At 41.9% G+C, this 60,948-nt stretch overlaps 2 protein-coding genes across 3 annotated transcripts; one reads left to right on the forward strand and one right to left on the reverse strand.

The window, feature by feature from the left end:
- Positions 1–9,287: 9,287 nt before the first annotated feature.
- Positions 9,288–25,589, reverse strand: LOC308282307 (fibronectin type III domain-containing protein 7-like; the record flags this gene model as incomplete). Its single annotated transcript, XM_080722654.1, has 14 exons — positions 9,288–9,325; positions 9,636–9,896; positions 10,752–11,012; positions 11,340–11,586; positions 12,024–12,137; positions 12,463–12,581; positions 14,023–14,286; positions 14,378–14,641; positions 15,420–15,680; positions 17,454–17,475; positions 21,347–21,352; positions 24,293–24,298; positions 25,297–25,402; positions 25,585–25,589. The coding sequence occupies 14 exons, from the start codon at positions 25,587–25,589 to the stop codon at positions 9,288–9,290; spliced, it is 1,974 nt and encodes a 657-aa protein (XP_080578780.1).
- A 4,595-nt stretch (positions 25,590–30,184) lies between these two features.
- rnf150a (ring finger protein 150a) lies at positions 30,185–55,099 on the forward strand. Of its 2 annotated transcripts, XM_080721679.1 has the most exons (8): positions 30,185–30,888; positions 42,013–42,263; positions 44,318–44,389; positions 44,625–44,707; positions 44,950–45,046; positions 47,644–47,854; positions 51,751–51,806; positions 53,450–55,099. In XM_080721679.1, exons 1-8 carry the CDS (start codon positions 30,435–30,437, stop codon positions 53,462–53,464), a joined length of 1,239 nt encoding a protein of 412 aa, XP_080577805.1. In that variant the 5' UTR covers positions 30,185–30,434; the 3' UTR covers positions 53,465–55,099. The 2 variants fall into 2 exon arrangements, with proteins under 2 accessions (XP_080577805.1, XP_080577804.1); XM_080721678.1 differs by having other exon boundaries at positions 51,751–55,099.
- The last annotated feature ends 5,849 nt before the right edge of the window (positions 55,100–60,948 follow it).

The raw sequence follows: 60,948 nt of genomic DNA on the forward strand, positions 1-60,948 counted from the left end.
TAGCAAAAAAGAATTAAATAGAAAGGAACATGTACAGCCATGGATCTTCATGTAATTAATAATTAGAGTTAAATGTTGAAAACAACAGCAATATGATGTGATGGGGTTGAACAGTAAACATTTAGCACTTGTACAACCACGTTTGTAGACACCAATTAGCAAATTATTAAAAACAAAAGGTATTTTAAAAGCATTAAGCATTTAAAATAGCATTATTTTACCATTTTACCTGTGTTTTATATAAGAGAAGAGACGTGTAACTACAGTGTAATCATGTTCCATCTCAGTCACACACCAGAGAGCAGGTATTATACAGTGCTGGCATGTGCTCATTAAAATCACCTTAGGAGAGCATGGAGTGTCCTTGTGGAGACTGAGGGCAAAGGGCTATGGCATACAGATGGACCAGTGTCCTCCTGGTAGTCATCACAGTGGGTGGTATTTGCTTATGTGTTTCTGAAAGCCATGGCATTTCCACGTGCCTACCCCCTGTGCCAAGAGCTGCCACATCTAATCTGCACCACCAAATGGGAACCAGTACCAACGACATGGGGGGTGAGGGGAGATTAAATATTGAAACGCTGCTAATTAAAGCTAGGATGACAAAGTCAGAAATAAGGAAGAAGGTAAAGGGGAGAGGGGCTGTAGTGATGGGCAGAGCAAAGCAGGGTAAGGGCAAAGAGAGGGCAGGAGAAGGAGGCAGATGAATACGATTAAGAGGTGAAGGAAGAGTAGGAGAGAAAGACACAGGGTCCGACTTTCTGCACGGGAAAAAATGACAATAACACATGGTGTCTCTATGACCCCATGCACCAGGTCCGAATTTGTCCAGATCTGACAAAATTTTCTGTTTTTTCTGGGTAAATCTGACCCTGTGTGCAACGGCGTTAAGGTTAGGATGTTTTATACAACCCTCAGCCCACCACAAGATTCAATAAATCTCCAGGTGGCCGTGACTGATACATTTCGGGAGTGGCACCCCTTCAGTCAGTGAATGTGGAAGGGAAGAAGGATGGCTACTTGACAAAGAACAGCATCACCTGGACATACAGTATAGTGTAGACCCACTGTCCTGAAACTATTTGAGTGGGGCTTGGATGCATACAAAGATCTGAAAAGATTGAATAGCTATGAACATGTTTTCGCTGTCACTCAATGTGGTGGGGTACTTAGTTTCAATCTAAGAGATCATGCAAAACTGAATGCATGAGGATGGAATAGAAGCTTATCAGGCCAAGTGGCAGGCAAGTGTGGTGTTCTAAGTTGATTAAAGCATAGCCTACAGTTAATTTAAGAGTATCCATTAAGTCTATAGTGTATCAAGGCCCTGTTGTTCTTTATTGCGACCGTAGGTCGCAGTTTACTATCAGAACCGTCACAGCTTGTCCGTGTCTGTCAGGTCATCTGTTCGGACAGGTAACGCCTGACACTGTGGTTCCCCTGACACATCACTGTGACATCACAGGTGACATCACAGTGATGTCGGATACTCAAGAGCAGGGATCTCCATATATGGGCATAAACAGGTGACATCACAGTGATGTGAGATACTCAGAGCAGGGATCTCCATTATGGTCATAAAAGGGATTATGTTAGGGATCTCCATATATGGGCATAAAAGGTGAGATGATGCCCAAATGATGCCCTGTTAGGAGAACACGTGTTCTCTATCCAACATTTGGCTGAAACTAGTCTTCTGTTAGACAATGTCTGATAAGCATTGTGAGAGAGGGAATCATTTCAATGTTTTATTACTGAAAATGATGTAATTGTTCTCAACTCTGGCCCTGAGGATCCAGATTACTGTTGGTTTTCATTCTATCTAAATTTAGACCTGGAATACAGGGGGAATGTATTAACTAGACCAAACACTAATGCTAGTTTTCTAGCTACAGTATATTATTCTGGATTGCAGTAGATAGCTGTAGTCTAGTTCAAGGACTGGAGTAGTGAGTCTCTGCTCCAAATGATGATGTCCATTAATAACTTCCAATGGGAATCAGGTAGAACTGGCATACAACTAGGGAATGTACCTGTTAAGAGCCTTCATGATGCACACATGGAGTAATAAATTAGACCTGATAAACGTTGTTCCCCATGGAGTCTATACTATAATCCCATTTGAGAAGCCACCAACACTCATCCAAAGAAGACACAGCAACTTCATCTTTGTCACTTTCTGTGCCTGAGACCAAGGTCCCTAATTTTTTCCTCACAATCCTTCTCAGCAATGTAGCGTGGTGCATACATGGGAATAATCGTTATAAGACACCCATTTGCTCCAGACAAATGATACCAGTGTGTTTTTCCAAGCAGCCTGCATTTCCCGTTTTTGCCTGTTTGTCATTATGCTGTATGAAAAGATTTGTAGACTGAGTTAAGGTTATTCACTTAGTCCTTCTCTTTCGATGAATATTCATCAATTGGAATGTATAATTTTAAAAACCTGCCTGCTGGCAGTGAATTCATGATAAAAGATGTATAGAGATCAACCTTGCATTTCATGTTATTTAATAGAAAAACAAGAACAGAGATTAAACAGGGAGCTTATATGCACATATAGAGTCCCATTTTTGCACGTCATAATAGAAATGAACTAGGTAAGACTTTCTTTATCAGCACGAAAATGAAAAATAATCCATGGAAAACAAATCTGAAAAAATTAAGAAAAATCAATATTGCAATAATAAAAATAAAAGGCCCCCAATACACCTGATAAACATATACCAAATGCAATGTGACTTTTAGTTAATTGCACAATATCTTGTCAAAGTGAATATACTGAGTGACAGTAGGATATGTATTCCCTTGATCAGTACCAGCACAGTACTGGTTAACATCTGGGAAGTCATACGACTGCCATTAGAACAAATATACATGCATTTCACTATATTATTGCCTTTTGACTTTTTAAATACTGTTTTTATAACATCATCTATTTCTAGAAAATAAGTGTGTAGTTGTCCATTTTCTTAATATACCTATAATGTCCTACTTTTATATCCTCTTTCCTTAAATCACAAACATCACACACAGGCGACTCTGTATACTGTACACACTAAAACATTCCAGTATGCTCACAGGAATAGCTGCTGTACCATTCAAATTTCACGTGGCATCAAAAATTCATCACAAGGAGATACTGATATTTTGACCTCTGGGATAGAGGAAATGGGAAGTAGAAGGTTTTAACATAGGCTACCTGTGTACTGTACTTCACTCTTGCACAGAGGAGGGAGGGGGGCGCACACAGCAGTTGGGCCCTCTGACATTTTGCAGCATTGACCTAAAAATGTTCAGCTGCCTCCTCTTTTTCTTCCTGCCATGTCGCGGAGAATCGCCCGTAGAGATGGACTTCCTGATCGAGGTCTGGAGTTTCCTCTCCTGCTCCTTGATTTTGCACTGCAGATGGCTCTGGATGGCAAAGCCCAGACACTCTAGGTCAACGCCAGCCCCATACACCTCCCACGTCATCCCTTGTTCGTCCCAAACCACGTCCTGAACGTTCTTTTCGTTCCCTGATTTGTCATCCACCTCTTCTTCCTTTCCCTCTGGTTTCAGCTCAGTCTTGCCAGGATTTTCACGCTCTGTTCCTGTAATAGTGGGCTTTGCTGTAGATGCAGACTGAGACAGAGCATTGCTGTCATCAGATTTGAACTGAGCAGTGGGTGTCTTGGCAGACTGCCCTGGAATAGATATTGTGGCCTCAGATTCAGGCATACACTGGGATTTGACCGTCTCTCCTTGATTGGGACCTACATTGGTCAACTGTTCCTTTTGGCCACTGGGTTCAATGTTAATCTGATAAACAGGCTGCAAGGGTGGAGGACCTCTCTGGATGTTGCATAGAGCTGAGCCAATCTCCTTAGGCTTGGCCCCTAGCCTATAATCCTGCTGCATGGAAGTGGCCTCGGTGTGGAGGACAACACTCGTGTTTTGATTGGGACACAGCTCGGCCTCTAGGGTGAGTATCTCCGACCTAGGATCCATAGAGGTGGGTGTTGAAGCCATAGGAACCTGCAAGGGAACCATCTGGTGTAGGCCCACACTGCTGTCCCCATGGTAGGCTACAGCCAGGCTCAGAGCGTCCTCCCTGTTGATAGCTCTGGTGCTGGGCCTGCGAGGTTCCGCAAGAGGCACCAGACTGGGACTGGTGGACACAGCCTTATTGCATGTGTTAGCTACTGCCTGCACCTCTACATCTTGCCATTGCTTAGTAGGGGTGCATGACAGGGAGGTCATTGTAGAGGCCTCGCTATAGAACTTAAGGGAGGAATGATGCTGCTCCGCAGAGACATCAGTCTCAGTCTGTCTGGATTCCTCAGCCACCTGCCCCTGTGCTGGTGTGTGATGTTGAGCCTGGGGTGGTGAAGAGGAACCCTGTTGTGAAGACATCGGCTGGTGTTTATCTAAAGAGGTGTGGGCATTTTTGACAGGTCGCAGGTCCTGTGGTGTGTGTGTGGAGCTTGAATTCTCATTTGTAAACCCTGCATTAGTGCCAAGGCTCCTGGGTGGAGCTGTGTTGGTGGTAGTGGTGATGGTGGTAGTGGTGGTGCGTAGAACTGCAGACTCCACATTCTGTTTAGTTTCTTGCAATTTGTATTCCGTTTGAGGAGGTGCTGGGGATTTCGTCTCAGGGGTACAAGCTTTAGAGGCCTGCGGGGGGCACTGCAACTGACCAGGGCTGGTGGCTGAGCTATATGAGGGGCTATTTATATTATCTGGCTCTTTAGATTTCAAGGGGAGAGCAATGTCCTTGTTTGTGGTGGCTGAAACCTCCTTTGCGCTACACTGCTGAGGTGTCAGCACTGATGCTGTATGTTTTAATTCACAGGCTTCGTCAAGCTTTTGATTGTTTGAAGAGACGTCGCTGTTGCTCTTCCCCTTAAGTAATTCTTTTTCTAAGGACACTCCACAGCCCTGCGGTGTAGGCTCTGCACAGATCTCCTCTAGCAGGCTCGGCCCTTTCACTCTGAAGTCATTCGACGGCATGTCAACCTTTGATGATGTAATGGCAGGCGACAGGGCAGCATTACAGATATCCTTCTCCTCTTCCAGGGTTAACATCCTCAAATTAGCATTACTATCCCTCTGGCTCTCTCCCACTCCACTCACATCTTGACCTGCCAGCAATGACGAGTCTGGTGGAATCCGTTGGCTGCGGCCCCCAATCACTTGTCCAGATTTCTCCTGGTTTTCGTTGGCAGGGGCAAGTGTGTCTGAGACTACACCGGCTCCAGCTGATTCTACCCTCTTTTGGGTAATTGAGGAGGAGGTGTTATTAGTAGTAGTAGTGGTGGTGGTGGTAGTAGTCATAGTGACATGTACATTATCCTCCCTGCACTCTGTAGAGGAAAGGGTAGAGGTTGGACAAACCTGTGTAAGGTTTAGGTTCGGTTCCTTTGCCCAGTTGGCGTTAGACTCCTTATTACCCAGAGTGTCGACTACAGGCAGCTGAGGCACCATCTGGACAGTCACTGTCCTTTTTGGGTTAGTTCCCATCCTGAATCCACCGCTTTACAGTCTCTGTGTAGTTAATCCAAAAGTTGAAAAGAGGTGTACGATATCCTAAATTCCCTAGAGCAGGAAAATATAAAAAAAATAGTGTTTCATTACATCATACACAAAATATGAATAACATTCATCACATGTACCAGACTATATTCACAGATACTATATATATATCACTTCTATTCTGGATAGTTTTGCAGTTGAAAGATCATACTTAATTAGAATAGAGTATACAAAGGACAACATGAATCCACAAATATAACTCTGAACTGACAAAAACGATTTTCTCCAAGAATGACAGTTAAGTACATTTTGTTGAACATCTGATTCTGCGTATTTGTTCACATCAGATTGTTATCATGTAATTACTAATTAGAAGCTGCAAACCTGTCTTAGCCTCCAATTAATTGAGTTAAAACAGTTCAGACACATAGTCAAATATAATTTGGTTTAATTAATAAGATATTCAGTATCTACGTGTGTGTGTGTGTGTGTGTGTGTGTGTGTGTGTGTGTGTGTGTGTGTGTGTGTGTGTGTGTGTGTGTGTGTGTGTGTGTGTGTAAAGACTGAGCTGCTGTTGGGCCACACTGAATCAAATGTAATAGTGTCCCACAGGTGTCTTCTATTCCAAAATAGATAATTGTAACAGTTACTAGCAGTTTCAAATACAGTTTCAAATAGTGCCACATGTATTAATCATAAATGTGACTGGTGTCATTTCTTAACAGCCACATTTTAATTTCTCTCTCTCTCTCTCTCTCTCTCTCTCATTAACATGCCAAGAGTGTGTTGTAGGAACTTGTAATGATGTTATCACAACAACATAAATATGCAGTATGCACATCATTGATATGAAATACAATTAAATAAAATACAATTTTTATCATTTCCAGTTTACAATTCATTGCATCAACTTAAAATAGCTCCGTAAAATCCCTGTAAACAACACACATTTTGCCATGCATGGTACAAATGACAAGAGACATCAATGTTTCTAGATTTCCCTAGGCCTATATGTTGCTATTGTCACATTATTTCTTCCATAGACCTAGTGAAAAATGTTTTATATGAACTGGCCAGTAAGTTCAGCAACCTGTCATTAGGGACTTTGTTAGAGAAAACTCTGGTATGCAAATAAGTAATGTGCAAGAGTATTCACTACCCCACATCACAATCACACAGCCACCTACACATAAGAGAAGACAGACACAACCTACTGGTGATTTACAATATGCATTTTAATTTAATTGCAATTAGCCTATTGGTGAGTGATCAGTTCCACTGACTAGCCTTTTAAGCCAGCTAATCGAACAAAGAACTCAAGCTTCTCCCTTGACCTTTCCTGTTTGCTATTAAAGAAATAGTCAAGAATGCTTGTCTCTTGGGAGCCATAAATATAATAGTTTTTTTAATATGCTAGCATACTGTAGGAAATGTCTAACTCGGTGAATAATAATATTATTATTAATAATAATAATCCATGTAGGGACTAATGCATAGATTAGAAAGCATTTGTGACATGAATAAAATAATGTAACAGACATATGTCTATATGTTCAGCTAAAATTAGGCTATATGAGGGCTGAGGCTATATTATTCAATGTAAATCGTAGCCTACTGATAGACCATAGGCTACATTTGTAGTACCTAGCCTTGAAGAGAAAATACATCTCCGCATGTAGGCTACAGAGCGAATGGAGCAGCAGACAGGTCTATGCCTACACATAGGATATGTTACAGAATAGATATATGACCACGGACTCCAAACCGAAAAGAAAAGCCAAGACAAGTGACGCTGATGAGCTCGCCGTGCCAATTAAGAGCAACGCTCCGCAGCTGCCCATCCCATCCCATCCCATCCCATCCCACCCTCGCACATTCCACGAGCACCGTCCGGTCCTGGTTTGACCTTGCGGATGCCTTCACCGTCAGACACAAACACAATAGAAAGGATTGGACGGGCAGAAACCACAGAAACGGACACTTACCTCGAAAACCGCTACGTCCTGTTCATATCATGAAGCCGTTGAGTGTGGACGGGAGATGGGTGACAGTATAGTCGCCGTGCAGGTTGCTCTCCTCCTCGAGTGAAGTGAATATCAAGTCGGTGTCGGTGACATCAAGCCACGCCTTCTATCAGAACCGCTCTGAATGTGAGTCTCATGTGGAAGAGGTAATGATGATAATTGGGTCCAACATCAGCCAGGCATTATCGATTAATTCTCCCGGGAAGAGCGCGAAGCTTAAACACAGACTGCAGAAGGTCTGGTTCCCCTCTTCGCATTCGCTCTGCACCACCAAGTAACATTGTATATATCATAGGCTTAATATAGGCTATAACTTAAGCCACTGTTTTTTATGGGTCCCCCTTTTTTTGTTTCCTGCATTTTGTTTTTTAATTATTATTCAAAAATATTTTCAATAAACATTCCAAAAGAAACCTTTTTTTTTCTTTCTTTTTACATTAATTAAAAACGAAATTCAATTGGGATTGGGGCCCCTTTGATTAAACCCAGGTGCTGTTATAATGAAGTTGACACTCTGAGGCTTTGTGGCTTTCCTTTGAGGAATTAAGTAGCCGCCTAGGATTGATCTTTACCCTTGAAAGCCCCAGGGAGGTGATTAGGTGAGACTGAGTACACAGAGCCTTTCCTTAAGTCTGACTCTGGCTACACCAGACCTTAATTACTGTCTATTACACAACTGGTGGTCAGTTTAATGTATGCACTGTAGCCTTCAAGTCTCCCATCTGTACTTTAGAGCCTGAGCATTCTATGGTGGAATAAACAAATGGTTCCACAATGCAGAAATATTGAGGTCACTTTCTCATGTAACAAGAGAGTCATCTTGTGGTGTGATTAGGAAAAACACAGCCTATAACAATAAACTGAAAGTAGGAACACACACGCACAGTATAGCACACACGCACACACACACGCGCGCACGCACACGCACGCACGCACGCACGCACGCACGCACGCACACACGCACGCACACACACACACACACACACACACACAAACACACACACACACACACACACACACACACACACACAAACACACACACACTCAGAGGATTAATCTGGGGTATCAGCTTTTGAGCTCTATTTTTATTGTCAATAAGAAGGGGGTCTTGTCTCTTTAACCATTTTTGTTATTAATAAGTCAGTCCTGAACATAGTTCTTCAGAAAAAAGGGGTGTGGAATTTAATATTATGTTTTGTTCGAATGTTGAAGCAGTAGGCCTATAACATGGAAAGGAGGGTCCGGCCGATAGTCAAACCTCAGATTCAAGAGGAACAATGTGGATTCTGTCCTGGTCGTGGAATAACTGACCATCTCTTTACTCTGGCAGGGATCCTGGAGAGGGCCTGGGAGTTTGACTATCCGGTCTACATGTGTTTTGTAGATTTGGAGAAGGCTTTTATAGGACAAGATTAAATCGGTCCGTTTCGGAGCACAACATCTCGGCAGCACCGAACAGCCCGAACCTCTGAATGACATATTGTAGTTTGGACAGAGACGAACCGATTTAAACTCTGCTCTAAAAGTGGAGTAGGCCTATCCATCGATCGGCCCTTAGCCGTCGGCACACAATGTTTTGTAATGGAAGCCGGTTGCTTTCATAAACACAAGAGCCCACCTACTCTACAACTACATCCGGTAGTTCACACACACACGCACGCACGCACGCACGCACGCACACACACACACACACACAGATTCTCTCTAGACTGTATTATGCAACTTGGAAAAGCAAATTGACTCCCCCCCTCAGCTCCAGTAGAGAACCAGCGACAATAAAGGGAAAGCTGACAAAAGAGAAGACCAAGAGTGTGAAGACTGTTACGTTAGCCAGGCATGTCGGAGAGCACTATTATAAACAAGCACATGAAATGGTTTTACACAAACAATCAACATCAAATCACTAACTTGGCAACGCAAGGTGTTTTTGCAAGGTGTGTCATTTTTGATAAGGCAGAGAACCAGAACTCACATAATTCATTGTATTATAATACACATGACAATAAACTTGAACTAGTTGGCACTGGAGGATCGGGAGACCTTCCTAAATAGCCTAAATACTATTTTGTTGACAGAGGAGCTGAACGATCATCTCACCAGAATCCATTTGGATGGCTTTGGAGGGCATGCTGGGACAGATGCCGTCATGGCGAAAGACGGACACGTTGTATACTTCGCCACATTTCAGGGAGCTGATCTTGCAGCTGTGTTCCTCTGTGTTGCAGCTGAGCAGGCTACGACGCTCTGTGTCTACGATGGTGGCCGTGAACGAGGTCGTGTTTGGTGGTTGCCAGGAAATCAGAGCACTATTGGTCTCACAGTCCAAGAAGGCTTCCACGTGGTTCGGAGGACATGAGGCTGGGGGGAAATGAAAAAAGAAAAAGAAAGAAAAAGACACAGTTAAAGGGGAACTAGTCAAGTCTGCGTGTATAAACACATTCCCCCCTCCTCCTCCCCTCTCTGACAGGCATCAGACAAGTAGCTGTCTTTGATGCTTTCATTGATTAGAGAGATCACTAACGAGCACGTGACACTTTTCGGGCCCAAACAGTTACCTCAGTGCACAACCCTTTTGAAGTTCAAAGGGAGCAATTAAGAGCTCTGGCTGAGCTCCCCCATCCCCTCACACACAAAAACGTCCAAACACTGGAACAGAATCAGAATACAGCCAGGGGGATGTGTCTTTCTGCAAGGAAACACCCCAGCACAATAATATAGCAGAAAGAGCTAATACACTTTCCAGCACCGGCCCCTGCCGCGGTATTCGCTGTCCCTCATTTTATATTGACACCAGCCCTTTGGCCTTGTGATTAGTTAAAGTGTCTGCCCTAAGACTGGGAGGCCAAGGTTTGATCCCCAGCTGGGTCATACCAAAGAAAAGAAAAATGGGACTAGTGCCTCCCTGCTTGGCACTCCGCATCAAGAATTGGATTGGGAGTAAGTCCCTCTGACATACTAGCATCATGTCCAGGGGGTGTACATGTACATCCTCACGCTACAGTAACAGGAGATAGGCTGCTGGGCCTCACGGCTCGGCAAGGCTATTATCAAGTTAAAACACACACATAACTGAGAAGAGAGAATCAAAGGAAAGCATGTTGGGAATTCAGTTTTTTAAGATGGCAAATGCTTAGCTTGCCAATAAACTGTTCACAGGAAAAAAGTTTAAACCTTAATGATCTGGGTGGAAAAGACACAACCAGTGAGTCGTACCCGTTTCTACACTGACTGAGGCGCTGTTGGAGCTGTTGCACTGGAAGCTGGAGGCAATGACGAAGGCTGTGTAAGTGGAGCTGCAACGCAGGCCCGTGACCTGACAGGTCAGATCCATTGTGTGACATGTGTGCACGTTGCCCTCGGTGTCAACAGCAGTGCCGATGTAGAAGAGCGCACCGCTGGCAATATTCCAGCACAGAGTGATGGAGTCAGAGCCACAGTCTGTGGTCGCTGAGACGTTCTGAGGTACACACGGGACTGCAGGGGAGGAGACAGAGGAGAAGAAATCATAATCCAACCCACAGCCATCTTGTAACTGTTTTTGTTTCATTTTTGTGGAGGACCTTTAACACCATTAGCTCTAGTATCCCTATTCTGAGAGCGAACATTCAGCAAAAGTAGCAGATCTACAAGCGTGTTGTGAGCTTGAACAGTATATCAGTTATTTTCATATAACGAAGATTATAGTGTAGAGTGAAAACAGGAGTGGGCCTAGTATACAGTCCTGGTGTGTGAAACATTTAGACAATTAGTGACAACTCCAAAAACACCAATTCTTTAATTTTCAGCAGAGATGTCCCTTACTTGTCACTGCCACCTCCAGGATCCTGACACTAGAACATTCGTCATCAACCGCTGTGATGTGGATTGTCAGCTGCTCTCCACAGTGTACATCATGCATGGCAGAGCTGTTGGTGACTGAGCTGTGGCTGTAGTGGCTACGATTCCCTATATTGCCCCAGGCTTCGACAGTGTAGGACAGAGCGCCCCTAGCGTGGTCCCATGTGCTGGTCAGGACATTAGACAGACAGTCGACTGAGGTCTTCACGTTCTGAGGCATACAAGGTGCTGGAGGGAGGAAATACATATAAACTAGCAGCTGAGGGCACAAACATACATGTCTGTAACAAACTGTAAGTCCAAAACAGAAATGAACAGCTAAGGAGCTGAAAAGTATTACACAAAGCAAAGCAGAAATCAAATTTGTGTTGACAATAAAATAATAGCTGGACATATTATATTCACAATATAATTGCTGAATTCAGGTTTTGTTATAAAATCCATAAAGTTCTACAGACATAAATGGATGTTGGAAAAGGGAAAAACCTATCAGGTGCCAATTCTTATGTGCAGATATGACAAAACCAACCAGTAGAATGCACTATTTGGCTATATTTTCCCAGAAAATTACACGAAAATAGAGTTTTAAATCATATTCAAATTAAGAAAGCGTTACATACCAGTATGTATTTCACCAGGCTGACTAACTTGGCTGTTGCATTCCCCACTGACAGAATACACATTGAAGGAGTAGCGACGTCCACACGCTGTATCAGTGAAGAAACAGACGTTGTCTGTGGTCATGCAGTTCTGTACCTCTCCCTGTGAACAGACACATAAAACACAGAAGGAATTCAACAGTTATCTTGCATTATCTTTATCACATTATTATCCTCCATGTATTTATTTTCTATTCCATGAGGTCTTTTGTGACAGTTTGAAGTTGAATGATGTAATGACAACATGACACAATTATTTTGTTATGTGAATGACAAATTCCATTATTTATGTCCTAATCCTACACAGACACATACTATGCTTAAATGTAATGTGATTGTCAGATTTCTTTAAATATATTTGTATATTGCAATGTCAATTTGTGATGCAAGGTATTTTTTTCATGTATGTAGGCAGGCAAGTGTAATACCTTAGAGTCTGTTGCTGTGGCCAGATAGTGGCCTGTGTTGTTGGTGTGTTCCCACTCAAAGATGATGACATTACTGGCACACTCACGGTACAGTAGACAGATAGTGGGAGCACAGGGAACTTTAGGAGACAGACAGAACAAAATACAAATAAAAGACAGACAACAATAACAGCTACAAGGTGAGGAAAATAATGCTATAGAGAAACCAGGTCAAACAATGTCATCAGAGCCAAGCGTCACAGTGATATTTAACAGTAAAAGCACCTTGATATTGAAGATTACCTCAGCGTTGCTTTTCAATGTGTGAGGTTTCAGGTTCTACACTAACACAGGCTTATTCATAATAGCCCAAGGAAAACACAAAATGAGACAGTGGAGCTCAATAGAAGACCCAGTTCTCAAAGCTGTGAGACTCTAATGTCAACTGACCATTCATCATTCACTACTGGTTTAGACATGTCTTTGCGGTGGCTGCTTTGGAACAGCCTCCCCCTCCACATCCGCCCGTCCATCGATGTCTCTACTTAAGACTCACCTTTTCGCCTTGGCCTTTAATGACAGTAAAGCCAAACTAAAAGTTTTATCACAACTTTTATCTTTATCTATGTGTGTACTTGAGTCTATACTGTAAGTGTGTGCTTCTCCTGCACACATAGATACAAACACTCTATACTATTCTATGAACACTAGCTTGTGCTTACACACATACATTTCTCTTGCCTTGTATCTATTGCTTTGTTTTGATTGCTCGTATGTATTGCTTTGATTTGCTTGCTCATTATGCTTTTTGTTTTGTTTTGTTTTGTTTGTACAGTATTTCTCTCTGCTTTTACTTGTATTTTGGTCGACTATGATTGTTTTTAAATGTGCTACATAAATAAAGTGTGACTGACTGACTGACTGACTGACTGACTGACTGACTGACTGACTGACTGACTGACTGACTGACTGAAATGAACAAGGTAACGACTATTCCCACATGGCAAATGATGTGTGTTACCTTGGCAATAGTTACTCTAAATTTAAAGCAACTGGCTTTGAGGTGGTTGATTCTTTGTGTTTCTTTCAAGTGTTGAAGCACAACAATATAGGCAAGCAAGCACCTCTTCCACCAAAGTATCAAAAGTGTACAATGTATATAGGGTATCTAAGCTTCAGTACTGAGTTTGAGCATGAACTGAAGAGTTAACCTCTGTATATCAAGTCCTGTATGCAAAAAGCTTCTAGAAAATGGGGACAAAATGACAGAGAATCACAGATCGGCTAATTTGGGAAACCATCGGCCAAAAAAAAGAAGATCGGTTTACCAGGGCTTAAATACATTTTACAATGACTTTACTACTGTATGCGTGCACATGTTTTGCACACAAGCAAGAAAGACATGTATATGTCCTTACACTGTAAGCCAAATTGCTGAACAAAATAGGTTACTCTGAAATTTGGTTACAAAAAAAACATAAAACTATCTTCAGTCTTACATGAGCTCAGTAATGGATAAATACAATCTCCAATGTTTGGACATCATTGGGCAACACACAGGCTGGGAACATAGCATCTCACCGGTCTGGAAGGTGGTGGAGTTGGCGTTGGCTATGCTCTCACAGCTCTCTGACATGGGGGTAACCTGCACCACAAAGCTCTGACCACAGCCCACTACAGTGATCTGGCACTCAGTTCCTTGGCTCGTGCAGGTCAGCATCGTTCCATCGTTGTTGATTGCTGCAGCTCTGTAGGAGTCCGCCCCGAACACAGGTGACCACGACACCACAGCGGAGCCGGTCAAGCAGCTGTAGTCCACCGATACAGACTTCACCGCACTGAGCACTGCAAGTTACATAGTTACATGCTGTGTGAACAACCGCTTCAAACAAATTGCACAAAATAATTGTATTTTGATGTGGCCCTGCTGACTTACTGTTGTATACGTAGTCTGTGGATTCGCCAGGCTCCATTAAGGTGTTGACCGAGGACACGGATATCAGGTATGAAGAACACAGATGCATGTCATCGAGGCCCACATGGACGTCTGTAACATTGGCTCTGTATGGTGTGCTGTTGGGGTCACCCAGGTCCCTGGCCGTGATAAGGTACATCAAAACACCTTCCACGGGTGTCCAGCTCACCCACACTGTTTGCCTGCCTGTCTGCTCCACCGTGACATCCACTGGTGGCTGCACCACTAAACATCAACATGAGAATTCAGTTGAAAACAGGAGAAAATGCTGTTACTGTGATGTTCTTAAGGCCCAGGAAAGCTTGATTCGTGTCAAAGGATCATGAAGAACATTAGATAAAAGCAGTGGTTAATGACGTGTACAGAATCAGAAACTGGCAGCTCAATCTATAAGTCGGAACCAGAGAACATGACAAGGGTTAATGCAGGGGCATACAGTGAGTTAACCTACTGCAGGAGTCTTCAACAGGGGGTCCAGGACCCCTAGGGGGTCCTCAGAGTTACTACAGGGGGTCCTCCAAATCTTTGTGTGATAGAAACTTGTTTTTTTTTTCTCCCTTTGTTATATTAACCACTTGGACCATAGTGTCCATATTCTGAGAACTTTATCCAAGAATAGCAAGCTCACAATGCCTCGCGCTGCGAGGCGTTGTGAGCTTGTAGATTGGCTATTTTTGGCAAAACGCTTTGGAGGTGGAAAAGAGCAGACTAAGTACAGTGAAAGGTCAAGTTTATTAAGTATTGACGGTTCTAGTGGTTAAATATCTGAAAACCCACATTAACATGAATCTAAAATATACTGATGATCGTGCTGTCAAACAATGAAACTACAGGTATATGGAATCTATGATAAGGTTGTTTGTGGGGGTCCCTGCTTCATCTCTCTCTCAACTAAGGGGTCCTTGGCCTGAAAACATTGAAAACCCCTGACCTACTGCATGCAATACTGAAATTCTGTAAGTTTCTTAAATTAATTTGGAGAGAGGAATGATGGAACACTCACAGGCTGCTTGGGATCTCACTCTGCTGCGTCCTCCTAGACCAGCAGCACTGGCCGTGTAGATGTAGAAGTCGTAGGTGGTGGACGGCCGCAGGTTTGACACCACAGCGCTCAGGTTGGTGTAGGACAGATTGTAGCGCTCCTGCGCATCCTGTGATTGCACTATCAAGTAGTAATGGTCTGTGGAAGGCACGTGCTCCCATTCCACCTGAATGGAAGTACTTGATAGTGCCCTGGAGTCGATTATCTGAGCCGCGTCTGGGACTGGAGAGGGACGACACATGGACAGGTAAGATGGATGTCGCACAGCCACAGCCCACGTCTCTAAAACGTCCACTGATGATTTTAATATCAAAATGAATGCATATTCATTTAACAGTAAGCTACTTAACTTTTCAGTTAGGCCTAGTTTGTTTTAGTTTTGTCTGTCAAAAGATGTGGGTAAAAGACTTGCTTCCCCTTGACTTGACATTGTTGAGTTCCTCCTTAACCCATTCAGGCCAGGTACACATTTTAGTGTATGGGAGGGGCTTACAGTACATGTACAGTATGTAGCAACAAATTTGATTTTGTTGGCTAATTTCTGATTTAGGCCTAATAGGTTAGGCCTACGAATTGTGCAGCTTACCTGTAGAAGCTATTCGTGTATCCTGGCATATTACGTTGTAAAACTGGAACACTTTCACAGTTACAGTATAATTGGCTCCCGGTCTCAGACCATTCACCAGTTTCTCAGTGTTGGCTGAAGGTAACGCCACTACAACAGTTGCACCTGTTGTAGTGGCGTTGTCACCTATCACCCGGAGGTCCAAATAATAATTAGTAGCCCTTGTGTTTTTGTTCCATTTAACGTGAAGCGATGAGGGGCCTGGAGACGTTATTGATGTAATCTCACAACCTGAAAGAGATGGAAAGGATTGGAGTCAACACTTTGAACTGAACATGTGACAGACTGAATTATTGTTATTGTTCCCTTCCCATGGTTTTAATATCTTTGTGTCTTATTTTTATTATGGTTGAAACTGGGCCCGAATGGAGGATCGATTGCTCAGACCGGCTGGAGCTGGAGGATCTACAAGCTCTACAACTGGTTTAGCCTGTAACAGTTGCTACAGATTACGTGTAATTGGGGGAATGCTTCACCTGTTTAAGCTGAGAACCATATTTCAAGTATAAACATGTACAAAAACATCAAATCTCCAATGAAAATCCAAAGATAGCCAAACATTTTAAAGTTTAAATGAAGGTGAAATTAAGAAGGAGTAATTAGAGCAAAAATGAGTATTCTTAGTAAAAAGTGTCAGAATGTATAAATAAATATAAAGCAGGAAGAACATTAGTGTGCCTGCTCTTCAGCAAGCCCATAATGACTTGGCAAAAGTGTGTTTGCATAGCTGGATGCAACAGAAATGTGTGGTTCTATGTGGTTAAAATGTGTTTGGGACTTTTATGTGAGTGCAGATTATGTTTACAGTGCGTATGTGTGTGTGTGCGTGTATGTGTGTACGGGTGGGTGGATGCATGTGTGATTGTGTGCGTGTGTGAGAGAGAACATTTGTATGAGGGTTATTTATTGGTATACATTTACAGTGCTGTCATGTTCTATAAAATTGATAATGTATCTGTTGTGTACACTGTATACTGTATGTACAGTACAGTACAGTACAGTATGCTGTCATTAATACAGAGTATGGAGCAACAGCAAGAAGTTACCTGACTGTGTTTTCTATATTTAATCATCTCTGCCTTATTTAAACATCTACAGTATACTATTGATATTAACCCAAATACCGTATAAACAGGTGCATATTCAAGTGTTTGGTACAGTTTTTCCTGGCCTATAATGAATTCTGCCTCTTTCATTGGCTAATATTATTACATGCATTTTAATTTTAACTTTACAGATTGCTATAGTAGGAGAACTTCATGTAGATTTATCACGTTTAATTTGCTACACCTGCAATAATGTTTCTTGACTGTTCTTTAAAATGCATTAATGTTAGTCTAAAAGCCATTCATTTAAATTAGTTGTCTTACCTTGTGCTTTAGTGTATGGTATCTGCAAACAAATACAGAAAATTCTTAAATTACATGCTGACAATATTATAGTGTCAAAATCATATTATATTTGATCATTATCAGGTCTGCCTATGTTTGTGAGAAAGAATGCCTCATATTTACCTGAGTTAGAGATAGCAACGCTAATAAAAAACCTATTGCTCCCAAAAAAAACATGTTCGACATTGACTGCCGGATTAGAATGACTTTAGAACGCAAGGGAGCCAAATACAAAAGGTGTTCTGGGTTGTTTTGAGCTTAAATTGGCACAGCTACTAGTGTTGCGTGGCACTGGTAACCAATCGGCAGAGGCCACAAATGGGGACAGACTCTCCCCTGAATAGTCCCAGGCAGTGAGGGGTCAGAGGTGAGAAGACTCTATGGCCCGATTCCAATCCGTTTACTGACTCACTGACTTCATGCACTCGTTCATGTGAGGTCCGCGAGGGCTTGAGGTCTGTCCCATTTGAAATTGGTGAGGCAGAGGGCTCAGCAGCGCCCTTTATGCACCCTTTCAGCAATTCGATACCGATATTTTTGGGGTCATTTTCTTTCCGATATCAATATCGATACCGATACCGATTTTTGGTGTGTGTAGTTTTATAAGTAAAAATAAAGAAGACTACGGTTGAAGGAAAATCAGAAGACACATGTGGCCGTTAATAGGCCTACATTTATTACAAAAAGCATGAAGTATAAAAGTTACAGCAAATGTAAAAATATTACGTTTTACTATAAAGTTATAAAATGAAAATATAAATCATAAATAAGTACATGAGCCTGAGGCCGCCACCATGGTATCTGTCTGTCTCTCGTTTAGTCTCTCTCTCTACCTTTTATTTTTTATTGGCTTTTTTGTCTCTCATCATCTCCTGCTCTGTCGCTCGATTTAGTTTGTTTATTTTTGTCATAGGTTTGTTCATTCATTTGCTGCTGCGTGTGGAGCACGGCACCTGTGCATAGTGGGCTTTATATTCTTCTTCTACTTCCTTTGTAGCAGTGTACTGGTACATTACCACCGCCTCTGCGGCTGTGGTTTTCTGCAAAACATGGGTGAAAAAATAAGTTATATATATTTTTTTACCTTAATCTGATGTTATTCCTTCCGATAGCCAGTCGTAGAGGGCCAAAAGGGACAAAACTCTGTGGAAAGACAGATGTAAACAACGAAAAAAAAAAAAAAAAAAAGAAGAATTGTTGAGTGATACAAATAAGCGATTTAGCGTAGCCAGTCGTAGAGGGCCAAAAGGGACAAAACTCTGTGGAAAGACAGATGTAAACAACAAAACAAAAAAATAATAATAATTGTTGAGTGATACAAATAAGCGGTTTAGCGTATTGCTCCACCGCTCGTGGTCGGAGCTGCAGTGAACTCGAGAAAAAAGAAGAAGAAATAAAAAAATAAACTGTACCAGTCATTCTGACCTGGGATATCGTAACAGTCCGGAATTCTCCTTTAATATGTTGGATTCATTTAACCTCGTCTTCAACCCTCCAAACGTAATACTTGGTCCTTGACCTGCTCTATACAAGTTTGCAGCATGGACAGAATGGACAAACCAAAAAGATATTAATTAGGCTGATTTATTTTTCTTCTTACAAGTGATTTTCAACAGTGTCAAAAATAATGTTAAATATTATGTTAAAAATCAAACCTCGGTTCGAAGTGAAGCGGTGAATTTGTATTCTGTGTTCTAGATCTATACATTCTGTGATCTATACTTTCTATGTGCTTTAGTTCTAGTTCTGGATGAATGAATGATTTTGTCTGGAGAGCCAAATTGTCATGTGAAGCTTGGCCAATCCTCAATTCTTCATTCTGGACATGCACGGGACATGTACGGGACAGACAAAACTAACCAATCACAGCGCATAGATGCGCTGTGATAGACAAAGCCACACCTTGGAAGCGGCTTTCACCGCTTCAAAAAGAAAAGGAAAACGAACAGCAGCATTGCGCCTCTCGTGCCCGAGACAAGGTGTCAAATGTTCAAACCTGGGCCTCTTCTTAGTGGCACCAACCATCTGGCCTGTCTTGAGGACAGGTTAATTCTATAAATTCACCTACATTATAGGTGGTGGGCCCTACTGTAGGCCTATATACAAAAATATGCAGTTCACAGCTAAATGCACACTTCCCTGGCAAGTGTATGTCCCAATTTCATTACCCTCCCTATAAAAGGAGCACTGAAACTTGCATAATACCGTATGATTAAATACAAACGAGAAGCCTCTCTGGGAGATTGGAGGAGCAGTAGCTGGTGCCTGATATTAACATAAACACAGAATATATTGTTGAAATCACCGGGGACGTTGAAGCCTGAGGGGTTCACCTTGCCAGCGGGTGTTATGCCAAAATATGTCCACTGTCGAGAAATGTCGTGGCCGCCGCGGGAGCGAGCAAGGAGGCGGGTGCTAATAGGCCTACTAGAGGAATAGTCAGGGAACATGTACAGGTGGATTTGCATAAGCGTAACAGGGGGGACAGTCAATTCAGGGACACACATAGATTTCAATAATACATTAATCACAGTTAATAACATTTGGTGAGAAACATTAGAACTAATACTATTTAATAATAACTAGAAGCCCAGCGTCTAGTCGGCGACCTGGCCAACTCGGGAACGATGTAAATAGAGAATGAATGCCCCGCCCTTTAATGCAAACCCCATTATACCTGTTGTCATAGGACCTGTTTTGACCATCTGTTTGCCTGTGTCCATTTATGCCCATATATGGAGATATCTGTATCTGTCTGTCTGTCGGCGTCCATTTTATGTTCATATATGGAGATCACTGCAGATATAGTTCTGGGTCCATTTTATGCCCATATGCCCATATATGGAGATATCTGTCTATTTGCGTCCATTTTATGCCTGCCCCACCCTTTAATGCAAACCCCAATATACCTGTTGTCATAGGACCCGTTTTGACCATCTGTTAGCCTTTGTCCCCACCCTTTAATGCAAACCCCAATATACCTGTTGTCATAGGACCCGTTTTGACCATCTGTTTGCCTTCTGTTAGCCTTTGTCCCCACCCTTTAATGCAAACCCCAATATACCTGTTGTCATGTTGCCGTTTTGACCATCTGTTTGCCTTCTGTTAGCCTTTGTCCCCACCCTTTAATGCAAACCCCAATATATGGAGATCTCTGCACACACAGTACCGGTTGCGGAAAACTCTGAAACTCTGATTTTTTTCCAATTTTTTTTCTCAAACATTTTTTTTTCTCAAATATTTTTTTTTCTCAAATTTTTTTTTTCTCAAAAAAAACTTTTTTCTCAAATTTTTTTTCTCAAAAAAATTTTTTTTCTCAAATTTTTTTTTTTCTCAAAAAACTTTTTTTTTCTCTAATTTTTTTTTTCTCAAAAAATTTTTTTTCTCAAATTTTTTTTTTCTCAAAAAAATGTTTTTCTCAAAAAACTACCTCAGGGATTTGTTTTCGACGAATATTTACTCCTATAGACGCAACGCGACGACCTAGAGGGGAGGCCGGCGTAGCCGCCCGACCTTCTAGTAGGCTACGATTCCCTTTTTCCCCAGGCTTCCACACAGTGTAGGACAGAGCCCCCTCAGCGTGGTCCTAGCTTTATCGGAAAGAGCAAAAGCCTAGCAGGTGCCACTTCTGATGTGCAGAACCAAAACCAAAACCAAACAGTAGAAGGCACTATTTGGCTATATTTTACCAGAAAATGACACAGAAAATAAAAGTCTGAGTTTGAATTCATATTCATATAAAGAAAGCGTTATACATCAGTGTCTATTACAACAGGCCGACTAACGTGGCTGTTGCATTCCCTTCTGACAGAATACACACACATACTGTATCAGTGAAGAAACAGACGTTGTTTGGTCAAGCAGTTCTGTACCTCTCCCTGTGAACAGACACATACAGCACAGAAGGAATTCAACAAGTTATCTTGCATTATCACATTATTATCCTCCATTTATTTATTTTCTATTCCACTGTCTTTTGTGATAGTGTTTGCCAGTGCTCAAAAATGTATCAATGATTTTATTTAGTTGAACGATAACACACTTATTATATTATTACGTGAATGACAAAATCCATTATTTATGTCCTGATCCTACATACAGTAGAACACATAGCCTAAGCCTACTATGCTTTAATGTATAGTCCACTTGCCAGAACCTGAACCCTGGCATATTGAGTACACCAAGGTTTTATGTTAGAAATGTTGAGTATGGGTTCCCAGCATTTAGAAACTGCCGGATGCTAACTTGCATATGTTGAGCAATTTTCATAATTTGCATAATTCGATTTATTTAGCATAATCCCCCATAATAATGGATAATATGTCAAAAACTGATTGGCTGATTTGAACAATATTGGAGTGGTTTTGGGGGTTAGTGAGGATGCTGAATCCATTTCTGAAATTTTCTAAATTCAAAATGGCCATTTTAAACCGGAAATGGCCATATACAACATAAAAAAGTATCAAAATCACCCCACTTTAAGTTGGTATAAGGCCATTTCCGGTTTAAAACGGCCATTTTGAATTTAGAAAATGGATTCAGCATCCTCAATAACCCCCAAAACCACTCCAATATTGTTCAAATCGGCCAATCAGTTTTTGACATATTATCCATTATTATAGGGGATTATGCTGATTAAAGCTAATTATGCAAATTATGAAAATTGCTCAACATATGCAAGTTAGCATCCAGTTTCTACATTCTGGGGATCCATACTCAACATTTCTAACATAAAACCTTTGTGTACTCAATATGTCCGGGTTCACAATGGGGCTCTGGGCTGGCAAGTAGACTAGTAGGTAAGGATCATCTGACATTTTTGTTATATTTGATATATTACAGTGAAAGGTATTTTTTGCATGTAATGTAATACCTTAGAGTCTGACAGTCTGTTGCTGTGGCCAGGTAATGGTCTGTTGTTGTTGGTGTGTTCCCACAGAAAGATGAAGACGTTACTGTCACACTCACAGTACAGTAGACTATGATAGTGGGAGCACAGGGAACTTTAGGAGACAGAACAAAATTTTAATAAAACTAGCCCTTACCCGTTCAAAGATATGAGCTCCGAAATGATGTGCAGTGTGTGGGTTATGGGATGTGCACTGTGCACACAGTATATGAGGGATGGAAAGTAACTTTAACTGGTGCTTGCATGCTAATATGTAGGAGCATCAATGTAAGAAACTAGAGGTTCGCGGGCCTTCGGCCCGCTCACATCTACAGTCCACGCCCGCTAAAAATAAATAAATAAATAAATAAAAAAAAAAGGAAAAAAAAAAAAAAAAGGAAAAAATTTTAAAAAAAGGAAAAAAAAGAAATAAAAAAAAAAAATGGGGGGGGGGGGGGGGGGGGGGAGAAGTGACTGTTAAGCCTCTGCTATTTCTCTGCAGCAGGCACATGCAAACACAGTGGTGTCAAATTTCACTCTCTCTCTCTCGCTTGCCCGCACCCCCTCCCCTGTTGCCTCCTCTCTCTCGTGCTTAGCGCATGAGCGGACGGCATAGGGTTAGGGGCGGTACTCCTTACGTCCTAGACGACTACCTATGAGTTGAAGTCGATGTAAAGGGGGCGTGAAGTGGGATGCGGCTCTTAGAGGAATGTATATATAAGATACCCGTTCCATTTAACGGCTACAGAGATACTGTGTACCGATCTGCATGATTTTTGGACAACATCTGTAACAGGGCCAGAACCCCCCCCCCCCCCCCCCCCCCCCGCCCGCCCGCCTGCACACACACACACACTCCCCCCCCCCCCCCCCCCCCGTGTGTGTGTGTGTGTGTGTGGGGGGGTTTGTGTGTGATTGTGCTAATGGCTTGAACAACAGCGCCCCTCCCTTAACATGTGTGGTCACAAAAGGTACTGTAGGCTAAATAGATATAGATACACCATAAAAATGCGAATATACAGCATACGATTTGTGAAAGTGACAAACGGGCTTCACAGTTATGTCAGGTGTGTTCATATGCTAATGGTGATGCGATTTCAGATCAATTGCTCCAACCACCGAGGAGAAACGCCGGGACAGACAGACACTCACTCACTCACTCACTCAGTCAGACATTCGCAAAATTATAGTATAGATAGATAGACAGACAACAATAACAGGTACAGGGTGAGGTAAACAATAGAGAAATCATCAAACAATGACATCAAAGCCAAGCGTCACAGACACTTTTCCCGTTAAAAACACCCTGATATTGAAGATTACCTCAGTGTTGCTTTTGACCATGTGAGGTTTCAGGTTGTACACCAACACAGGCTTATTCTCAAAAAAATGTTTTTCTCAAAAAACTTTTTTTTTCTCAAAAAACATTTTTTTCTCAAAAAACATTTTTTTCCTCAAAAAAACCATCACATTGTGGCCACCCTGTACCTCAGGGATTTGTTTTCGACGAATATTTACTCCTATAGACGCAACGCGACGACCTAGAGGGGAGGCCGGCGTAGCCGGCCGACCTTCTAGTAGGCTACGATTCCCTTTTTCCCCAGGCTTCCACACAGTGTAGGACAGAGCCCCCTCAGCGTGGTCCCAGCTTTATCGGAAAGAGCAAAAGCCTAGCAGGTGCCACTTCTGATGTGCAGAACCAAAACCAAAACCAAACAGTAGAAGGCACTATTTGGCTATATTTTACCAGAAAATGACACAGAAAATAAAAGTCTGAGTTTGAATTCATATTCATATAAAGAAAGCGTTATACATCAGTGTCTATTACAACAGGCCGACTAACGTGGCTGTTGCATTCCCTTCTGACAGAATACACACACATACTGTATCAGTGAAGAAACAGACGTTGTTTGGTCAAGCAGTTCTGTACCTCTCCCTGTGAACAGACACATACAGCACAGAAGGAATTCAACAAGTTATCTTGCATTATCACATTATTATCCTCCATTTATTTATTTTCTATTCCACTGTCTTTTGTGATAGTGTTTGCCAGTGCTCAAAAATGTATCAATGATTTTATTTAGTTGAACGATAACACACTTATTATATTATTACGTGAATGACAAAATCCATTATTTATGTCCTGATCCTACATACAGTAGAACACATAGCCTAAGCCTACTATGCTTTAATGTATAGTCCACTTGCCAGAACCTGAACCCTGGCATATTGAGTACACCAAGGTTTTATGTTAGAAATGTTGAGTATGGGTTCCCAGCATTTAGAAACTGCCGGATGCTAACTTGCATATGTTGAGCAATTTTCATAATTTGCATAATTCGATTTATTTAGCATAATCCCCCATAATAATGGATAATATGTCAAAAACTGATTGGCTCATTTGAACAATATTGGAGTGGTTTTGGGGGTTAGTGAGGATGCTGAATCCATTTCTGAAATTTTCTAAATTCAAAATGGCCGTTTTAAACCGGAAATGGCCATATACAACATAAAAAAGTATCAAAATCACCCCACTTTAAGTTGGTATAAGGCCATTTCCGGTTTAAAACGGCCATTTTGAATTTAGAAAATGGATTCAGCATCCTCAATAACCCCCAAAACCACTCCAATATTGTTCAAATCGGCCAATCAGTTTTTGACATATTATCCATTATTATAGGGGATTATGCTGATTAAAGCTAATTATGCAAATTATGAAAATTGCTCAACATATGCAAGTTAGCATCCGGCAGTTTCTACATTCTGGGGATCCATACTCAACATTTCTAACATAAAACCTTTGTGTACTCAATATGTCCGGGTTCACAATGGGGCTCTGGGCTGGCAAGTAGACTAGTAGGTAAGGATCATCTGACATTTTTGTTATATTTGATATATTACAGTGAAAGGTATTTTTTGCATGTAATGTAATACCTTAGAGTCTGACAGTCTGTTGCTGTGGCCAGGTAATGGTCTGTTGTTGTTGGTGTGTTCCCACAGAAAGATGAAGACGTTACTGTCACACTCACAGTACAGTAGACTATGATAGTGGGAGCACAGGGAACTTTAGGAGACAGAACAAAATTTTAATAAAATAGATAGACAGACAACAATAACAGGTACAGGGTGAGGTAAACAATAGAGAAATCATCAAACAATGACATCAAAGCCAAGCGTCACAGACACTTTTCCCGTTAAAAACACCCTGATATTGAAGATTACCTCATAGTGTTGCTTTTGACCATGTGAGGTTTCAGGTTGTACACCAACACAGGCTTATTCTCAACGGACCAAGTAAAACACAAAATGATAGACAGTGGAGCTCAATAGGAGACCCAGTTCTCAAAGCTGTGACTCAAAAACCTGTCTGAAGAACAGGGGCCTCCCCCTCCACACTCAGTGTGTGTACTGTGTGTACCGGTAAGTGTGTTTCCCCTGCACACAGATATAGGCACACAGATACAGGCTCTCTATACATCTATATGAACACTTGTTTTTTGCTTGTGCTTATACACACACACACGCACACTGACACACACACACACATCTCTAGTCTTTGACTGGTATACATTACTTTGTTTTGCTTGCTTGCTTGTATGCATGCATTTCTTTGTTTTGCTTGCTTGTATGAATTGCTTTTGTTTGTTTTTTAATATAGTTGTTTATATATCCACGAGTTTCCAACGCCCCATAGTGCATTGCGCAGACGTCTGTACCGAGCTTCCGGCGCCGATTTACAAGCTCACAACGGGTTGCATCTGCGACACGACGTGAGCTTGTGTCTGCTGTTAAACCCGGAAGTTTGGTCCCGATAGTCTCCAGTAAACTCCCACGGAAACTTGTGTATATATATATATATATATATATATATATATATATATATATATATATATACTTAAAATCATGACTGAGCATTTATAAATTGTGAAAAATAATAAATGTGCAAATATGCTGTGCAAATGTGATTCAATAAATAAGGGTTACACATAAGTAACAGAGGATCTCTATGTTACAAGCTCTCAGATTAGAAACATTCCTATTTTTACCCCCACATATTTTCAGGGCATAAAAGTCAAGGCATTAAAATGTCTGTACTGCATGATGTGAAAGATAAAGAGAAGAGTCGTCTCATTATTACCAGACCCTAGATTATTACCACAACTTTGGCATCTGTTAACCAGTAGGTGGCGGTGCAGAAACATTACTAAAGCCCTGCTGCATGGGCGCAAATGCTAAGTGTCAATTTGGGGGTCCTTGACATGAAAAGGTTTGAGAAACAGTGTTCGAAACGCTTGTGCCAGTGAATTGTGCTGTCATGAAACTGTACTTTTTCCTATTGCAAACTTCTAATACATTCTTCAATCAATCAATCAATCAATGCCAGGAGCATTTGCGCCCGAATACCAGTAGAGTTGCCGGAATGAAACTCGCCGGAAAACGGGGGGTGCGTTCGGAAATGCACACCGGGTGGGGCAACGACGGTGCGCTTTTTCAGTCTGAACTCTGAAGGTAAACTTTCTGAAAAGCAGCAGTTGCTAACGTAAGATTATAGGCCTACTGTGATTGTTTGTCCTTCTGTACATGTTTGTTTCTAGCATTAACATTTGTGATACTGTGAGATTAAGACTATCACTATTATTTACACTAGTTTATAAACATCAATAGCAACGTTAGGTTAGCAACTGCTGCTTTTCAGAAAGTTTACCTTCAGAGTTCAAAAGCGCACCGCTGCCCCACCCGGTGCGCATTTCCGAACGACTCTACCGGTTACCATTTGAAAGAATACCAGATATGCCAGGGACCCCATAAGATAAGATCTTTAGGGCTCTAGCAGTGATTCTCGATCATTTTAATTTCAAGGACCCCCATGTTTGACATGCATTTTAGGCTACAGATCCCCATTTAACGGCATAGCCTACCCATCTCTGGGACCCCAATTTATATCGTAAAATAAATGTTAATCAGAGAGTGTATATAAATGGAACCAAATGGACCCTACACTCTCTGTCTCTAAGTTACAGACATAGCCCTGAAACATGACTAGTACCTAATAGATTGTCTATTTTCACTTCTTCTTTAAACACTTGTTTGTTTTCTAATTCATGGGATTTCTTTGATTTAAAAAAATTTATGTATGAAATTCAGAAAAACATTGAATTTGTCTCTAATTCATGAATTTGTCTCTATTTTTATTTTTTATTTTTTGCTTTTTTGTTTACTTTTTTATTGTTTTTTGAAAATGCTTTGAAAGAGGATATTGGATAATAATTAAAAACTAAATATGGCCGTTTGAGTTTAAAATAACGATAAGGAGCTATAGTGAATCTTTTCCTCCGTGGTGGAAAGCCTGCAGCGAGATTAGTGAATCTTAGAATTTTCACCACTCACTATCAATCCTATAACAATAATACAATACATTTTCCTTTTTCCTCCCCTTTTATTATCTGATTTTGTAATTGATGTAAGTTATTCTACGCAAAGTAGCCTAGACCTCACCTACTGTGTTCTATGTCTGTCTTTCAATAATGTTATATGAGATACATAAAGTGGTTCCTGTGTAAATAGGCCGAAAAGCTTACTAGGATCTCCTTTTAGTTGACCTCGTACCAATACATTTGTAGGGCTACTGTCATGAAACTGTACTTTTTACCTATTGGCAATTGCAACCTTCTAATAAATTCTTCAATCTTCAATAGGCCTATTAAATTATCTTCACCCGTACATGGTAATATACACTTTACACGGCAGATGGCAGCAAAATACCCAAATACCTCACAAACCTGGGTGAACTATTGCCTGGCGGTGCCAGCCTCTATCACACATTACCGCCAGGGGGTGGTGTTGAGTGCAGTCTTGTTTATTAACCAGGCAGGCAAGAACTATGTGTGACAATTTACAATAGCCTACGCGGTTATTTGAAATAAGCGGCTTGGCCAAGTTGGCCAACGTTAGTTGTTAGTGGTGCCAGGGCCGTGCAGAGAGCACGGAGGGTAACTGGTAAAGTCGCCGGAAAGAAACTCGCCGAGATTTTTATTCTTGTATTTGTTTTACAGAGAATAAGGTTATAATAACTTTAGGTTTACGCATATCTTTCTGAGGAATAGGGTTAGGTTTTGGCACCATTTTGCTGAGATTAAGGTTAGGGATAATGTTTTAGGTTTAACCGTTTAGGCATAGTTAGAGCGAGGTAGGCCTATAAGGATATAAACCCGAGTTTCCTTTTAGTTGACATTGTATCAGTGAACTGTACTGTCATGAAACTGTACCTTTTCCTATCCAAAACCTCTAATAAATACAGTAACGGTAATAGCCTACCTCAATCACAATCAAAAGCCATAAACATCAGCCCAGGCGAGTTTCTTTCCGGCGACTCTTCTGGTATTCGCACGGAGGGGGCAGGTGCTCAAACCTCACAAAACGGCATTTCCGATTTTTTTAGCTGGTCTTTTTGTGGGGTCCCTCGTGCAATTTCACACCAGAAATGTAGTAGGCCTACGTGAGCATGCTTGCTGGCTGTCTCAAATAAAGTGTTTGCAGCTGCAAGGTTAACGAGGTGGGAGGGCACTTAACATCTGCATCAGGTGAAACCCGTCTATGGGTGAAACTAAAACCAATCTGGGAAGTAGGCCTAAGTGGGAACCCATCGTCAAAGAAAAGGAAAAAACAGGGCCCTCTCTGTTTTGTTCCAGCACTTCTGTTCTTGAGAGATTAAAGTAAAACTGGCTGATGGCAGCCACTGCCAGCCAGCTCATTTAAATTATAATCATGAATAATAATTATTATAGTGAAAAAATAATAATAATTTTGTCTTGGTATATCCATACCTTGATATCCATTTATGGAGATGCCTGGATATTCATGTCGTCAGTCAGTCCTTCCGTAACGCCTCAATGTCTATAGCTGTTCTGACATCACAATGTTGACTGTCAAAACTCAAACTGATGACTATCATCACCTGGACATCCATGCCCATATTTGAGATCCCTGATGTCATCAATAATAAGCCCATATCTGGGAATGGACACTCCATATATGGCATTATCTGGATCCATATCCATATGGCATCACCTGGATCTTCATATATGAAGATCATGACCTCTGACCTCATCAAACCCGGTCCATGGAGATGACTGGAATCACTGGATCATCACATACATCTCCATATATGGAGCTGGTAAGGTTAATACCTCTACATCTGACCTCACAGACTCCATATATGGATAAAGCTGACCTATTCTGACATCGCAGTGATGACTCGACCGACTAAGCAGAGGGGTAGGCTCTATATGCCAAAAGCGCCCATGGCGTGTGTGCACACCATGGTGCACACCCCCCCTATGGTGCACAGTCTGCACACTCCCATGTGCACGTACCCATGTGCGCATCCTCACCCTTTAGGCGCTTCTCGCCCTTAGGGCGTCTTACTGGTAATAATATTATAATTTATATATTATTATTATATGATTATTATGCAAATAACTAGTAATTACAGTGGAGTATACACAATATCTCGGAAACAATATTTGTATCTGAGATGTAGCCTAGTGGAGTAGCCTAGAAGTAATTGGAAATACTCAAATAAAGTACAAATACCTCCAAATTGTACTTAATATAAGTACAGTAATTAAATCTATTTAGATACTTGACACCACTGGTAGTTTTCTGGCTGCTTTTCTGGCAGCTTTCTTTTTTTTTTTTTTTGCGTGAGATATCATCAAATGACGTCCAACTCACGTGTGTCGGCCGGTGAACCAATCTGGAGCAGAGACGGAGCACAGCTGACACTGAACAACAACACAGTATGGTGGTTCACTTCGCAGGTGCTGCTGCTGCTGCTGACTGAGGCATCTGTTCTGGGTCTGCTCGATGGGATCCTGGCTGCAACTGTCTAGAAATCACTGCTGTAAACTAATGTGTGGTTGTTATAGGTTTTAAATGTGATTTATCGGTTCAATGCGTCGGGCCCATGAACACATTGAGTTCTTTCTAAGCCCGAGGAGGACCGACAAGGTGGGTTATAGCGGCTCAGTCTGCTGGGGGGAGAGAGGTGATCAGCAGCCAGCAGCAGCACAATGGCAGTGTCCCTCATCCAGGCTTGCCGCAGTCTGGCTCTCTCGACGTGGCTGCTGTCGTTTTGTTTCGTTCATTTGCTGTGTCTGGACTTCACGGTCGCAGAGAAGGAGGAGTGGTACACGGCGTTTGTTAACATGACTTATCTGGACCCCATGAGTGCAGAAATCAAAACAGAGAAGACGGAGTGTGGTCGATATGGCGAGCACTCGCCGAAGAGAGAAGCCAGGGGGTTCGTTCTGATGCCCTCTCACCTGCATGACAGACAAGCCTGCGACCCAAACGTCAAGTTCCCCATTATTCATCAGAACAGGGCTTGGGTGGCATTGATCGCGGCAGGGAATTGCACATTTAAGGAGAAAATCCGCAACGCTGCCATCCGCAATGCCTCAGCTGTTGTCATCTACAATGTGGGCTCCAGCAATGCCAACGACACTATAACAATGCCTCACCAAGGTAAGGCTAGTGTTTGGAGCTGGATTGAACATTCAAGATCCCCGCTATTATTTATTGTGGCTGATGTATCCAGGGTTCAAAGTGTATTGTTATTGATTAAGATAACGTTTGATTGCATGTACAAATTTGACCTTTGGATGAGGGTTTACAAAATAAACCCATGCTCATGTTTTTTTGTTTTGTTTATCCAGGCCTTCCAAGATCGTGTTAGCTTCAATAATATATATTTATAAACTCTTAATAACTCTTCTGCACATTAACCACTTAAACCCTGTACATGTACCCTAACCCAAAGTATAAAAATTCAAGCGTTTATGACTTGTTGCGGTAGAATAGAAGCTTGCCAGACAGGAGCAGAGTGAAATGCTTGTGATCCCTGACCCTGACTGCCATGGTCAATTTTTCTTCACCAGAATCACCACCCTAGAGCCTTGTGGTCAAGGGGCAAAGTACAGTGAGTGGAACAGGATGCTACTCTCTGTGGAGCACTGTGGAACTTGATGAGAAATTGGAGGCCAAATGTGTTCAATCTGTAGTAGAGGAACAGCAGTTCTATCTTGACCACGTAGGAGTATGTGCTTTGACCACTGACCATTCTTTGTGAGTTGATTAGGAACGTACTCCGCTGCCAGGCTTTTTGACACGGTGAAAGGAGGATAAACTACTTTTCCAGCTTCTTCAGTCAACCATAAGACTTAAAGGGGCAGCATCTTTTCAAAACCCCAATTGTGGTGTGCCTTTTCAGTCTTCCAAATAAATGACTTTCTTTCCCAGTGGGAATCAGGCTATTGTGCATGTGATAAGGTCTACAAATAGAAGTGGCATACATACAGCTAGTGCACAAAGCTGAAATTGGAACTCTCCTGGCTAAGATTTGTAATATACTAGTCATTAAAATAGTCTTTCAATGCATCTTTCTATCATTCTTATAATTAGGCCCCATAATTATTTTATCTCCTTGTGCTTAATATTGTCTAATTTCCATTAATACTACCCACAGTTCCCAGGTATCTGGAAATGATAAAGGGAACTAATTTATTTACTAGCTGTGAGTGTGAACGGGCTCTTTGCCATGTGACAATTTGAATTTACATTGTAAATTCACACTTGCCTCTCTCATATTTTCATAAAGGTGGAGCTAATGGACCCACCTGGCATGAGACAAGTCACATTTTGGCACAGGAATAAAAATAAATTGTACATTTGCTTTTAGATGTAGAACACACACAACACAAGCTATTGTCTTGTCATCAATACTAAGTTTTAGCCTAAATTGTGAAATTAAGATGTAAGGCAGTCCAGCATTGTTGCAACATCTTAAACTTGGCAACAAATTGTATATTCTTGTGTCCCAGAGTTGGCAATTCTAATGGGCCTCTTTTTGTCTTTGCTAAGCATCCTGACAACTACGCTGATGAAAATCAGACATTTATTTGACCGTCAGACAACACTGACAATTGACCGAACGGGTTTCAGTGAAAGTGGTTCGGGGGACTTCAGCCTCAGCCTCAGGGGCTTGTAATTTGTTAGTCAAAGTTGTCGTTTTTTGTTTCCTTGTGGTTCATCTTCTGACACTGAAGGCAAAGCATTGAATCTGTAGCTCCAACTCTTAACATTGCACTGTGCATTGAAGCATCTTGTAGGGCTGTCACGATATGACATTTTACATGACGATTAATTGTCACTCAAATAATTGGCGATTAACGATTTAATTGTGTTTTTGTCGTTGATAATTACATTTCTGTTTGGCTTTTAGGCTTTGAAGTTGTACATGGTAGATATGACACATAACCTAAATATACAAAGAAATTACTGACATATTTGGCAACTTACTACTTAAAAAATAACTTTGATAGTGGAAATAGCCGATCTACAAGCTCACAACGCGTCGCGATGCGACGCGTTGTGAGCTTGTAGATCTGCTATTTCCACTATTTCGGATATTTTTCAACATTCACGATTATGACGATTATGACAAAATAATTGCGATAATGTCAAATAATCACGATTAGACGATTATGTAATAATTGTGACAGCCCTAGCATCTTGGCAAATAATTGTAATCAAAAGATGAAAGTAAAGTAATAGCATGGCATAACATCTTTACTTACCGATGGCCTAAAGCAGGTGTGTCAAACTGGTGGCCCGTGGGCCAAATGCACGCTTGTGACTTATAAAATGTTCTACACCTGTAATCTGCACAAATTATAGCTCTGCACCCCCTTGGCCCCATAAGCAAGTAAGTGCGCTGCACACACACAACTGGTTCAGAATGCAATCAGGGCCTGTTAGGCCATGTGACCCAAAATAAGTTGGATACCTCTGGCTTAAAGGCTCTTTGCTGGTAGATATATAAGTTTTAAATTCAAATAGAGCCACCTGGCCCTATTAAAAATTCTATTCCAAAACATAATTCATAATGTTTATTTGGTGAAATGCCCATATAAAGTGTCACACATGGCTGAGTCATACAGATGCTGTTGTAGAGGAATGCGGGGCTGGGTGGGCATATGGGATTTGTGCAGCTGTGTTTCAGCCCTCAGGTTTTCCTCAGTAGAAAATGTGATCGTTTCCTTCCTTTGCTGTGTGTTATTAAAGTTGTATATATTTATTTGTGAGTGCTAACAACGTAATTTTCGATTAAAAAAACTTGGTTTCAATCACACAAGTTAAAGCTACTAGAAAGGCTTCGCGCCCTGTGGGCGCTCAGGCAGGACTGCTCTATATTTGATCAACATAAGGGGTTTAGGGGCGCTCAGGCAGGACTGCTCTATATTTGATCAACATAAGGGGTTTAGGGGCGCTCAGGCAGGACTGCTCTATATTTGATCAACATAAGGGTTTAGGTTTTAATTCAGATTAAAATGTTTTCAATACCTTATTGTCAATATCTATCATGAACAAAAAGGCACACTTGGTCGGACACCAATAACTCAGGAAACAGGAACAATTGTGTAGGTGTCCAGTATGTAGTCTGGGCTGACAGTCAATACTTTTGTACTTTTACTGACGTAGCCTATATGTTGAATGGTTACACCCCGCCATTCCGAAACACCGCTATTCCGAACGTTGACTTCTAACCCTAACCCTACCCCTAACCCTAACCCTAACCCTTACCCGTACCCTAACCCTAACCCTAACCCTACCCCTAACCCTAACCCTAAACCTAACCCTAACCCTGCTTCGGAATAGCGGTGTTTCGGAATGGCGGACTGTTGCCATGTTGAATTGAGGACTTTTGAGTGGTGTGGGGGGCTGTAGGCAAATTTGCGAGGTTGTTGTATCTAGACTGATTGATTGATTGAAGAGTTTAGCACTGTTTGCAATAGAAGACACAGTTACAATACACAACATTGGCACACACACACAGTCCCATTTCGCGAGCCACCCGTGGGTCGAGACCATAGGCGGCGGGTCAATAAGGCCAGGGTAGGCTGTGCCTTCCCAAATGCTACGCTGGGTATTTTGCAAATTATATAATACTAGTCCTTACCCGTTCAAAGATATGAGCTCCGAAATGATGTGCAGTGTGTGGGTTATGGGGTGTGCACTGTGCACACAGTATATGAGGGATGGAAAGTAACTTTAACTGGTGCTTACATGATAATATGTAGGAGCATCAATGTAAGAAATACCCGTTTCGTTTAAAGGCTACAGAGATACTGTAGTGTGTACCGATCTACATGACAACATCTGAAAGAGGGCCAGCCAACACCCAAATGATTGAACGTCAATCTGCCTGACCGTCATCGCGCTGCCTCTGTTACACCTATTTCCTGTTATTTTTCTGAGTAAAATGTCACGCATTGGGAAGAAGTAAAGGGGGACACTTTATTGTGAAGGACAAAAGGAAGAGCATTCACAGACAGACAATGTTGTTTTGTTTACGTTTAGTGAGAAGTGTAGTGATGATGGCTGCAGTGGACCGCGCACTTTCAAAACCTTTTGTAATTTGTATCAACTAAAATATACCACAGACACTTTCAAATGAGACAGGCAGCGATGCACAAGCAAACAAAGGCATTAATCATGACGTCGACATTGGACAATTACGCCAGCGAGGAAACTATACAATGATATTATCATCATCACGGATACTTTCTGATTCTGGAAGTGGAACACTTCATCTGTGAGTATTGCCTGAACGGTCAACTGTTAGGACTTCTCCTCTCTATCGCGCAGCTGAAAGCCTGTATCAACAGAATAATTGCGTGTGTGTGTGTGTGTGTGCGCGCGCGCGCGGCTGCGCCGTCACCGTGCGTAATTTGGTTGCATAAGATGTGATGTGTGTGCATACTGTTGTCTATTGTGTAGACCTACAGATTGTTGTCAATAGCCCCGTATACATGCACACTTCTAATCGTATTAAAAACAAGATTTTAGATAAACCCGATCTAATTCTGCATGTATACACCTAAATAAACCCGATCAAAACCAACACGATTTAAAAGTGGGCACATGTAAACACCAGATCGGATTGATCTCACCCCATGTAAACACTTGATCCAATACCTTCAATCGGGTTTATTTAGATCAGATTGGTATGAAGCTGTCATGTATACGCAGCTATTGTGTCAGATAGGTCTGTAACTGTTTGGGTCGCTGTATTCTTGTATATAAATGGCATGGAGGCAGTGTCTGACACAGCCGGTGGAGGCGCGCCCCCCCTCCACCGGGGGGGGGGGGGGTCGGCGGGGTGCAGCCTCGCCAAACGTTTGGCTCACCCGCCGCCTATGGTCGAGACCCACACAGTACTTGGGAAACAATGCTTAAAACATCATACTCACGCAGCTTTATAGACGCTGTCTGTATCTGTGCTCTCTCTATCTCCGAGGCATGAACGCACACTCACTCATTCACTCACTCGCACACGCGACGCAAGCGAAAAGTGGTTGTCCGTGGTGTAACCTACTTATTATAACTCTATGGGTGTAACATGTTGAAAATTTAAAAATATCCGTGCGGCAAGCGACGTCGCAAATGCACCATCCCAATGAGCAAACCTCCTTTGTTACAGAGGTTGAGTAGGTATCGGCGTTATGTCGCTGTACTGTCTGGGTATATAGGTGAAGTGAATGAATAGGCTATCAGCCTCTCACCAAATCTATAAATGTGTGCGCACTATAACCCATGCAGGGACTCATGGGTTACGCGAGGCTACAGCAAGAGTGGACACTGTCTATTGACAAACTATTGGTCCCGTTTGAGCTACTCTGTTCTGTTGTGCTGGTCTCACTCTGCTCATTGATACTTTTACTTCAGTCTAAAATGTCCACCACTGATTTCACACGTTACGTGTTCACTTTCAACATCAAGGCAAATGAAATGGCAGCTTTTAATCTATGCATAAGGATAACACTTGTCGATTTACGTTCTAGACTCACATAGAAACACGACACATATTCGGTAACACTTCCCAACTTCAGGTCTCAAGTAAAAGTACAAAAGTATCGCTACCAACGTACCATGCTTGTTATTAACGGACTACACAAACACACGTGTGTCTCGTCAAACATCGCTGTTTTTAGGTGATTCACACATCCAGCATAGAGGTTAATGTTGTACTTGGATCCATTCCACGCGCAATGTAAGTAGTGGGAGAGGGGTAGCCTATATTCCAGCTCACTGTCTCCCTCCCTCCCTCCCTCCCTCTCCCTCTCTCTCGGAGGAAGGGGGGGGGGGGGGGGGCAGTCTCGCTGCGTCGCTGCTTGAGGCTTGAAGCAAACTGTAACCTGATACTTTCGTGACGAAAATTGCGTAGGAGAACTTCCGGGAAAGATATGCTCAGTAAACTTACACATTATTTTTTACAAAGTGTACATCGTGCAAATACCATAGCTTCAGGAGAAGCAGCTAAGAACATTCGGGTAAAAATGCGCGATTTTTGTGCAAAAGGTGGAGTCTTTAGAAGCAGTGTAAATGTGATTCTATCGCGGAATAATCGAAAAATAATCGCTCTGAATTAGTAGTAGGGATACTGTGTAAGTTGCTCAACTAGTGGTCAGAGCTGTATAGCAAACCGCGGTCGCTTCCGTGTCTTTCGGCCGTTTTTCGCTGCGGACCGGGCCTCTCGCCACCGCGTCCGCCTGTAGCTCGCCGAGATCTATCTTTAGAGGGGTCCCTGGTTCCTGTGCGTTCAGGCAATCCGGAGAAACGGACTCCTTCACTCGAGTATGTTGTTATGTTGAGGCAAGCTACTTCCTGAGAAGTCAGCAAGATGCGCCTGTGATTGGCCGGTAGTGTACCATGTGTTTATGATCGGCGATATGATTGGCCAACGTATACACACGATGCAGATGACGTCATTTTGCCGCGAAATTCTCCCCCCCTCACGGCTCATAGAAAACATATATTAAAAGAGAAGGCTTTAGAAGCTGAAATTAACGGATTGGGTGTTCTAAAACTTTAGCGATTTAACAGTTAGGACAATTTTAAGATTTGTTTTATAAAAAAGGTTACATGGTATAACTTTAAAGTAAATAAAATGATTAAGCATAGGCTAATATGGGATAGACATCACATTTTAGTTGTAGCTCATTAGATATTTTTACATTGCTAATGAGCCATATCAATGAGTTATATGATAATAATTGCGCAGCCACTGCTTGAATTAAATTTTGGAATGAACAGAATAGAGGCGGGAGAAGGAAAGACCAAGTAAGATGAGAGGGTCGAGACAGATGAAAAGGATGGTTCACAGTAGGTGACCAGTTGAAATAACCCATGAAAGAAGCGCACTTCCATGCACTGGGGCAGAAATGAAGGGATGTAATGAATGGATTGGGAAGGCTTTGAATGAAGCCAACACTTCATGCCTGTTCTCCCCTCAAGAGCCAGCAGAAATGGGCTGTAGTGGCCCAGAGGCACCGGTGCCAAGAAACTCACTGGGCACGTCTTAAATCTTGGTCCTCCTGACAAAGCACACAAACCACTCTTGTATAGGAACACAAAAAGTGCTGTGTGGAAGCAACACGTACGTATATGAATCCTATCAGTGTTGAGCCTTATGAACTGTTCTTTATGAAAGACATGACTTTTGGAGTCTGTTTTTACTAGGTGGAGATCGTGTGGAGGAATTGGTATTACTGTCAGTCACTAACATTATACAAAATGTCTCTGCAACTTTGCCAATAGAGAGGTTGTCATTTAATTTGGTGATCATCCCTATCTGCACAGTAAAGTCTGCAGCCCCTGGAGGCTGTTCATCAGAATAAATGGCATAAATTGGCACTAAACAGGTTAGTGTCTTCCAAAAATCATCTGCTCATTTGTAGTATTCCCCATGGCTTTGCACATTTCTTCCCATCTTCTCAATTATGGAGATCCCTCCATGACCAGTTTCTGCCAGGACTGATATCCATCTTATTTTAGAAGCAGCTATTTTTGTCTATTCTAACTGCGTCATCATAGCAGAAGAAAGAATAGAAAAGAGTCCAGGCTTCGGGATAACTTGAATGTCATTGGTTTTGGCCTCATCCTTACTTTTTTACACAACTATGGCAGTGTACTGTATGTACATGGAGGCTATATTGCACCTAGTCTGACCTGCCCCCCTTTGTATAACGTTATCATAAGCCTAGTTGAGACGAAACAAGGAGAAACCATTTTAAGCCTGATGTATACTTCATTGTACGAGTGCTATGCACAGAAATTAGCCATTATACAAGTTCTGTTTGTAGAGGCCTTTTAACATTGAAGGCGCTATAGCGGCTAACGTTGTTGTTGTTTTTCTTACGTCCGGTGACACCTGTCCAGGACAGGCCTCAGACGCATCTCCTCGGGAGACTTGGCTCAGACTGAGATCTGAACACATTTCGATTTTTCAAAACCAGGCAGGGTTTGAACCCCCAAACTTCCGCATTAATGGCATGCCATATGCTCTAACCACTACACTAGCTGTCGTCTAGTAATTAATTTTCAATTGAGAGTCGAGTGGCAAATTTGGCTATCTGACAAACGTAGCAACAAGCAGGTATAATGCTATGAAACTGTAGCGTACTCATCTCACACATTGAAACTCTTTTAACTTTCTTCTACACAAGGTGTATTTGTCTATTCACAAGAGCAGTGCAACCCCATGGATCCAAGCGAATACACAGGCATTGTATTGCTCCCCGTGTGAAAAGCCCTTAAATTGCGATTTAGTACGGAGCTGTACATGGTTTTTCACCCAGCTAGCGACACTATATCTTTGCACCCGCTTGGATACACCACAGGGTCACACTGTACTAGTAATGTGAATTAATAGATGCGTTTCTGCACTTTACGTAGAAAGAATTAAGACTACAATTCCATGGGATTGCACCCACTTGTGGCTACGCCTGTCATATTGCCCACATCTCCCTACCTGAATACTTGCCTCTCATTGAAAATGAAAATGAATTACGGTATTAGGCAAATTAGGTGCTTCCCATATGAAAAGAGAAACATTGCAGTCTTAATTTCCCCATACACCACTCCTGTATCATGAACTTCTTATTTTTCTATAATTCCCTTTTCTTCCAATCCAGATGGTCACTCCCAGCTACATTCTTTTGCAGGGATTGTCTTTCTAAATCTAAAGCTTACTAACTTTTAAAAGAGGCTTAATTGTTAACCTCCACACTCTGTTGGAGTGGCTGGCGTGCCATGTTGCTAATACAGATTGACCTGTAGATTCGGTGGAAGACAGATGAGCAGATCTCGCCTCTACCTGGTTTTCCTTGGTTATAAGCCCTCAAAATTTGACCAGAGTTGTCTCATTTCATCAACTTCATACTGTGCGTGTGTGCGTGCGTGTGTGTGTGTGTGAGATGTTCCACAGTGCACTGAAAATCCCTAAAGCTCTTCTTTGTAGTTTTGCACCCATGAGTCAATGCTGCAAAAAGTCAGATTTCCTCTAAATAGTGTTTTGAAATGATGCCCATTGGTTGGCTCCTTCTATGGTAGTTGAACAGCACAATAGACTCTGTTTTGTAGCCGGTGGTGGTGACATGAAAAGCCTGAGAATATTCCTGTCTACCAGAAAGATCAAATTGCCCATCTACAAACTCGCAATGCGTTGTGGATGCATCATTGATGTGACAAGTTGCGAGCTTGTAGATCAGCTATTGTCAGCACGCAATATCATTGTACGGACGGTGGACATTGTACAGCTTCACACAATGACCAGAGCAGATGTAACCGTGGGCCGGCTCTCCCAGGCTATTATTGACACAGGTCTGGTAAAAAACACCAGCCTACTACTAACCATGCTGCTACAGAGAAAGGCGCAAGCCACCTTGTTTCATGTTTATTAACCAATGAGTCGACATTTCCTATCCACAGTGTAGCTGTAGAAGCTTTGTTTCCTAGTACACTCGACTGGCATGACAAGAGTGGGGACTCTGGGGAGTAAAAAAAAAGTCAGAGCCATTTGCTCAGGCTCTTTTATCTGTTCACCCTGTTGAGAATGAGAATGCACTCAGGCTTTATGTCCCCATGCGCTGTTTATGGCGGATGCTGTTCATTCCTCTTCTGTTTGTGGGAATAGTGAGTCAGTGTGACACAGAGGAATAGCCCTCTACTTCATGTGATCTGAGTGAGCCGAGTGAGCAACTGTATATTCTTTAAAGATAATAGACATTAATTTCCCCAGAGGGAAAGGATAAGCAAAGCTTAGCTGAACAATAAGAATGAGGGAAGTCAGGAGCATGAACCGATAAGAATGATAAGCCAGCAGGGAAGTCTCAATATAAAATCAAACCTCGGTTCGAAGTGGAGCGGTGAATTTGAGCAGCTGTACCCTATGTGAGTGAGTGAGTGAGTGTAAACTGTGCCTGTGAGTGAGTGGTGAGTGTGCCTGGCCTGCACAAAACAGCGCCCCTCCTTTAACTAGTGTGTTGTGTGTGGCCACTCAAGGTATTGCCCAGGCTACGGACAGGGCCAGCCAGCCACCCAGCCAGCCAGCCAGCCAGCCACATACCCACGGACATACCTGTTCATTGGGAGCGCTTTCACCGCTCCAAAAAGCCTCATTTGTTCTGGTAGCTGCAGAGAAAGGTCCTTGTCCAAATGTCCTCCTGAGTCCTGATGTGGTTGTGTATGAGTGAATACAAGTGTCGATGCTTGCTTTGTCCCAGTGGTGTTTGTTGACTTTAAGATAATGTGTCGTTACTGAGGAATGTCAACAATGTTGCCAGGTCTGCTCATTATAAGTGACTTTGGTATTCTTTTCCTGTAAAGTCTCTAGTTGCGGGTTGCTTTTATTTGGGCTTGTTTCTGAAGTATAGTTGCTTATGTGGCCTTGCTTTCAACATGTTTTTATAAAATAGCGAATGTAATAGAGGTCAAGTGGTGAAACCTTTGGGCTCGTTTTCATAGACCTGTTTGCTCCCGGGGAGCCTGCCTCTCCTGGCTTCTCTCTCCAAAACAAAGCACAGCGTGTGTGTGTGTGCGTGTGTGTGTGTGTGTGTGTGTGTGTGTGTGTGTGTGTGTGTGTAGTGAGTGTGGGGGGTGGGCCGTGTCTGCGTGCGTTTGTGTAGTGTGTGTGTGTGTGTGTGTGTGTGTGTGTGTGTGCGTGTGTGTGTGTGTGTGTGTCATGCTGTTTGTGTAGTGTGTGTGTGTGTGTGTGTGTGTGTGTGTGTGTGTGTGTGTGTGTGTGTGTGTGTGTGTGTGTGTGTGTGTGTGTGTGTTGTTCGTGTAGTGAGTGTGGGGGGTGGGCCGTGTGTAAACTGTAAACTGTGCCTGTGAGTGAGTGGTGAGTGTGCCTGGCCTGCACAAAACAGCGCCCCTCCTTTAAGTGTGTGTGGCCACTCAAGGTATTGCCAGACTACGGACGGACGGACACAGCCAGCCAGCCAGCCAGCCAGCCACATACCCACGGATATACCTGTTCATTGGGAGCGCTTTCACCGCTCCAAAAATAGCCTTTGCCACATCAAACTGATACTTGCTGCCTCTGATGACAAGCCTTTCTGAAAGGCTTTCTTTGTACGATGTGAGTTTACTCAACCCTGTGCACTTTGTTCTTGAATGCCCAGTTATGTGCAGGCATACAATGGAAGAATGGGTGATATCTTTGTGTGGATAGAATAATAGTTTGTATGGAGTTGAACATGACAATGATTATGAGACAATATGTGATGTGCCTGTGTGTGTCCACAGGTACGGGTGACGTAGTGGCCATCATGATCCCGGAACCTAAAGGTCGTGAGATCGTGGCCCTGCTAGAGCGAAATATCACCGTCATGGTGCACATCACCATCGGAACACGGAACCTGCAGAAGTACGTGAGCAGAACGTCCGTGGTGTTCGTCTCCATCTCCTTCATTGTCCTCATGATCATCTCACTGGCCTGGCTTGTCTTCTACTACATCCAGAGGTTCCGCTACGCCAATGCACGAGACCGCAACCAGGTATGTCTGACTCTGCATGTGGTTTGGTTTAATTCGAAGGATTACTTGTGTTCCTTGCTGTCGACCATATTAGCCCCTGAGTATGGTTTAAAGGATAACTTTAGTTTTTTACAACAAGGGTTCATATTTTAGATTGTAATTAAAGAATATAAAAGATGATTGTTAAAATTATTTCATTTACTTCTTTCTGTTGTTTTAGAGATTTTTATTTCAGTGGTTGGAGGCATGCGTACAAGTGGCTAAATGTGTAATTTTACACAGAATAAGCCCATTCCCAAGATACAACCTAACCTTTCATGGTTGGATGTGACTTATGGGGGCTAGAAGTGTTACTGTAAATAGCAATAAATAAACTGCTGGCTTATTGTGTCTAAAAAGACATATTTAGCCACTTGTACGCATGCTCCACATTTTAGCACGGTAAACGTGATAAAACAATAGAACGAAGCAAATGAAAACATTTTAACACTCAAATTTTCTTTCTTTAATTACAATCTAAAATATGTAAAAAAACAAAGTTGTCCTTTAAGAGCAAAGGGCATACTCACTTTTCCCCAGTCTGCAATCTTTTGGGTCTAGCGCAGCTCTAGCAGAGGAGCGAGCTGAGTTTTGTAAACAATACAGATGGAGGGGGGAAAAGTGGTCGTGTCCGCAGCGCAGTGAAAGGGGCCTATTGATGGAGCAGTAGCAAGACCCTCTCCTCTCTTTTTGGAACACATGGGCTGTTTCCTATAATCTCTAAGCTTTAGCTGTCAGCTAAATTACAAAAAGTGGCAAGCATCTCAGTTGAGGGCACACTGCCATCTAAAAGATTGCCATTGGGGTTTTCCATTGTGGAATGGAGTGAAATTGGATCTGATGCCTCAATGTTTTACATCGTTCTCATTTCTCGTTCTGATAGTAGCTCAGGTCATTTTCCGTCTGGCATGTGTCCAGCCAGCAGACCAAAATTAGACTGGCAGCTGGACCTGTGGAAAATAATGTAGCAAACCAGTGGACCATCAAAACCCAGACTGCATGCTTGCACTTTGACCCCACAGTGGAAATAGAAGCCCTTGTAATCTCTCTTGTTTCTGTTGACACAAATATTCCAGATGACGCTTCTTGTGACGTCCATAATGGCGTTAAATCACCATGCAGGTTATCATGGGAATGGGTGCCATGGTGACGATTGTTTACATTTTTCCCTAGCTGTTTCCTTTCCACCAATGTGTTTTTTTTTCTTTTTTTCTGAGCGCATCATTTGTTCTGAATTATATCCAGTGGGAGTACTGTGTATTTACACTAGGCTGGAAACGCCTGAGCGGTTATTCCTTCGCTGCGCGTTCACATCTGGCATTTTTATCTAGTCGCCAATTCGAGTTGAAATGTTTTACAATCTGGGCATTTGGACAAGAGAGCCTTGCATTTTCACCTGAGGAAAAAAACAAGGGATTCCCACATAGTGAGACATAATTATTAGTGTTGTTGCAACCAGACTATAGTACTTCCGGATAAACTTTATTTATTATAAACTTGGGCAATATATCAAATCGACCGGCTTCATCGGGACACGTCTGCAAAAACTTTACTTTTCCCATGAGGAGGTGACTGACATCATAGATCACATGAGACTGACCTAGTATGTCCATATATGGTCATTCCAAGATATATGGGCCATCAGAGATCTCCATATATGGGCATAAAAGGTACGAGGACGAATGGTTAGCACCGCTCAAATAGGGACAAGGACTGACAGATACAGAGAAATCCATTTATGGGCATGAAAGGGAAAACTTTTTAAGACGGAATACATTTCCCAGCGGATTCCTTGTGACTCGTGTCAGGGCAACCACACTTGCATTACATACAGTGACAATTGCCCGGTGACAATTGCCTGTCTTCTCTCCCCCCTGAACACGTGCCGGGTTTGTGTAGACACTGGACAAAGCTGGATGCGCAGCGGTGGATTTGAACCCACAACATCCGCAGTGGTGGGCACGCACTTTACCACTGCGCCACCCGAGCGACCAATTATGTTTTACCTTCATTCATTTTCCGGTGTTGTCCTACAGAGACGCCTAGGAGATGCAGCCAAGAAGGCCATCAGCAAGCTTCAAGTACGGACCATCAGGAAAGGAGACAAGGTAAAGTCTTATTTGGTTTCAGTAGCAATAGAATTGAACCCATTAACCAACACCCTAAATTAACACAATGGTCTCATGTTTTATCTGAAGGCGTTTAGAGGAAAGGTTGTAAAGAGTGGCTCAAATTGATCAATTTGTCATTGTGCTTGGAGCCCTCTCTCCTTGTTTTGATCTATGAGACACTGTAAGAAAGAGAGAGAGAGAGAGAAAGTCTTCTTCATGTTTTCTATTCTAGGAAACGGAGTCGGACTTTGACAACTGTGCTGTGTGCATCGAGGGCTATAAGCCCAATGATGTTGTGAGGATATTACCGTGCAGGTAAAACAACCAAGCTAAAACATTTATTATCAGTTATCAGTTTGTAGAAATAGTAGCTAGTAACAAAAAATTGCCATGACCTGAAGATTTGAAGTGAGCTGATTGGAAATAACTACCTGTTTGTCAGGTATAGAATGAATGCATATTTTACACCTATCACTCTATATCAGTTAATCAGTTAATCAGTAGTGTCCACCATGATGACATTTTCACTTTTTGTTTTTTTGGGGGGTTGTTTTCAGGCATGTCTTCCATAAGCACTGTGTGGACCCCTGGCTACAAGATCACCGCACCTGTCCCATGTGTAAAGTGAACATCCTCAAAGCCTTGGGCATACCAGTAAGGGCTTTTTTTTATGGTGTGGCCATCTACAAACACGCGTCGCGCACATGCACACATACATTTTGTAATATCAGTATCACTAAAGAACATGAGGTAGATATGTTTACTGGCAAGATTGCTACTGTAGTTTCACAGGTTGTATCATTTGTAATCATTGTGCATCCTGCAGTTAAGAGCTTTATGTTAGAAATGGCATTCTAAGGTGGACATAACTTGGTTGCTGTTAAACATAGATTTGTTTGAACATGTTCTATGTAACGTTATGTTCTATGTAATGCTAAATTGACAGAATTTAATGTATTTAGAGAAAGAACAAAAAGGCTTCTGTCAAAGCAGTCACGTTGTTACTGCAGTCAGATCTACAAGTTAGCTTGCCTGGCTGCAAGCGCCAGACTCTATCACACACTTCGTTTTGGGAAGAGAGTCTGGTATTTCGGGGAGACATTCCACTTCTGGGGGGGCGGACTAAAGCCTATTGACGTTACACACACACACACACACACACACACACACACACACACACACACACACACACACACACACACATACACACACACACACACACACACACAACGTGGCGTGATATTGCAAAGATACGTTATTATTTCTTATAACATATTATATGATTGCATGTTTACGTTAGTGCAAAATGGTATTAAAATGTAATGAAACGGCACTATTGTATAGTTTATTAAAAGAATTCGAGTCGAGCGGGCGTCCGCCTGACTCCGCCATGACAGTTTTCAGGGACCAATCAGAGTCCACTAGCGACTCTCACGTGGGCAGAAGAGCACCAATCAGAGTCCACTAGGGACTCTCACGTGGGCAGAAGAGCTCTGAAGGGAGGGGGCTGGGCAGGGCTGGGACCGGACCAGCCTTGGGAATCCACCAGACGCCAAACCACGTGCCCCAAGCATACAACCCTCATTGGCCCATTCAAGCCGCCCGCTCCTCGGGCGAGAAGAAATAAAATATTTAATCTCCGGGGTCAGTCCTCACTACACACCACCCACCAACAGGGGGTGGTAATGTGCGGACTGATTTATCAGGCTACAAGTTAGCAACTTGTCACATCCATTGTATTGTAATTTTCATTGTGTGACGCCATCGTACAACAATTCTGCTTTGGTTGGAGTGCATGTACACTACAGGACTGAGGTCCTATAAGAACAGCCAGTTGGTGCACAAATGATACTCCTTGGAAGTGCAAGGACCCGGGTTCCAATCTGACCCTCATCTTGTCACTTAACCCTTTTTGTGCCTATCCCGAACAAGTTCGGCTTTATTTCAATCTAATACCATATATATATTTTTTTCCTACGCTTTCCAAAGAGTGATGCTAGATGGTCCGACGATTTATTCCATTGAAAATGGTTTAAAATAAAGTTTAGAGCCCCCCCAAAAAAACTCAATCTATACTGTTGGCGGCGCGACGTATTCCGGGGTGCCTATCCCGATCTAGTCCGGGATATTTAATAAAATGAATGAATTAATCGGAGGCCTCAACGAAGCCCCGGTCTAAATTTCCATCCATGGCCGGGGCCGAGACTCGGCCATCCACGGTCCGTAATCGGGCAACGCCGCCGCATCGCGCCGCCGAATCCAATACAAAGTCACATCTTTAGAGAGCATTTTCTCTGAATTGTGTTCCCAGACCAAAGACAATGTTTTTTTGCGACTAAAATAGCTTCAGATCGGCTTCTAATAAATAAAGAAGCTAAGTGTTAGCTAACTTCCTCCTCTCGTCATACATAACAGTGGCTGGAGTGAAATCACAAGGCACTACGGGCAGTGTCGACGGAAGCTAGAGCGAAGGCCTATACAGATATTTCTGGCACTCTAGCGGCACCTTGTGGCCCGGGGCACTGTATGGGTTAAAGGAGTAGTTCACCCCCAAACTGTAATATTTTCTTTTGATTACTCACGCCATGGAGACTTGAGTTCAATAATATTTTTGGGTGTATGTCGCATTCCTAAGAAAAAAAAAGTAAAACAGTAAATCTACCCCCATTGATTCCGGATGGAGACCCAAATGCATTTATTGTAATCAAATTATTGTCTTAGGAATTCGACAAAAAACATAAAATATAATTGAACTCAAGTCTCAATGGCATGAGTAATCAATAGAAAAAATGTCAGGCTGATGGTGGCGCTATATGGGACAGATCCATGTTGATGACATGAGTCTAGACATACTGTGTACCGATTTGCGTGATTTTAGGGCAGAATTTGTAGGAGCAGTGTCCAAAAATGTTTTTTTGCAAGAATCTGCCTCATGGTGGCGCTAGAAGAGGGCCATGTGAGAAATGAGGGGTGGAGGTTGTGGTCTGGCAGCCAAGGAGTGTGTGTGCAAAATTTGGCATGGATAGGGGCAACGGTGGCGGAGATATGAGTAGGGCAAAAGTGTGACGTGATGGACAGACAGACAGACTGACTGACAGCCAGTGGAGGTTTTGATAGTAACTGCGACCTGACGGTCGCAACAATGCCAAACATTTATCAAAAAAAAAGATGATAACATACAGTGATAAAACAACAACCTTGATGGTGCTATCTATCCCTCAAGTTCCCTTATTTATGCAATGTTTCTCTAGCCCCATGCGGACTGCTTGGATGACATCCCGCCAGACTACGAGTCCTCAGTGGGGGGTCCGCCCACCAACCCCATCACCGGCGCCAGTGACATCACAGTAAATGAGAGCTCGGTGGTGCTGCAGGACACGGCAGGGAGAACAATAGGGCTGCAGCCTCTCTACCATGACCCAGACACCCAGGACGGTGAAAGCCTCACCAACACTGCCAGCAGTAAGTATGGTAGAGCAGTGCTTCTCAAACCCTTTCATGTCAAGGACCCCCAAATTGACACTTGTTAGCCCGCTGACCCCCATTTGAAAAGATATGCCAGGGACCCCCACAAGAGAAGCAAGCATTTTAATTTCAAGGACCCCCAGTTTGACATGCATTAGGCTACACACCCCCATTTAATGGCATTTCTATCTCTGGGACCCCAGTTTATATTGTAAAATCAATGTTGTTTTAATTTTAAATCAGAGAGTGTACAAATGGAACCAGTTCCAGTTACATAACCAATAAGGGTCCATTTGGTTCGTAACTATCACTTAGCTGGCGACCCCCTAGAACTCCCTCCAGGACCCCTGGGGGTCCCTGAACCCAGTTTGAGAAACAACGTGAGGACAGAACAAGGACAGTACAAGGCAGCTTGATAGTCTTTGCAGGATAGAGCAATGGAAATCAGTTTACTGCTGTATAAAGACATGTTACCTAACACCCCATGGAATATAATTAATGCATTGTGTTAGGAGTCCTGTGTAAAGTAAAGTAAAATATTTACTGATTGCTTAGTAAATACTCCAAGCACCATTAGCTCACCATAAATTCACCTTTAATTAAACAATTTGAGCACACTCCCTTTATCTTCCTATCCATACCTCTCTCTCTCTCTCTCCCTCCCTCTCCCTCTCTCTCTCTCTCTCTCTCTCTCTCTCTCTCTCTCTCTCTCTCTCTGACATAAGAGAAGCGATATTTTCGGTCTCTGGAGTGCCTTGTAGCACATGAACAATGCATCTTTGCGGGCACTATACTTGGATCTAGCATAATCTTTTCCAAATAGAGAATCTATCTTTGACAGAAAAAGTGCACAGTTCCTCTCAAACAATGTCCCGCTTCTTCACTGCACACATTATTGTGAGTGGGCCCGGATGGTTTAGCCTGTGGCCTTAAACTAGGCCAGACGTCACCTGTCTGAGTGCTCCTCAATCAGTTCCTAGATCCTCTTGGGCAATACAGGACAGAAGGAATAGTGTTCTTCTCTTTTACTGAAAGTCACAAGCTAACCCAAATACAATGGTACAGTTTATAAAGAGAGGTGAGAAAGTGCTGTTTTACATGGCACCACCACATATGCCAACAACTAAAGCACTGCATATCTTTTACTCACAGCTGCTTCCTACCTTATTAGCAGTTTTATTGCGTGCGTGCGTGTGTGCGTGCGCGTGCATGCATGTATACAATGCATGTTGACACATTTTAGCTGTGCATGCGTTTGCCAGCCCGTATTGGCCCCTTAGCCTCTGAGTGCCACAGGCGTGTGTTTACACTGGTGCAGCCCATTTCCTGTCTGCCCCGGCTGAAATTCCAGCTGCAGCTGGTGGAGCTATGAACCAAAACATTCTACCTTAATGTCAGTGTCCAGGAACAGCTTAATGCTTCCTTTGTAATAACACCCTATTAGCTTGCACAAGACATACCCTAAACAACCTGTTGGACTTACCAATGCCCTTTATCACAATGGTTCCACAAAACCTTAGAAACTATATCCCTAGGAGACCTTTAGCTGTTACCCCTCCTAGGACAATTTATAGTGAGTGGGTATCTATATTTTATTTTTATGGTGATTAAGAGCCTTGCTCAGACACTCCAGTTGGATGTTGGGTTTGAATCTGCAATATATCACTTATTGGATGTTTTCTACCACTATTCCACTTTTCATCTTTCAATTAACAACAATTCGAGTGACCAGAGTGGCCACCCTGTAACAGAAAGCAACACACAACCTTCTAACTTTCTGTATGCCACTCTGATTAAAACCATCATGACCAAAGCCATAATGCACTTCCCTATTCTACCAGGCTTTTAGTTCATGTTTTAAGTCCCTGACATGCGAAGCCATGTCAGGAGGAATGACTAGTGGGTTCACTGGGTTGCACTGAACACAGACTTGGGTCCTGCTGAGTCACAGCACTGTGGCCGTTAGTCATCACAAACCACCTTAACCTCCCTGTAGACTGCTACTGGTGAGAGTTACTAGAGTAACATCCTAGGGGAGGAAAATTAAACATGTAAGAGCAAAATGCTTCTTTTTAGTCAAATAGTGACTTTTTGCAGGGATACTCAAACGTTTTAACCTGTGGGCCACATTACAAAAATGTCAAGGGGCCACGGGCCAGTTGATGAAATGACATTACTTGATAACTTCTCTCTTTTATTTGCTTTATTTCCACATAACGTATGAAAAGACAAGTGCAATGTGCATTATTTTATGGCTTGGCATTCCATTTCTATTCCGTCAATGACACAATTTATAATCAAAGTAATTTGCTGCATTTTCTCTTTTTAATAATTCTGTGCAATTAGCACATTCCACACAAACAATAAAACAAACTAATGTACATTTGTCTGCTATTTGTCTGGGTTGTTGTCTATCTGTCTGCCTGCTATCAAGTGGGAAAGAATAATTGCTGAGCACATCTCTCTCTCAATTGCTTCACAATGTCATTTATGACTTGGCCAACATTCAACACAAATGGCTTTTTACAGAAAATAGCCATTAGCCAATAGACATTAAGCTGGTGGGCGACGTGCGACGTGGGCCAGAAATGGCCTGGGGGCCGGAGTTTGAGTATCACTTACTTTTGTGAAGGTTATGAAGTACCTTGTTTTAAACTTTGTCTCATCAATATTCAGCAGATGCACATCGCCACTTTCAAATGGCAGATGTCTACTGTGGTGACTATGTATTCTCTGTCATGGGAAAAAAAAACTTTTTCAAGTTCGTTTCAAGTTCGTGCAGAACTGCAGTATAGAGCCGCTTAGTCCTAGCTGCATACTGTCTTACCGCTGCTGTCTTCAACCTGATGTCATTGAATGAGCTCCCTGATGATTTTATTATTGTTCTGGCTGTCCACTGGCCAACTCTTAGTGCCAGAAGTCTGGTTTGTCTCAGCCCAGGATTTAAATCACTCTTTTATACTGGACCCTAGAGGCTGGAACAGAGCTGAAAGGCTGAGAATGAGGGGGTGTGTGTGTGTGTGTGTGTGTGTGTGTGTGTGCGTGTGCGCGTGTGCGTGCGTGCGTGCACAGAACCTTGGTGTTAATTAAACAGAATATCCATTCACAACAAGGATACTTTTGGCTCACTTATGTTTGATTGTAACTAGGGGTGCCCAGATCGGGATCGGGAGATCGGGATCGGGGGAGACCGAGATCGGGGCCGATTTCAAAAGATCGGAATCGGGAGAAGAATATCGGGAAACACCTTGTCTTTATATATTTAAAAATTATATAAGCTGATGAGCTTTATTTTTAATTTGTTTTGATACAATGCTGCACTAAGTGAAAAAGGAAGCTTGGATAGAAAGGACAACATAAAAGCATTTTGCTTTTCTTTTTCCTTAATGCATTGCCGAACGATCGGATCGGGAAAGAGAAATATTTGATCGGGATCGGGAGCAAAAAAAACGTGATCGGGGCATCCCTAATTGTAACCAATACAGTATCTCAATGCTAGCAAGCTGACACTGTGTTGTGATATCAACGAGACAATCTGCCATCGTCACTGGAGGTCTTGTCGTGACAAAGTACCTGTAATGTTGCAACCGAAGTGTGTTTTCATTCATACCAGAGTGAAGTGACCATGGGTCCTTGTGAATATCTGATTTGATTCCATTAATTCAAAACTTGATTTTGCTTTGCTGGGAGCATCGCCAGGTCGTTAAGAGATATTTACAGAATGCTGCTAGTGCTAAGTCTGCCATGTGTCTCCTATGGAATTTATTATCCAGAATGATGAAGGAATGAATTGAAAGGTATTACTTTACACCTGTATTTATTTATTTATGCTCTCTCTCTCTCTCTCTCTCTCTCTCTCTCTCTCTCTCTCTCTCTCTCTCTCTCTCTGTCAGCTGAGCACCATTCTCTGAGCAGCGACTCCGACACCTCTCCCATCATGACCGTGGAGGTGGGTATATCCAGCATCGATCTGTCTGTGGTTCAGGAATGCAGCGAGTTGAAGTCCTGAGTCAGTCACAGCCAAGCTGTTGAAAAAGAAATAATAATAATGGCAAGTTGCCATAGAGACGAGGATCAGAACAGGGTGGAACGGACACTCAGGGACCTCCGGAGGCTCAGCGTGTCTCCAGTCTGGAAGTGGCTTGCGCTTCACAAAAAAGAGAGACAGCCTTGAAATACGACTTCACTTAGCAGCACAACATCCCTTTCTGTCTGCTCTGACTGGCTGAACAGCCAAAAGAAAGGTCTCTCATGCGTTGCAGCTGTTGTTATTATTATTATTATTATTATTAGGCAGGGGTGCCAGGTAGATGTCTACCAAAGAAAGTAGTCCTAGTTTTCAACCTTACAAAGGACTTTACATAAACCCTTATCTTATAAACAAAACTCTATTCTGGTACAAGAATATTTGTAATCAAACAAAACAGTTGATCCAACGCAAATATATCACATGCTTGAAAAACAAAACAAAACAAGGTTCACCAGTTTTTCACAACATAATGACAAATGAAACAAAATGAAAGCTTACCATGCTTTGGCTATTTGTCAAGCTCTAAAGCAGTGGTTTCCTTATTGAGGTCTTGGGACTCCCATGTCTTGGGGCCCAGGGCTTCATTGGCCTAAAAGTCTTTGGACTTGGCTGTAGATGAATTAATATGACCAGTTTCATTCTGAAAGTGTCTGTTGTGTCAATGTCAAATGAGGTTCTCCTAGGACAGGGGTATAAATCTAGCAGCACATGTGCCACACCCGACCTGAGAAGGGTCCATCTTTTTGGATGATTTTGGGAAGAATCTTTCTTCCTTTTTTTCACAACCATGTACTGTATCTGTATGGCAGTCGTTCTTAGGCCACTCTCTTGCCTCTATCTCTCTCTACCACTGCCTGCTGCTGGCAACTTGATGTGTAGAAAAACGATGGACGGTTATTAAGCACCCAATGTGCACGACTCGTCAATTCCCCAGTCTGTCCAGGTCCTCGACAAGGTGCTTAATGTTAATTATAAAGTCCAAGGCCGCAACAAACGCCTTGCGGAATACTATAACAAATTAATATTTGTGCCTTTCAAATATGGGCTACTCCACTCCAGTTGCATGTCTTACAGCCTTGTGCGTGCTTGTTTCGGTAATGGGAATTACAACATTACAGCAAGAAGAAAAAAGTCTGTTTCAGAATCTCAGTTAGATGTGCATGTTATGTATTAATGGAATAGGAGCTATAACTATTCCCAGCTTTGAGTAGTGATGCATTTAATGACAGCTGGTCTCGGGCTGGAGAACTCTGCAATTGCAGAATTGTTTCTAAATCTTCACTGGGTGAAAAAACAACTACATCATAGCTGAGACACTTTCAGGTTTGCCCACAAAAATGATGATGGACCTGTGAGTGCAGGTGATCTGTTTCTTTTGTTACAACCAAAACAGACAAAATAACATTTTTTTTCCCGGTCTCAGAATCTAATGCCAAATCATGAAAGTAATGTCTAAACATAAATCATTATGTATAGACGTTCTTTTTCATTTTTTTCTGTTCTCTTTTTCTTTTATCGAAATTTTTATCCCACGATTTTTGTAACCCATTTTTTTCACCCAGGTGTCAATTGTCTAATGTAATCCTGGGCGATACACACTCTCTGCCAACCTGGGAAGAGCAACAGACTGACCTCATGCTTCCTTCTATGTATGAGGAGTCCAAGCCGCTTCTTTTCACCTGACGGGGGAGTTTCCCCGGCTGGACGTAGCGCGTGGAAGGAACACGTTATTCCAACCACTTCATTTCCCCTCCATCAGGCACCCTGGCTGGCCAGGGGAAGGCTGAAAAAGACAAGGGCAACATGCATGTGTTTGAGTGCATGTGTATGTGGGCACATGTGTTGTGCACATGCACAACTGGTCCAGCCCACATGAACTAAAGTCACATTTTGCACAGTCAAGCCTGTGACTTAAAATGAGCTTGACACCCCTGTACTAGGATAATCCTAGGGTAAGAGATAATATATGGCCATTTGTGTTCACTTGTTTTGGGTACCCTGAAGTCCTTAAAGCTGCAATCTGTACGTGTTGTGTCCTCTCCCGACAAAGGGAGGTAATTACAACCCAGGATCTACTTCTCATAACCGTATGTACAGTATGGATGGGCCTTGGGCAGGGCTACCTGACACCAAGGTGTAGATTTCTCAATGGAAGAGTAGGGAGAACAACGCCAACAACTGCCAATGTGTTTACAAGTTACATTGTATTAACATATACTCTACCATTAAAATAAGAATAATTGCAGCTTTAAAATTGACGTTTGGGTATGGGAAGCTTTGCCCCAAAGTGTTCAAATGGCTAAATGTTTGCTTTACTCTATTCTAGCAGTACATCTGTACTCTCATGACAGGAGAGTGACATGACACATTGGCACAAGGCCACAGTTCATTGGCCAGCATTGTCATTTAACGATAATCACCTGTGGTTTCCCACCTAAATCAGCCATGGATTACTATGAATAGGAGTAGCAGACTCCAGATCCCAGTTACAGTACTTATGTAGACCCTGTGACTGATTTCTCATTAGGTTTCTTTGTAAGAGATCACTGCCAACATATTTCAGAATGCAGTCTTTACACCTTCTTATATGATATGAATACTGTACATGTGGTAAATACACAACCTATAGCTGCATTTTACTTTTCAGTGTCAAAACGATTGGTGTGTATATTTCCACCAGCCTTTTAAACTCCACACTCGGTTCAGTGTAACCATGCCCTTGAAAAACGTGATGCTTTAGTTTTTACATCAATATCTGTCGAAGTGATTTCATACTAGTCTTAGAGCAGGGGTCTTCAACAGGGGGTCCGGGACCCCTAGGGGGTCCTCGGAGATACTACGGGGGGTGCCGCCAAATCATTGTGTGATAGGATCATGTTTTTTACATTAACCACTTGAACCCTAGCATCCCTATTCTGAGTGGAACATTACCCAAAAATAGATCTACAAGCTTCGCAACGCGAGGTGTTGTAAGCTTGTAGATCGGCTATTTTTGTCAAAGAAGAGCAGACTAAAGTATTTGATGGTTCAAGTGGTTAAATGTCTGAAAATACACATTACTCCAACATGATGACAATGCTGTCAACCAAGTATAAGCTGTCTAAGAAATCTATGAAAATCTTTCTTCTGCAACACAATTTTTTTTATACAATACTACATATTGGGGGTCCCTGCTTCATCCCTCTCTCAGCCCTGACCTGAAAAACGTTGAAGACCCCTGTCTTAGAGTGTATATTACAGTATATAGAGACATAAAAAAAACTATATATATATATATATATATATATATATATATATATATATATATATATATATATATATATAAATAACATTCACACCATACTCAATCAATGACCTCTGAATGTCTAAAAAAGAAAACACAACTTGTTGCTAGACGCCAGACGGTGAGGTGAGGTCATTATCCACTGTACTGTAGTTCTTTGTGCTCTCTAAATCAGGGGTCTTCAACAGGGGGTCCAGGACCCCTAGGGGGTCCTCAGAGTTACTGCAGGGGGGCCGCCAAATCTTTGTGTGATAGGATAATTCTTTAAAATTAACAACTTGAACCCTTGCATCCCCTCTGAGGAGAACTTTAGCCAAAAATAGCAGATCTACAAGCTCTCAACGCCCAGGCGTAGAGGTAAAAAAAGAGCAGACCAAGTACAGAGTGAAAGGTCAAGTTTACTAAGTATTGACGATTTAAGATTTTAAGTGGTTAAGTGTCAAACAAGTTTATCTACAAATCTATCTATGAAATCGATGAGAATCTCCATCACACATTTATACAACATGTAGAGGGGGTCCCTGCTTCATCTCCCTCTCAACTAAGGGGTCCTTGGCCTGAAAACATGAAGACCCCTGCTCTAAATGTTCTTCAGAAGTTCTTAAGGTGCGTCCGGTGAGGTTGCGTTGAAAAAGACCAATGTACACAGGTAGTTCTCACCTGTGCTCTAAGTGGTGACAATCATGGCTCACCCTGGTGATGCAGCTTTTGAAAATGATGTCACAGTCACACCCCAACCTCCAAATCCTCGCTGTCAGGGGGTAAACCTTGTATGCAGTGGTGGAAAGTAACATTCGCTTAATTACTGTACAATATTGAGATAGTTGTACTTTAATTGAGTATTTCCAATTTCCAGTTCTTTTACTTTACTCCTCTACATCTTGAATCCAAAAAATCCAAATATTGTACTTTTACTCCACTACATTTAGTTGAAAACTTTAGTTACTAGTTACTTTGTAGATTTTGATTATTATTGCAAAACATAGAATAACCACCTATATTTCTGCCATTTGAAAATAGCCGATCTACAAGCTCAAATTTTTAGCTTGTAGATCTGCTATTTTCAAAATACTTTTTCATACATTTTATACATTTGGAAAGGTGAAATGGGATACTGCATAATGAGTACTTTCTACTTTTGGTACTTTAAGTACATTTTCATAAAATAATGATGTACTTTTACTCAAGTACATTTTTAATCAAATCTACATTGCGGTATTGATACTTTTACTTAAGTAAAACAATTGAATACTTTTTCCACCACTGCTTGTATGTCCAAAATAATGTCCAAATAAATAATACAATTATCAAACCCATAGACTTAACTAACTTGACTCCGCCACATGGTGGCGAGGAACTCAATACGTCACCATCTGGCAGAGTCAGGTTAAGACCTCTTTAACTTAAAAAGAGAAGTTAAAAAATAGCAAAGAAAGCTTACAACGTGCCAGGAGCTTGTAGAGCTTTTATTTGTGCTACTTTTGTGTGACCGTAGTTTGACGAAGTAGGACATTAACTTACATAAACATAAAAAGTTGAAATATGAAGTAACACGTTTTCTGCCAGACAGCGACGAAAAAGTACCCCACTGCCCTCTTTACAAACTGCTGCACATGTTCTAGCACAACTATGTACAGTAACAATGTCTTACTATTGACATAATGCTGTATGCGTGTCCAGCCACCCAATATAACTGAGTGAAAGAAGATTAGCCATTAGCGCATGTGTTTGTGTCAACAAGTTGTCTGTGCCAAGCTCTTTTCTCTGTTTGTATTTTAGAATTTCTGTACAGTAAAAGGTCATTTTCATTTATTTCATTTTCTTTTTTTCAAAGCCAGTGAATCTTAACTCTGGTCCTGGGGACTACTGCAAGTTTTCAGTTTTACGAGTAGTTTGATCACCACATCCCTATTTTGGGGTGAACATTCGTCAAAAATTGATTTACAAGCTCACAAATGCATAGCGGAGTGGCTGTTTTTGGTGTGGAGGGAAACCAGAGCAGAGTGGTTTAGTGGTTAAGTGTATTGGCCTGGAGTCACAGGTCTTAAGTAGACCCTGATTGGAATAAAACCTGCCAGTACACTGAAGCCACTTTTCACTCTTGATTACAGCTAATTATTAGATAGATTATTAGCAGTTTGCAGAAAAAAGCACAGGAAAGTCCAGTTTACTACAAGGTCTGCTAAGAGGATTTAAACCCAGGAAAGCACTATGGCTTGTTTCCATTGGGGTCCTTTGTACTCAATGAATGAAAAGGCTTGAAGGCTGGTTCACCAGTTGTTGGACGCACAGGGGTTGGATGATTAATAACTGACTGTTAACTTGTGGATTAGTGGTATTCAATCGGTAGCCAGATAAGTCGACCTCTTTCAAAGTCGACCCAGACTCTTTTCCCAACGGGTCTGTGGCTAAAAAGATTTGACTAAAATCAAATCTGTGCTTCTGGGGGTCCCTGGAACAAAAAGGTTAGCATTAGGGGTCCATCCGTGGAACAAACTATTTTGAGATGGGGTCCACGGCCAAAAATACATTTTGGGGGTCCTTAACCACTGATAGGCACATTCTACAAATGTCTTCTAAATCATAACAATTTTCTGAAAAAAACTTATGTGGCCATCAGTGTTTCTCAAACTTTGTCATGTGAAGGACCCCCAGAATGATATGTATTTGGCTACGGACCCCCATCACAAAATATTTTGTTCCAGGGACCCCCAGAAGCAAATATTTGATTTTTGTCTATTCTGCATCTAGCTAAGGCCTCAGACCCGTTGGGAAACGAGTTTGGGGTCGACTTTGAAAGAGGTCGACTTTTCTGGCATTCATTCAATCATGTGCCATCATGGTGGTTGGTGTTTACTCAGGTTTTAGTTCTTGTCCAACCGTACACCAGATGATATACCGGTAACTCATTATCACACCTGAGAGGGAGGAGTAAAAAGGAGTAATACGCGAAATCAAATGAATAGCATTGAGTTCAAATTAAAGCCTGAATTGACTTTAATGGCACAAAACGAAATACCACTGCCTTAGACACTGTCGATGGGCAATCTCAGATTACAAGTTGCATGTTATTGAATCTCAAAAGGGTCTGTTTTGATGTTCTACTATGGAATATGTGCCATGGCATATAAGGAATACAAGCAGTCCAGATTCAGATGGAGTTGGGGGCAGGGGGGGATTATTGCCTTTTTCCTTGAGGAACTCTATGCCAAAGGAATGGCACTTTTTTTCTTATGAATTGTATTTTTGTAATAAAATGACTAAAGGACAAAGCATTTTTACAGTAGAAGAGCATTTTAGTCCAGAAGCTTGGTTTTAGGTTTGCATGTTGAAACTGAGTATTTATTCAGCAACAGAAACGATGGATGACCGTTTTCCCATGTTCTGTCGCAGTGCTATCATTGACTTGCTTTGTTAATTCCATTGATCATTCCTCTTAGCATGCTGGCTTAGTCCAGCAAATGTGTTTTGATCCAATTTCATTTCTCACTCAAATTTACCCCCAACATATTGAGTTTTGAAAATGTGTGTACATTTGAGAAGCACATAATGACCTATTGAACCAGCAGCCAATGGATGCTCACTGGCAGTTGCATTTTATAATGATCGCTTCACAATGAGCTTGTAGTTATTTTCACATATTCTTTTTATCGTTCATAAATTGTAATCGAGGCTAAAGTTTAAAATGATCGTGATATTGATTTGAAGTCTTATGGCCCAGCCCTACCATATGTCCGCCCTCCATTCCTCGTGTAGCAGTCAATGATTGCACAAGGTATGATGTTTTTGGTAACGCCCTACTCCACAATGGCCTTAATTCTGGTTTATTCGCTATTGGAAAAGTGCTGTGTTGTTGTACTTGACATGTTTTAAGTTTCATTATGTAATTTCATTCATACAAACACTATTATGGTGTACTCTCAGTACTTTTATAACAATTTAAAGGATGACGTCGTCCATTATCAACCCATCTTCATATAACTTGTCCTCAAGAATGCGCTCTGTCTAATCTATGTCTCACTCGTTAGGGATTTTTTTTTCCCTTCAAAGGGGATTTCAATTATATATATTTTAACGCAAGAACAATGGCTTCTATTAGCATGCTAACTTTCCAGGAATAGAAAACCTGCAGTTTCTATTAGCTTGGATTCCCCATCGATGATATCACTGGTAGGCAGGTTTCTGAATGATACACAGCCCACACAGACACAGGCCAAATAGAAAAAATGGTACAATACTACAATGAGCATTAGTGAGGACCAAGATATGTTGAAAATGGGTGAAGTCATCCTTTACACTGAAATAAGTCATTTGCAAAGTACAGTGTTGCCAATCTTTTACCAAAGCCTTGCATTTTGGTTATTAAATTGCCTTTCCTTGTCCTTGAAAAAAGTCCACTTCTTCAGTGTACTTCTTACCGTAATTGTCATACTGTAGAAACAAGAACATTCCGTACATTATCGGTTCGTAAAGATTAAGTTGTTTTTATCTGGCTATTTTTCCCGGATGTGTATGGTCTACAAATTGAGTTTCCTAGAAAAGGCTTGGCTGAAAATAATCAAATACAGACAGATCTCATATTGAAAACTGGTAAAGATAAACTACTATTGAACTCCGGTTGCGTATCCTAGTTACAACAGGTGCTATGTCTGAGGTTTCTTGGTTGTATTTTGTATGATTTCATGAATTTCATGAATGTAAATTTCCCACATCTATGAGCCTATAACACACACACACACACACACACACACACACACACACACACACACACACTTGTTTGGTTAGCAAAGTGAACAGATAAAACAAAGAAGCACATGGCATCTTCATGCCCTGATGGTTTTGATAAATTCTGACTGCAGTGCTTGATGGTACTACTTTGTGTGACAAAATTATAGCTTCCTGTAAGGGAGCACAGTTAAATTAACTTCACTTCCTGAATGGTTCTCGGTTTTAATCTGTTCATAGTGTTTAAAGGCCAAGGGTCCAGTAATTTAAGCAGGAACTTTTACCAGTCACCAGTTACATTTCCAACTTTGAACTATGTCGTTAATACCTTAGAGTTGTGTGGAAATAAGAAAAAAAGTCCCCCCCTTCTGTGTTGCCTAGAGGAACCACTCTTTGGCTTGCAGAGTACATCTTCATGATGTCACTGATCACAAGACCCCACAGTCAATCCTCCAGTTCTAGGCAACACAGAGGGGGGGGGGGGGGGGGGGGACTTTTTTTCTTATTTCAACACAACTCCTCTAAGGTATTATAGTTCAAAGTTGAAAATGAGTGGTATTCCCCTTTAAGGCAACAACGCTGAAGCAGCAGACCAAATCAGAAGGAATATTTGGGAATGTTGTACTTATGCCATTGTATTAACCTGTGTATTGATCAATTGAGGAGTACTGCAATACGCAATTGTTTAATCAAACTTTTCCCAACACATAAGGTTAGGGTGTGAATACACAATGCATGTAGATACTTGTATTACGTTATACTTGTATTATTTATACTTAGCATTGTTTGCTAAGCCTTTAAAATACATTATCTGTTTAGTAGGGTTTCAACAGATGTTGATATGCACAAGTTAATACACTGTAATACAGTGGGTGTAAAAGCAAGTAAAATAAATTGTAGAATAAAAGAAACCTTAATTTAATGAAAGTTAATGCAGTCATAATTCCACAGTGGACCATTTTCTTTCTACCCTTTTTACTTACAAGGTTAGCTTCTAAAGTCTAAAGTAATGGAGTACGTTGTCATCTTTCCCGAACTTGTTTAAACCAATCC

This window comes from Nannobrachium achirus (assembly GCF_963921795.1).
Source record: "Nannobrachium achirus genome assembly, chromosome: 3".
In the NCBI taxonomy this organism is placed as follows: domain Eukaryota; kingdom Metazoa; phylum Chordata; class Actinopteri; order Myctophiformes; family Myctophidae; genus Nannobrachium; species Nannobrachium achirus.

Coding starts and splice junctions, on each gene's coding strand:
- rnf150a (XM_080721678.1), top strand. CDS start 30,435: ATGGCAGTGTCCCTCATCCAGGCTTGCCGCAGTCTGGCTCTCTCGACG. Junction 30,889..42,012: donor TATAACAATGCCTCACCAAG/GTAAGGCTAGTG, acceptor GTGTGTCCACAG/GTACGGGTGACGTAGTGGCC. Junction 44,708..44,949: donor GTGAGGATATTACCGTGCAG/GTAAAACAACCA, acceptor GGTTGTTTTCAG/GCATGTCTTCCATAAGCACT.